The sequence below is a fragment of the Solanum stenotomum genome, chromosome 11 (genome assembly GCF_019186545.1).
Source record: "Solanum stenotomum isolate F172 chromosome 11, ASM1918654v1, whole genome shotgun sequence".
In the NCBI taxonomy this organism is placed as follows: Eukaryota; Viridiplantae; Streptophyta; class Magnoliopsida; order Solanales; family Solanaceae; genus Solanum; species Solanum stenotomum.
In genome coordinates, this window is record NC_064292.1 from 34,424,182 (window position 1) to 34,496,270 (window position 72,089).

The 72,089-nt window shown below is 34.9% G+C and overlaps 1 protein-coding gene, 1 long non-coding RNA gene and 1 pseudogene across 4 annotated transcripts; 2 read left to right on the forward strand and 1 right to left on the reverse strand.

Moving 5' to 3' along the window:
• Positions 1–18,415: 18,415 nt before the first annotated feature.
• LOC125843581 (12-oxophytodienoate reductase 2-like) lies at positions 18,416–29,470 on the forward strand. Of its 2 annotated transcripts, none has more exons than XM_049522720.1 (6): positions 18,416–18,454; positions 20,202–20,301; positions 26,728–26,868; positions 26,956–27,086; positions 27,188–27,331; positions 28,075–29,470. In XM_049522720.1, the coding sequence occupies exons 2-6, from the start codon at positions 20,246–20,248 to the stop codon at positions 28,665–28,667; spliced, it is 1,065 nt and encodes a 354-aa protein (XP_049378677.1). In that variant the 5' UTR covers positions 18,416–18,454; positions 20,202–20,245; the 3' UTR covers positions 28,668–29,470. The 2 variants fall into 2 exon arrangements, with proteins under 2 accessions (XP_049378677.1, XP_049378676.1); XM_049522719.1 differs by lacking the exon at positions 18,416–18,454 and adding an exon at positions 18,675–18,720 and having other exon boundaries at positions 20,200–20,301.
• Positions 29,471–30,064: 594 nt separating this feature from the next.
• LOC125843588 (uncharacterized) lies at positions 30,065–33,252 on the forward strand. 2 transcript variants are annotated; one of them, XR_007444049.1, is made up of 4 exons: positions 30,065–31,046; positions 31,231–31,454; positions 32,739–32,813; positions 33,204–33,252. It is a non-coding gene; the product is annotated as an uncharacterized LOC125843588 (long non-coding RNA). The 2 variants fall into 2 exon arrangements; XR_007444048.1 differs by having other exon boundaries at positions 30,065–31,454.
• Positions 33,253–36,295: 3,043 nt separating this feature from the next.
• Positions 36,296–52,702, reverse strand: LOC125843585 (histone H3-like centromeric protein CENH3; annotated as a pseudogene).
• Between the last annotated feature and the right edge of the window lie 19,387 nt (positions 52,703–72,089).

The window sequence follows — 72,089 nt, forward strand, 5'->3', positions numbered from 1 at the left end:
AAATATGAGAATTGCATGTGTTCTTAGGGATACCTAATAAAAACCATAGGAAATCATCAATCCATGCTTAATATAACATAATTCAATCATTAGAATTAAGTTTGGAAGGAAACCATGACTTTTGATTCAAACCCTAACAATTTGGGATTTCTATCTTTTTGAAATTGGATTTTGAAGGAACTCTATGGATGGAAGATGTCCATGGATGAAAGCTGTCATACCTTAACAACAAAGCCCTTTCTAATATTCAGTGGAGGAATTGAGACTTGACCTTGATCCTAGCTTGAACTTCCTTCTTCTTGTTCTTCTTCTTCTAGTTTCTAAAGAGAGAAATATTTTAGAGGAGAGCTTTTGGGGATTTATTTTGGGTTTTGGGAATAATGACTTGAATGGGTTATAAAGTTAAAATCACATATATAGGTGTACTAAGCTTAGGCAAAACGACCTCACTTTATTTTAATTAAAACTGGAATTACCCAAATAACCCTCAACTTACAGTGCACTGCCCAAGGACCACGTGAGGTCCCACAAGTTGTGGTCTTCACCATGAGCCCTGGTCCCCTTCTTGGAATATGGAACAGTAGCTAGGCATCCCCTCCCTTAACCCCCTAGATGCTAAGGCATCTTCACGACCCTTCCCATGGTTGTGGTTCCTATCACGAGTCGTGGTGCCCTCCGTGGTCCATGGACCAGTGGCTAGCGTTGCCATGCCTTGACCCCCACATGGCCAAGTCAAGACCACGACCCCTCCCACGATCGTGGTGGCCTTCACGACCTGTAAAGTGGCTTGTGGGGAGGGTGAACTTTTGGGGCCGTGTTGGCATGGCTACTGCCTCCCCACCACGATACCTCCCACTACTCGTGGTAAGGTTGGGTGCTTGGGAAAAACTAGGCTGTCGAAACCTCCTTCTTGGCTCTAGCCCTCACGTACTTATCCCTAGTTTAGTCTACTAGTTTCCGGGTCTTTACACTAGTTAATGTATTCAACTACATAATCACACCCCAAGGAAAGGGGTTTTGCAAAACATAGTGAAAAATAAGAAATCGTTACCAACGAAATTTTCCATCTTATTTGACAACAATATGCAATTCCCAAATGCTGAAATTGAAGCTAAAAATCTCACAATCTCTAAATCTCTACTCCAAAATGTAAAAACTCAAAAACCCAGAAGACAACAATATGGGAATTCCTTCTCTTCTTTTCAAAATTACATTTATACATTCCCAAAATTACAACAAAGAGTCAACTCGGCAAGGTAAGTCGGGTTACCCACCAATTCGGCAATCCACCGAGTTGCTCCTTTCATTTTTTTAGCTTGCCTTTTTCATCAAAGAATTTTGTAACTTTCGGTGAGCTAAATCGTCATCGCCGATCTCTTCGGCATGTCGTCGAATCGCTTTTCTTCTCGCCAAGTTGGTTTCATCCATGGGCTGGCAAGCTGGAACTTTAGGCGAGCTGAAGGTCCACTCGGCGAGTCGCTGAGTGACTTTAGTAAGTACCAACTTTTCTTTCCTTCAACTTTATCAGCTCTTTTGCTCCTTTTTGGCTCGTAATGTCCTTGCCTTGCTCTTTATCCTTTATTGTTTCATATCAACATTTAACACAAGTTATGAGCATCAAATAGGCATTGAGGACACTGAATCCTTGAATAATAAGCCCAAAATGAGTCGAAACTCCTGACTCGTCAACACCTCCAACTTAAACTTTTGCTTGTCCTCAAGTAAAACACAGGATCAATTAGGCCAACAGAGATGTCTACAAATAGTGCTACTTGACACTCAACATGAATTTACACGAGGTTCAATCTAGACATGCAATGCTCAATTGTGCACTAACAGTTTCAAACTATGACTAACCATCATCAAATTGAGTTCAAGCTCACAATGCTCACTCCAAATGTAAATCCATGCTCAACAAGAGTATTTGAATACCCTCACATCAAGGATAATTCCATGCTCTAACAAAGGCCATCAAAGATTCATAACTTAAGGAATCAAAATTGACTCTCACACTCTTAATGATAAACACATGCATGATTTTACCCATAGGCTTACCCGTTTTTTCCGCGTAACACTTCATTCCACTTATGCAAGATCACCAAGGTCTTTCAAGGATTGTAACTGGACTGAGGGTAAAGGTATGATCATTTTGGTTTAGTGACTTCTACCTTCATGAAGCATGTCTTGAATTTCCCTTCTTCTCATTTTCTTCCACTCTCTTAATCTTCACAACCCACCCTTGGTATATTCAAGCACAAAAATTCTTGGATGGCTTATCGAATACCCCTTTTCTTTCCACCAATGCTTCAAATTTCTTTTTACATCTTTTTTTTCTTGTTTTTCTTTCTTTCTCTCTTTTTTTATATATGGAGGGGTTCTATCTTTTTCAAAACAAGTCTTCAAGGGTGGATTTCACAAACTTATTTCTCAATTGCTTTCCTCATTTTTACCATACCCCTAACTTAGGATTTTGGCCTAAGTTGGCTATTCAAATGGACCAAGGTTTCATGAAGGTTTTAGGTGGGTAGGAAAGGGCAAAATGTGGTCGTGTTTCATCCAAAGAAAAGGTTAGACTCAAATGGTGCCAAGCTAGGTTCACACTCTCACAAAGTGGTCACGATGAGGAATAATAGCAATTTGGTTCACTCTCAAAAATTTTGTTCCTAAGATCATCTCTTTCATTCACCAATGCTAGTCAATTGGACCAACAGGGTAAGTTCTAATTATCATCAAACACATATTTCAAGAAAACCTCACCACACAAGACATTTAACACAATTATCGATCATGACTCTACACGTTACACTCACGTGAAATGATCATTACAAGACTCACTTCGACAATTAAATAGTCACAATGAGATGCTAAGAGTTCACAGATGACTTGTGCAACTCAAATTTGCCTCATTGGACTTGCACAAACATATCGTTCAATCAATAGCACTATTTAAGTCATCAGTATTTATCACAACCAATACTCAAATATGTAAGAGAACATCCACAACATTCACACATCGAGAAATCAGGAGATGGATCAATGGGACTAAAAATCAACATTCACAAATTTAGCCATAATAAACGAGAAATTTTGAACACAACCAAAAGTAGTAAAACAATAAATCATCCAAAACAAAAAAAAAACAAACCAAATACAACCCAAGGGGATAGGTATGAGGATACCCTCACCCCACCAAAAAAAATTAAACAGTGTCCTCAATGTAAGATAAAATAAATGTCTCAAAAGTAGATAAAAACAGGAAGAGAGTCAAGATCCCTATGTTTGGCTAAACTTGAGGTGATTGTTGTGCATCTGGCTCTCTCAATCAAGGCATCAGTGCCTAGCTCCCCACCAATAGTGGGTTGCGATACACTGGGACCAATCATCAATGAATCCCGCAATGAGGCCTCTGTAGCAAGCTAGACCAAATCACCCTCAAGATCCTCTAAGTCCTTGTACACCGGATCCTCTCGAGTCGCTACCCCTTTTCATCAGTCTCCGGCACATCTGACTCATCACCATCAGCAGCTAAAGCAGCATCTCCGGTCACAATAGCCGTAGGGATCTCAAAAATAGCTAGAACATCTGAAGTGGCCCCCTTGGGAATGTCAACTCCACCCCCAAAGCATAAAGATGTATATGGACTTCAGCTCGTCCAAGTCACGGCAAAGTCCAACAATATCAACCCTCAAGGCTACAAAATCAGTGGCCTGGTGATCACTTTGCTCACATGCCTCCACCCTCGCAATCAGTGCATCTAAAGCTCGGCCATGGGATGCAATCAACTCGCGTTGTCCCCGTAGCTCTTCCCGAATGGGGGCAAGTGTGGTTTCAATAGATCGCTCAATCATGGAGAGGACAACTGCCTCAACTCTCGAAGCACGTACATCGGTCAATGGGCGAGGTGGCATATCTTATAAATCATGGCCTGAGTCAATGGGTGGGAGGTAGCAACAACAAAAGTAGCAGGAGTGGAGGAGTTAAGCTTACCTGTTGGCTTACTGGCTATAGTAGGAGGAGTGGTAGCATCTCCAAGGTCTCTACATCGGCAACTGGGGATGTATCCACCGGTGCTTTCCTCCTCTTCTTGGACTCATCCTTCATATACTCCACCCCGATCTACCAGATGTCATTAGAAGAGGTAGGAGTAACCTCAACATGTGTCTTGTCCACGAACAGCACTCCAGCCTAGCGACATAGATCACTAATGAGGAATAGAAAGGGTAAGAAGGTTTGACTCTATTTTTCCCTCATGGCTATCTCCAGCGAAATAATCGATCCCAAGTTTAGCCTCTCTTGATCAATAATGCACCCCAGAAGTGCAGCCTTCGAGTGATAGAGGATGGACTCATTCTGCAACGGCATCAAGGTACTGCGAATGAACCCGAACCAATATCAAGCAGTAACATGAATATCCCTTTTCTCAATAGGGACCCCTGCATCCATCCATGGAGGTGACACATCTGACAGTACTGGGGCCAACCACCCCTTCAAGTCGTCCAACGACTTGGTCTTGAGTGTAGTAGTCAAGGTGTGGATTACCCGAACTATGCAAGTAAGTAACTCATTTATATCATTCTCGCTGCATTTTGACCTTCTTCCCACGCACCTCAACAAATTCTAACAGTGCCCCTGCTCCAGCCTTCTTCTTTCTTTTCGAGGGTGGAGGAGGTGCCTAGGCTGGGGGCACTTGTGGTACTTGATCTGCTGCCTGTGTTGGAGGTGGTGGAGGTGTCGGGAGTCTCATTGGATCATGCAGCTCTTTGGAGAGCAACTCAGCACATTTGCCCTTCAGGGTTTGATCATCAGCTGGTTCGGACTCATAGACTACAGTCTTGGACCTAACATATTCCTAACTTTCAGACTCAGATGTAGTGAGGTAGGTGGTGTAGACACTCATGCTGTCGGAGCTGGAGTTGCTTGAACTAGGCCCCATAGTGTGGTTCGAGGTCTCGTAGGTCTTGGAGGTGCAACCTCCATAGAAATTTCTACTCATTTTTCCCTTTTGCATTGTTAGGGACCCTTAACTGGAAATTTTGGTCTGGCCATGTCTGTAAAAAAAAGAATTCGGTGAAAAGGGTTAGTAAAATATCATGATTTAAAAGTGCAAAAAAAACTTGCCAATCAACTCAGTGAGTCACCGAAGTCAATCGGTAGACTTCACAAAGCTCGCCGAAAATTACATAATAAAATATCATAATTTCAGCATAAAATAGCGAGGTAAAAGGTCATTCGATGAGTCACTGAACCTAATTGGCAAGGCAAAAGTAGCTCGCCAAATTTTACAGAGTAATTCCTGAAAATTGTGATTCAAAAAGGCAAGGTCAAAGACATTCAGTGAGTGGCCAAGTCAACTCGGCGAGCACATGCGTGGGACCGAAAATAATACAAAATTAAACATCAATGTTTCAGGGCAAAAAGGCCATGAAGGGAGTTAGTCGATGAACTGTCGAGTCATTCCGTGAGCTAGACTAAGCTCACCAAACGGCCCATCATGCCAAAATTTTACCCCTACTCACAATTCTCAACGCTCAACCTACGATAACCAAATCAAAGCCTCATTCTACACAATTCAAGACTAGCCCATACCATAACTTACCCCGGGGTACTCAGATTTCCCCCAAATTATCTAGATTCGACCAAACAACGTTTTTGCCCTTAAGATTGACGTCACCTGATCTATCATTCAAAAAATTAAAGTTGTTTAATGCAATTCGGGTTACTCAGAATTTGACCACGCCAAACCCAACATGCACAACCTCCATTCAAACAATTTAAACTCGAAACATCAATTCAATTAGGCCATACATAAAACCTAACATGATCGATTACCCTACAATATTCAATCATTGTTTAAACACACAAAGATACACATTAGATCAATCAAATACACAAGCATGCTTAGATTACAACATGAAATTAAGGCTAATTTAGGACACCAACCTCAGAAGTACAAAAGGAAATAGTGATGGCAAAAGCAAAAGCGAGCAAGGCAAAGAACTCCAATCACACGATGAGACTCACGCAAAAATTTAGTAGAAAATAAGATCTAATATGAAGTTGAGAGAATACAAGAGCCAAAAAGTTCAAAATATGGAGAGATTTTGAATTTAAAACGGTTGAAAGATTTTGACCCTTCAGTTCGCGCCTAAGTCGGCGAGGTTCATTAATGTTGTCAATCCACTCAGCGACTTGCCGAATTGATTTTTGTCCGTCGAACTTTCAAGAACTCCAACTATTTTGTTGGTCAAAAAGGGCGATCAACATCGGACTCGCCGAACCACTCAGCGATTCACCAAGTGGGTTCTGAGCTCGCCCTTCAGCCTATTTCTCCCAAACATTGAATTTTCAACCTGCACATCCAAAAAATGTTATCCACATGCTGAAAAGTAAAAAGTTGTATTGACTCCCAAAAAGTGCCTTTTTTAACGTCGTGCCATGACGAAGTCATGGGATCATGTCTCATTTTTCAGGTTCACCAAAGTATCACTTGAGAGCCCCTCTTTTTGCCTTGGATTTAAATGAGCCGAGATCTGACCCATCTGTGTTTCCAACTACTTAATGGATACCAAGTGTGATGTGACCATTTGGTTAAGGGAAGAGACGTCGTCTTTCATTTCCTTTAGCACCTTGTTCGATCCTTCCATTTTGCTCAGTATACGAGTAAGCATATCTTCGGTTAGAAAATTTTCCAGATAAACCCTTAGTTCTTTCGGCTTTTTACGCTCATGTAGAGGTACAAAGCGATCTTTGTCGCCATCCTAATCCCTCGAATTTGCACCACGGTCATTCCATTCATGATCTGGATCTCTCCTACCATCATCCCGATCTCTATGTACATCTTCATTGTACATGGCCTCAAAGTGTGCTTCATCAGGATTTATACCACTATTAATTCCGACTGCATTCACATCCTTACTTCCATTTCCCATGACATTGTTTTGTCAATAGGTCCATTTGGGTCATCATTTTGGTCATGTTTTCATCTCGCTCCTAGTTCTTTTCTAGTTGCTCCTTTGTCAGCCCAAAGTTGAAAGGAGACATCTAATCTTCTCTAGTGCACCATGCACGATTAATTTTCGTCATCTCATCAAAAAGGGATGATGATATGCCAAATGGTTGTCGTGTGATTCCATCTCGAATGAGCTGGTCTACCACACCTTTGTTGACCATGTCGAGGCTCCGGTAAAATATTTCAATAACTCGTTGTTCGGTAGCCCGTAAGTTGGACATTGGAGTAGCAACTTTTGGAACTTTAACCATGTCTCATGGATAGGTTCACCATCAACTTGCTTGAAGTTCTAAATATTATCCCTCAACTTAACCATCTTTGAATGAGGGAAAAACCTTTCACAAAACGCATCGGTGAGTTCCTCCCAAGAGGTGATTGAATCCCTTAGTAGTTCAGTCAACCACTTTGTTGTTTCTCCCATTAGAGAAAAGGGAAAAAAACAAAGTCGGACTGACTCTTGAGTGATGTTCGGAGGCAAACAGATAGCACCCGCACTTCCCAACTGATCCTCAAATACATCATGCAAATTCCAATGTCATCGTTGTTCCCAAGTTGGCTGGTGTTTCTCCCATTTACACTCATCTCTTCACATGTTTTAGAGCATCCAACAGGGAGTGATACAGTAGATAATTCGATCAAGAAGTAAGATGGTGTCCTAATTATTTGTAGAGGTAACACACTCGCAACAATAAAACAAATCACAAAGTTCCAATGATTAATATCAAATGGGGGGATTTAGGTAACCAATTTACAACAACTAAAATGGGAAGTAAACAACTAGAGATTTGTCAAAACTCAAGCCTACACCCAGGACATAACACGAAGTATAAGACTCTGAAGAGCCTCATACAAGCCTCAGAGCATTCATAACATAAGACATATGAAATAATGCGGATTTTAAAACATTTCTTTAAATCCATACAATCGAAAACATCATTTAAAACAATGGAAGTCTACTAGTCTCACATGGCCATCTAAAAACATCTTGAGTCATAACTAGGGTCACGGCCCTTACAATAGAGAGTCTAATAAGTGACTAGTACAATGAAGAAATCAAATGACAATGAAGCACTTGTTCTTAGGTCCATGAAGACATACCACAAGCTTTGGAAGAACTCAATCCAAGCCCTTTGAACTAGAAGAAATCAACTCAAATACCGGAACCTACACTTTGTAGTAAAAATAGAAGAAATATGGGTTAGCACACAAAAATGTACTAAATATGATAGCCATGCAAAAACCACGCTAAAAAGGGACATTTTGGTTGAAACCCATGTTATATGCCAATTGGTGAGAAAACATCATTAACTTTAGCAAAATGCATAAGATACAAGTATAATCATCATAATTCATTACATCGCATTAGAACATTCATCTTAAGTAGCCCTAAGCTATACTTGTGCAATGTAAGAATAGCATCCCATACTACTATTCCTACTAAGTACCACTTTGAGGCCACCTTAGATGAACTTACCATTCTTTATTACTCATCTTTAGTCAATACTCATACATAAGGAACACATACATTTCTTAAGTCATGACAGGGTAATTAACTAATAATACAATCCAAGTAAAACATGCCTCATTACATTAAACATTTAAGTCAACATTCTCATTAGCTTCATTAAGAGCACATTCATTCATTAATCATTAAGACATTGGAGAATCACACCATAGCTTTCTCAAAGCCTACTCTTGAAATGTATGAATGGCATCCCATAATACCACTCATACTTCATAGAACCTCTCAAGTAACCATAGCACGTATCTCACATGATGAGAATAAGCATTAACCGACATAGACCATGATACCAAACCATGGAATTCGGTGTCGTGTAACCTCACACCGAAAGAAGGTGTCCTACTTGCCTTAGGTAGAACTAAATGTATTAGCTTTTAGGTGGATCTACTAGCTAATATCCTATGTAGGCACATAGTTATGGGATAAGAAAGATGCTCATTGAAACCCGTCCTAACATACGAAGAGCGTCCATCTTACCATATCCACTCGGTACTTAGCCTCCATTCCCATAGAGTAGTTCATTCACATTAACATTATTGTACTTGAGAGGGCTACCAACATTAGGTCTACCAACCCAAAGTACATTACACATGAAAGGGCCACCACTATTAGGTCTACCGATTCAAGGTTCATAATTTCACACATGAAAGGTCTACCACCATTAGGCCTACCGATTCAAGGTTTACCATTACATTCATTCATAGACTCCTCATTAAAGGGCTACCAACATTAGGTCTACCGATTTAAGACATAACATTACATTGAACAAACTTTTCACAAATATCATCACCATTCATAAGTGTATAATTGATAATAACCTTTCAATAATAACACAATTACATTCTAGACATGATCACATTAATTTCATAAACATAGAAACCTTGATTTTCAATAAGGCACATGGATAATCTTCATAGTCATGTATAGGCTCTTCATTCATTGCCCTTCAAGAACCCTAGATCACAATTCAACATTCACATCATGCATCACTATTATATATATGGATATTCACATATTTCAATTAGATTAACTACTACATGCATAATTTGATCACAATCCACCCACATCAATCATCATCCACACTTTCAGATCTAATTTGACAAAATAAGGGAATTCATGGATTCATAGGTAATTCATCATAAAACATTAGTAATTCATCAAATTGATCATAATATAAGACAACAAACACATTAAAATCGTTTTTGAGTTGAATTTATGCCATAGATTGAAAACCCTAGGTTTTGGAGAATTTCAACTTTGAGAAATAGAGTTTTGAAGGGACTCCTTGGATGGAACTTAACCAAGGATGAAAACTACCATACCTTGATAGAGTTTTCCTCTAAATTTGAGAAGAAATACCTTGGTTCTTCAAGCCCTAGCCTCCACTTCTCCTTCTTCTTCTTTGGGAACTTCTACAGAGAGAAATTTTGGAGAAGATGAACTATTTTGGGTCTTTGGGAATAATGAAGTAAATGGGGTGTTTAATGACTTAAAATCATTTATATATTTGAAATAAAACAATTAAAATCAACCCCATAAAATAACTAATTAATTAGAAAATTACCATTTGACCCTTGACTAGGCAGCCCACTCCCAGCACCACGAGAGGGCCTCACGAGTCGTGGTCCTGCCCCTGGTCCTTGGGCAGTAACTATGGCTTGGGGTCTTGGCCAAAAATAATTGAAGTCATAACCACGAGACCTCCCACGATCTGTGTTCAAGACCACGAGTCGTGGTGAAGGTCGTGATCTTGAGGCAGTAGCTAGGCTTCAAAGCCTTGCCTCCCACACGCCTAAGGGATCTTCACGAGCCCCTTACGATCCGTCAAGGTTACCACGGCTCGTGGTGGTGCCCGTGGTCCCTTGACCAGTAGCTCCTTCAACTTGAAACTTCTCCCATGAGGCTAAGGCAATCCCACGAGCCTTACCATCGTCCATGGTCATGACCACGAGCCGTGAAGTGGCTCGTGAAGGGGAGCCTTGGCTGGGGCACTTTTGGGTGCACACTGCCTCACCAACCATGGGTGGCACCACGGGTCGCGAAGACCCTCGTGGTCATGGTAGGCAGTCGCAAGGTTAGTTTTAGGCAGCCATGGCCTTCACCCAAAACCTTTGTCCCTTGCCCTTAACCCTTGACGTTAACTCCCACGTTTAGGCTCTAGTTAACCTTACTAATTTCCAAGGTGTTACATTATCTCCCCCTTGGAACATTCATCCTCGAATGGCACATTTAGACATCTTACGGAAATAAAGACTCAATACTAGCAGCCCATCATGCATGACACATCAATATAATGCACAAATCATAAGAGGAAACATCAACTTCATATCAATAAACCCAATGCAACACAAGGAAGTAGGAACTACATCTACAAACTCATTATGCATGAAACTTCAACATTTCTCATTTCATTGGAGGAATTACCTTCTGCAACTTAAAGCATGCTCATCATAACATCATTAAGCACATTATGCAATTACTATCAAAGGCACATTTAGGCATTTTCAACAATTCAACTTATATAGACAACTCATACTAAATGCACTACAACATGAGGAACATAAATCATAAAAGCTCATTTTCTCATTAAACATGAATTCATCAAGAACATGCATAGCATAAGGAGACCATGGAAACACAATATCACACATGACTCCAAAACATGAAACAAGACAAAAAGAACTCTTTGTCTCAAGTTTGAATAGGAATAGAAGAAAGGGAATGAGGATATCGGGATTTCTCATTGGCCCTTGGCCTCCCAAGTAGCACCCTCACTAAAACCCTTACTAAAATACTACTCCTCAACATTTTCATGGAAACAACTTCCTTACTCTTCTATTTCTTAACTTGTCAGTCTAAGATCTCAACCGGAACATCTAAACTACGGAGGTTCTCATTAAGCAACTCTCACTCAAAAACAACCTTACCAACACCACTCAAGGTGAGAATTCAATTCAACCTAAATCATGAACATCAAGGACACTCAACGACCTTCATATCTAAGCACATTATCTCTCCCTTGGGAGCAAGCCTATACAAACTCTTTTAAGCATCACTTCTTTCAATTTTTAAGGTCGGAGCAAGACATCACTAAACCTTCACACTCATCACACAAGATGATTCTAAACCAAGGTGAATTACACTTTTACCCCTCTTAAAGGTGTCTACTCACTTCACACATCTAGGTATTTCCAAAACACCTTTTTCATCAAATTTTTCCACATCCCTCAAAACTCATCATGACTTTCTACCAACAACACACATAACCATAAGGCAACCCATCTATACCAAAAGATTGCATCTAAAGTTATCATATCAACTCCTATCTAGTCACATTGCCACGATTGGCATCACCACTAACATTTTCTCCCTCTATCCTTGTAGCATTAGTCCTTCGAGTAGCCGCATCTTGAAGACCATCGGAGAAGGAATAGGAGACAGATCTTATAGAGTTAAACTCTATGGAACAACTTTGAGTAATGAAATAAGTGAAGTTTTCCTAACGTCTTATAGCCTCTCATTCATGAATGTGGCGCGCTTCACACTATGAACAAGACTCTACTCGATGTGGCTTGTGAGACATCAATCCTAAAAACCATACCAACATCTTGTTCTCAGATACCATGTTTGTCACGACCCGAGGCTACAACCCGGATGTAACACGGCATACAAGACTATGAAGAGCCTCATACAAGCCTCATAGCATTCATAACATAAGACATATGAAATAGTACGAAATTTAAAACTTTTCTTTAAATCCATACAACCAAAAACATCATTTAAAATAGTGGAATTCTACTAGTCTCACATTGCCATCTAAAAACATCTTGAGTCAAAACTAGGGTCACTACCCTTACAATAGAGAGTCTAATAAGTTTCTAGCACAATGAATAAATAAAATGACAATAAAGCACTTGTCCACGGGTCCATGAGGACATACCACAAGCTTTGGAAGAACTCAATCCAAGCCATTTGAACTAGAAGGAATCAACTCAAATGCCGGAACCTACACTTTGTAGTAACAATAGAAGAAATATAGGTTAGCACACAAAAATGTACTAAGTAAGATAGTCATGCAAAAACCATGCTTAAAAAGGACATTTTGGTTGAACATCATGCTATATGCCAATTGGTGAGAAAACATCATGAACTTTAGCAAAAGGCATAAGATACAAGTATAATCATCATATAACTCATTACATCACATTAGAACATTCACCTTAGTAACCCTAAGCTATACTTGTGCAATATAAGAATAGCATCCCATACTACTATTCCTACTAAGTACCACTTTGAGGCCACCTTAGATAAACTTACCATTCTTTATTACTCATCTTTAGTCAATACTCATGCATAAGGAACACATACATTTCATAAGTCATGACAGGGAAAGTAACTCATAATACAATCCAAGTAAAGCATGCATCATTACATTAAGCATTTAAGTCAACATTCTCATTAGCTTCATTAAGAGCACATTCATTCATTAAACATTAAGACATTGGAGAATCACACCATAGCCCTCTTAAAGCCTACTCGTGTAATGCATGAATCGCATCCCATAATATCACTCACACTTCATAGAACCTCTCAAGTAACCATAGCACGTATCTCACATGATGGGAATAAGCATTAATCGACATAGAGCATGAGAGCAAACCATGGAATTCGGTATCGTGTAACCCCACACCGAAAGAAGGTGTCCTACTTGCCTAAGGTAAAACTAAATGTATAAACTTTTAGGTGGATACACTAGCTAAAATCCTATGTGGGCACATAGTTATGGGATAAGAAAGATGTTCATTGAAACCCCTANACCATAGCCCTCTTAAAGCCTACTCGTGTAATGCATGAATCGCATCCCATAATATCACTCACACTTCATAGAACCTCTCAAGTAACCATAGCACGTATCTCACATGATGGGAATAAGCATTAATCGACATAGACCATGAGAGCAAACCATGGAATCCGGTCTCATGTAACCCCACACCGAAAGAGGGTGTCCTACTTGCCTAAGGTATAACTAAATGTATAAAATTTTAGGTGGATACACTAGCTAAAATCCAATGTGGGCACATAGTTATGGGATAAGAAAGATGTTCATTGAAACCTGGCCTAACGTAGAGAAAGCTTCCATCTTACCATATCCACTCGGTACTTAGCCTCTATTCCCATAGAGTAGTTCATTCACATTAACATTATTGTACTTGAGAGTACTACCAACATTAGGTCTACCGACCCAAAGTACATTACACATGAAAGGACCACCACCGTTAGGTCTACCGATTCAAGGTACATTATGAGGATAGCTCATTGAATTCTCAAGAAAGGGCCACCACCATTAGGTCTACCGATTAAAGGTTTATCATTTCACACATAAAAGGTCTACCACCATTAGGCCTATCGATTCAAGGTTTACTATAACATTCATTCATAGACTCCTCATGAAAGGGCTACCAACATTAGGTCTACCAATTCAAGACATAACATTACATTGAAGAAACCTTTCACAAATATCATTATCATTCATAAGTGTATAATTGAGAATAACCTTTCAATAATGTAATTACATTCTATAAATGATCACATTACTTTCATAAACATAGAAACCTTGTTTTTCAATAAGGCACATGCATAATCCTCATAGTCATGTATAGGTTCTTCATTCATAGCCCTTCAAGAACCCTAAATCACAATTCATGATTCACATCTTGCATCACTATTCTATACATGGATATTCACATATTTCAATTAGATTAACTACTACATGCATAATTTGATCACAATCCACTCACATCAATCATCACCCACACTTTAAGATCCAATTTGACAAAATAAGGGAATTCATGGATTCATAGGTAATTCATCATAAAACAGTATTAATTCATAAAATTGATCATAATATAAGAAAATAAACATATTAAAATCATTTTGAAAGTGAATCCATGCCATAGATTGAAACCCTAGGTTTCGGAGAATTTCAACTTTGAGAAATAGAGTTTTGAAGGGACTCCTTGGATGGAACTTAACCAAGGATGAAGACTACCATACCTTGATGGATTTTTCCTCTAAATTTGAGAAGATAGACCTTGGTTCTTCAAGCTCTAGCCTCCACTTCTCCTTCTTCATCTTTGGGAACTTCTACAGAGAGAAATTTTGGAGAAGATGAACTATTTTGGGTCTTTGGGAATAATGAAGCAAATGGGGTGTTTAATGACTTAAAATCATTTGTATATGTGAAATAAAACAATTAAAATTGACCCAATAAAATAACTAATTAATTAGGAAATTACCATTTAACCATCGACTAAGCAGCCCACTCCCAGGCACCACGAGAGGGCATCACGAGTCGTGGTCCTGCCCGTAGTCCTTGGGCAGTGGCTATGGCTTGGGGTCTTGGCCAAAAATAATTGAAGTCATGACCACAAGACCTCCCACGATTCGTGGTCAAAACCACGAGTCGTGGTGAAGGTCGTGGTCTTAAGGCAGTAGCTAGGCTTTTAATCCTTGCCTCCCACATGCTTAAGGGGTCTTCGTGATCCCCTATATGATCCGTCAAGGGCACCACGACTCGTGGTGGTGCCCGTGGTCCCTTGACCAGTAGCTCCTTCAACTTGACACTTCTCCCATGAGGCTAAGGCAACCCCACGAGCCTTTCCATGGTCCGTGGTCATGACCACGAGCCGTGAAGTGGCTCGTGAAGGGGAGCCTTGGCTTGGGCACTTTTGGGGACACACTGCCTCACCAACCACGGGTGGCACCGCGACTCGTAGTGGCCACCACGGGTCGTGGTCATGGTAGGTAGTGGCTAGGCTAGTTTTAGGCAGCCTTGGCCCCCTAGCCATGGCCTTCACCCAAAACCTTTGTCCCTTACCCTTAACCCTTGACGTTAACTCCCGCGTTTAGGCTCTATTTAACCCTACTAATTTTTGAGGTGTTGCAAGAGTGGTCCTTGAGAGAGTGATACGTTGAATGTTAAATTCGTGTAATGGGTGATTACTAGTTACTCAAAGATATTGAATCTCAGTGGGTTGACTAAGTTTTGAGTGAAATAGTCATTTCTCAACCAACTATTGTGTTTCAAGCGAGTTCTTTCGAACCTTAACAAGCAAAACACAATCGAACAATCAAATTCCTTAATTAATCCCCTCTTTCAAGCTAGATTGGTAAGAATGTAATCAAACCCACTTTCTCAAGCTAGATTCATATTGATACAATCAATACAACTATCAACCAATAATTCGACTCTAATACCTCTTTCTCAAGCAAGTATAGAGTACTAAGCTAGAATTGCATTTGCAACTACAATTCCTCAATTAAAACATGAACAATTAATTGAACCCACTTCAAAACAACAATAAAATAAGTAACTAACAACACCCATTTGCTAGTTAACACATTCAACTACATCGTCACACCCCCAAGGAAAGGGGTTTTAGCCAAACATAGTGAAAAACAAGAAATAGATACCGATGAAGTTTTTCATCTGATTTGACAACGATTTGCAATTCCCAAATGCTAAAATTTAAGCTAAAAATCTCACAATCTCTAAATCTCTACTCCAAAATGTAAAAACAATGTTCTAGAATGTAAAAACTCAAAAACCCATAAGTGAACAATGTGGGAAATCCTTCTCTTCTTTTAAAAATTGCATTTATACGTTCCCAAAATTTTGAAAAAGAGTCAACTCGGCAAAGTAAGTGGGGTTCACTGACCAGTTCAGCGAACTGCCGAGTTGCTCCTTTTGTCTTTTTGGCTTGGCTTTTTCATCAAGGAAATCCTTCGCATATTAACATTTCAACATTAGTTTTTAGCATCAAATAGGCATTGAGGACACTAAATCCTCGAATAATAAGCCCAAAATGAGTTAAAATCCCCAACTCATCAGTCATCAATAATTATAGTTCATGATTTCAAAACTATTTCCATTAGTATTAGGGGCATCTCTTTCATAAAGTGAATGACTATGGGCCTTAAAAGCTATTATGAATAGATCAATGACGGTGAAAGTTTTTCTCACGCATGGTCTAAGGAGGTATCCTATTATAAGACAAGTGGCGACTACTCATGTTTTTTAAAGATAAGACAAGTTAAAACTAATAACTACTCCATGGGATTTATACTTAGCACCAAGAGGATATTGAGATGGAAGCTCTCCCGAGTTGAGGCTAGGTTTCTAGTAGAAATCTCCTTATCCCTTACCTATGTGCCCCCAAAGGATGATTGTCTAGATAGACATTAGCTAGTGGATCCACTTTAGCTCAGATTCATGGTTCTACCTTGGAAAGTAGGACAACCCTTTTCAATGTGGGAGACACCAAGGGTCCATGCTATAACTCGTAAGGTCTCTATGTCGGTTAAGGCTACTTCCCACAATAATGAACTAAGGTTACTTCAAGAAGTATCTCACATGTGTTCAAAAGATGATTTAACTTGCATTGATCATGATTAAGTTTTATGATTCTAACCCTCATATCTTATGTTTTAACTTGGTCTTCCCATATCATGAAAATGTCCTTTTTGGCATGATTTCATACTTTTATGCATGGCTATCATACTTGGTACTTGTTTGTACTAATGCATACTCTTGCCCATTGTTTCACTAATGTAGGGTTTGACGCTCCTATCCTGCATCTTCGTGACTAAGGATCTATTAGTAGAAGATTGAAGATTGGTGAGTCCTCATGTTCTGAGGACCAAGCCTTTACTTCATTATGTCTTTACTTTGATTTTTGGAACTTGATGTACAGGCTACGCCCAGATCATTTCTTATGTACTAGATGACTTTGAGACGATGTTTAGACTTTCATTTTTCTCTATAAAACTTTTATATGTTGAAATTGTCTTTTAAAATCTCTTGATTTTCTATTATCTTGTATGATGTATGCTAAGTTGCTTGTATAGGGCCTCTCGGGGTCTTGTACGTCATGTCACGTCTAGAGTGTACTTTGGATCGTGACACACCCTCTATGAGTGTTAGATCTCGGATGACCATCACTGTTTGGATTGTGCTGAGTTCTTGGCATCCGGAGACTTGTTGTTGTTTCTTCTTTTGGACCTTTCTATATATTGTATTTTTTCTTAGACATACTTGTATATATAGTCTTTCTGTACTTAGTAGCTCTTGTACCTATGACACCAGGTCCACAGATTTGGTATTGTGTTAGTTTGTCATTCTTGGTCACTTTTGGGCCTCTTTAGTTTATTGTTTATCATATTTACAGTTATATACTATGGCCATATTATGTATCTTTATTCGTGTTTTCAGTTGTTCATCATACTATTATTATATAGTAATCTTTTGTAAGTTAGTTTTGGATTTTTGTCTTGCCTACTCAGGGGTTGTGGTAGGCGCTATCACAATATGATTTGAGGTCGTGACAATTTTGTTGCTTTTGCTTCATTAAGCATGTTTGTCTTTTATTTTCAATGTGTTTTAATGATCTTTGCCACAATTTTTGTCCAGTATAAAGTTAATGACCTCATGCTCTATGACTTTAGAGTTTACAAGTTCAACATATCAGAACTTGCAAAGAAAAAAATTGCAACTAAATTCTTAGATAAATAGCATAACTATTTGATAATGTTTTGTTGAATATAATTAGGGATGAATTTTAATATTTACCAACAAAAGATGTTAGTGTTAGTTTATGTATCCTTTTGATAGTGACTTTAGAGCATACTGGTTCAAAATTGCTATTATTATTTTTGTTTCAATGTGTATGTTTTGCTTATCCTTTTAGAAAAGGTGAAGGGTAAGTTGGTCATTAAAAATAATGTTTTATAATACGTGTCTTTTTGCCCTAAAAAGAGATTGTCGGCACATCAGTTTTATATGAACATATACACATATTTTCCTTTTCTCTTCATCGATTCTATCGCCTTCTTCGATCATCCCAGAGTTTTACTATATTCAATAAGTATTGTAACATTTTTTTTATGTTTTATTTGTTGTTTTGGTTTTTTGCTGCTCATTGTTGGTAGTACTTGGTATTAATTGCAATGATTTCTCTCTATATTTATCATTAATGGCTTAAGATTGATGCCCTTAAATCCTACCTATTACTTGGTGTTCTTTGCTCATGAGGTTGAATCTAGAATAATAGATATTTTACTGACTTTCTTTATTCATTGAAATTTTATTTTTCCTTAGGCATAGGGTTTTGTTGCTTCTGCATCATTAAGCAGGAGGGTCTTTTGTTTTCAATGTCCTTTTATAATATTTGCCATAATTATTGTCCATTATATGGATTATGAGAGTTTACAGGTTCAACAGCTCAGAGCTTGCAAAGAAAAAATTTCTACTAAATTCTTAGATAAATATCTTGATTATTTGATAACATTTTGTTGAATATAATTAAGGATGAATTTTTACATTTACAAACAAAAGATATTTGTGTTGATTCATGTATCGTTTTGATAGTGACTTTAGATTTTACTGGTTCAAAATTGCTATTATTTTGTCTTGTGTTGAAAAGGGACAAATGTTTCCAACAATTGCCAGTGAAATAAGTAAAAAGAATGGCATCCTCAAGTATAATGGAAGAAGAAATAGAAGAAGCAATTATAAAACAAAACATATAAAAACCAATCACTACAAGAAAATGAAATGAAGTACTAAACAAATGCTTAGAGCTTGTGGGATATTACTTCTTCTTCATTAAACTTCATAAATATATATATACCTGGAGTAGGATTTAATGTTAATGTTTTAACTACTATATGAGAGACATTTATATTTAGGTACTTGAGTCTTGTGTTTCTAAATTAATTTTCTCGAGAAGATTTTGTAAGGAATGAATTGTTAGATTGTGCTGATGTTTTTGAAATGATGGGTACATCACTACAACAATTTTTAGCTATTGTGATATTATGTTAGCTCTTCTATTCATTATGTTTTACAATCTCATTTAGCTTCTATGATATTATGTTAGCTCTTCTATTGATTACAATTTAGAACTGCTTCTAGCTATTGCGATATTTGGTTAGCTCTTCTATTCATTAGTTTACTATAACTATATATTGAACGCAATACTTTTAGCCTCTAAGATGTGACCTGCAAAGTTACTACCCATTTTTTGTTCTTTTTCCCCTCAGCTTCAAAATCTATTGTTCAACTCCAAATTGAAAGACACTTATACAGCCTAGGAGAATGGAGAGCAAACTTATTAGTTTGATGAGCCTAAGGGACCAAAATACCCTTATTTTTCAATTTAATGACAAAGAGCACACATACTAAATCTGTTAAATGTGTTATGTGGCTTTATCTTCAACCTTCTTCATCTCTGTAATGGATCTATGTGTTTTTTTCCCATACATCTGCTACTAGATATGCTCAAATTTTTTTAATCTTATATTTTTCTAATGCTAACTTCCTACCTTGTTTACCTCATGTAATAGGGACAAATGTTCTTGTTGAATATAAAAACAAGGAGACTACACCCTAACTAACCTTCAACATAACACGTTGCATATTCTTAATATCTAAATAGAATGTACATAACTATCTCGTAAATCTCTGAATCCAAATTTAAACACATTGTTTACTTTTCAATTACTGTAGTATTGTGTTTTTTCAAATAAACACATGTAGTATTATTCATATGAGCATCATTCTCTACTTTCTCCTTGTAGTTTTGTATACTAACAACACCTTTTGCATTTTAGTGCAAGAATTGCAGTGAAGGTCAAAATAGAGGAGAAAGCTCGAGATGGAAAATCCTTTGCTCACACCCTATAAAATGGGTAACTTTCAACTTTCTCACAGGTACTTTTGACTTTCTTGTTTGAAAATAGTTTCATATAGAATATATTTTTGGTGCTTTCTGGAGCATAGATTGTTTGATAATGCACTTCTTATGGTTGAAATGGATGATTTTGATCAGAGGAATCCTGAATTTATATCTTTATAACAAATTAAGAATAACAAACTGAATGAAAACTTGTCTTCTTGTATTTTTGGCCATTTATAAGAATTGCCTCATGTGACTTTCATAAATCACATGAGATTGTATTGGAATCGAATGGCATACTTGAAAGCATGTGCTCTTCAAGGTATTCCGACAATTAATGGCTCAATCTTTGGGTCAATATAAACACAAGGAAGTTGATAACCTACTCAATCTTTAAAGTATTAATATTAGGGAAAATAATACAAATCTCACTAATTAAGGTCTTGATTACGTGCCTTCTCATAAATTTTGAAATGATTATTCGTGCAAGATTTCGATCTTCAGATACATGTATGTGATGCATTTAGATAGATGTATCTTGGATACATGAATAAAAATTAGGTGTAATTTACTTCAGATACTTGTATCCAAGTGGATTTACATGTATCATGGATACAATGACTCTCTCACTCACATCTCTCCTATTTTGATTGACTATCTCTCTCTCAATTGCCTCTCTTCCTATACATTTGTATGTCAGAATGTATCTTCAATGTATATGGTATCTCAAATACATATATGTAGTGTGATTTGTAACTCTCTTGCTCGCCTCTCTCCGATCTCACTCACTCCTCTTTGTGTATATGTATTTTAGAATATATGTGGAATGTATATGGTACCTCAAATACATGTATCTAGTGTCATTCGCATGTATTTGGGATACATTGATTCTCTCCCTCGCCTCTCTCCTATCTTGTTTGCCTCTCCTCTCTCGCTCCCCTCTCTCCCTTTGTATCTATATTTCAGATAGTATATGGTAGAAAAATACATGTATCTAGGAATATCTAACTTGAAATCTTGTATGGAATTATTAACTACTGAGACAATATGTAATTAGTTTAAACAAAAGGAAGAATTAGTAAATAGTGTAGTATTTTGCATAATTAGGCAGTTTTATTAAAAGTATTTTTGTGTGAACAATTTTATTACCACTTTGTCCACAACTATCGGCCACCACTGTTAACCACCTCTGCCATCATAACTACCACTACCACTGTCAACTACCACCACCATCACCAACCCACCTTTGTCATCATAATCATCATCGTTGCCAACTATTACCGTCAATCGCGGTCTATCACACCTACCAGTTCAATCATTATAGTTATATTAAGAATAACTACCATCATTATCACCTCTACAACTTCCATCATTACAGTTATATTCAGAATAACAACCATTATTATCACCGCCACCACTACAAAAAATTAGCATCACTACAACCAATTCCTACTTTTGACATCACAACTACCATCACGATCAATTTTCCACCAACATAATCATTATATACCACACATTTCTCAGTCAGCACCACCAACCACTAACATCTAAAGAGATTGAGAATCAAAGCAAACATGAATGATCTTGTTCAATTGTAACGTCAACTTAAATACAACTAAGACGTAACTAACTTGACTAATTTTGAGGAAGTACACTAACAACTTAATATATAACTAACTTGACTAACTCTAAGGAATTGCTTTAACAACTTAATATAATCTTGTGAAAAAGATAAGATCAAATGATTTGAACTAAATCTACTCTATAAACCTGAAAACTATAAGTATCTCAACACACCTCCTAAAGTTAGGTGTGGTGCAACAACACCTAACTTTGATAAACACCGAAGAAAGGCAGGTTTGGGCAGCAGCTTTGTGAGAGTGTGTGCAATTTGATCCACGGTAGGAAGATATTTGACAATCACTCTGCCTGATTGCACACTATTGCGGAGGTAATAAAAGTCTAGTGCAATGTGCTTCATGTTAGTGTGGAAGACTGGGTTTTTGTTGAGATATGAAACATCAATGTTATCACAAAAAAGTTTGGCATTTGTAAGACTTGGTATCGTAACTCATTCAACAAGTTTTGGACCCAAGTAATCTCAGAGAGTGCATTGGCTACCGATTTGTATTCTGCTTCAGTGGAAGAGCAAGCCACTGATTGTTGCTTCCCAGAGGACCAACATATAGGATTTGGTCCTAAGAAGAGTATATAATTAGATGTGGAGATTATGTCACAGCAATCGCCCACCCAATCAGCATCAACATACATATGTAGATTTCTATCAGAGTGGTGAGATATTTGCAAGCAAAATGTTGTTGATGACTTGAGATATCGAAGAACCCTTTTTACTGTTTCTGCTTTCAAGTGCTCCAGACTCGGGGATTGCATAAACTAAGATAATTTGTTAACTGCAAAAGCAATACCAGGACATGTGAATGATAAGTATTGCAACTTACCATGGTGCGGCGATAAAAGGTTGCATCAGTAGGAGGTGAACTTGAGAACATGGGTGTCGCAACCCCTTTATAGTCTGTTGTATCCACATCTAAGAGAATCTCAAGTATGTACCTGGAGTGTTATAAGACAATTCCATTCAGAACATGTTTAACTTCGATCCCAAAAAAGATAGTTGAGTTAACCAAGGTTTTTTGGGAGAACCTACCAGTCAGAGAGTTGATTACATGTGTGACAAGGGTTGGGTAATTCTAAGTAATGAGGATATCGTCAACATAAACCAAAATATACATAGTGACAACCTCAGATGTGAAAATAAATAGAGAGGCATCTGATTGAAACTTAACAAACCCGATACCAGTCAAATGAGACTTGAGAGCCTTATACTAGGGATATGGAGCTTGTTTTTTTGCCATAAATAGACCTTTTGAGATGGCATACATGATTGGGAAAATTAGAGTTAGCGTAGCCTTTCGGTTGAGCCAGGAATACTTGCTCTTGTAAGTTACCTTGCAAAAATGCGACGTTCACATCAAGTTAGTGAACCTTCCACTTGTTTTGAATTGTGATGGATAGAACGATCTTGATAGTGGTTGGTTTGACAACCGGACTAAAAGTTTCATAAAGTCCAATCCTGGATATTGTGTGAAACATTTTGCTACTAATCGCCCCTTGTACTTGTCAATGGAACCATTAACTTTCATTTAGTTCAAAACAACCAGTTACAATCAACATTGTTCATTGGGTCCTAGGTACTAGTTCCCAAGTTTGGTTTCTCATTAGGGCTTCGTATTCCAGATCCATGGTATTCTTCCATTCAATGTACTTAACTGCTTGCTTAAAGATATTTGATATGGGAGAATGGTAAGCCAAGAAGCAGAATTGTTTTTTCGATTTGAAGATATTATTTTTGGACCGTGTGACCACACTGGAGAGTGGAGGGGCATCAATAGTCGGCATAGTGTCTGGAGGATTTGGTGGGACCACATTGGAGGGTGGAGGGGCATCGATAGTCGGCATAGTGTCTTGAGGATTTGGTGGCTGCTGGATCAATATTGGTTAGGGAGGACTAGAATCGGGTGATGGGGGAGAGGTGGTGTAGGAGGGATTATTAAATAGTGAAGGAGATTGAGAAGCGATAGGAATTATACCTAATGAAGTGGAGGTTGCTAGTAGTTTCCCTTCAATTATGAACTCTTGAGTGTTGCGAGATAAATGCAAATTTGTTGAATTGGAAGGAGAGGGAACTGTTGGGGGGATAGTAATAGGCGGCGGAAGAGTTGGAACGAGATTGGAGTCCAAATTGTGTTGGACTTCTGGATGGGCAATCTTACAAACTGGGGACTCTATGATTTCCCATTTTAACGTGGAAATTTTATTTTTCAAGTGTGAGAACATTAGAGTAAAAGGAAAAATATTTTCACAAAATTGAACATCGCAACTAACGAATATTTTTGAGTTCATTGGATCAAAATAGAGGTGTGCATGATTAACAATAGAAACTCCTAAATAAACACATGGTGTAGATCTAGGCTGAAACTTATTGTGTGTAAATGGTTTAAGCCATGGATAACAAAGTCAACCAAAAATTTTTATCAAAGAGTATTTTGGTGGTTCGCCATATAATTGTTTATAAGGAAAATCATTATTCAGGCCAGGTGTAGGAAGTCTATTTAACATATAGACAGCATGGTGACAGGAAAATGACCATAATTCAGATGGTAGTGAGGCTTCATTGAGAAGAGTTCTAGCTGTTTCGACAATGTAACGATGTCTTCGTTCAGCTATGCCAACTCGTTGGGGTGCGTAGGGTGGGGAAATTAAATGTTCAATGTCATTGCGTTGTAGGTAGTGTTTAAGACATGTGTATTCACCCCCCTCCATCAGTATAAAAGGCAATTTTGTGTTTAAATTTTTTTTCACCAAAGGATGAAATTGTGCGAAAATAGAAGCGACTTCACTTTTGTTTTTGATTGTATACAACCAAATATATTAGGTGTAATGATCAACAAAAATGTTGTAATACAACTTTTTATCAATGGATAAAATGGGTGATGGACCCCATAAATCACTAAACAAAGTTTGAAGTGGTGCATTGCTATTTTAAAGTGAGTTGTTGATATAAGAAACGATGAGCTTTATTTGATGAGCAAGAATTATAAAAATCAAACTTTTCTTTGGTTGAAAAGGGAAGTGAAAATTTATTCAGTACTAAGTCTAGGATTTTCAGATGAGGATTACCCAGGCAAGAGTACCATAGTTGATGGGAGACTTTGGTGGAGTTGAAGTTGGCGGAAGGTGATATATGATCCCTACGGGGCCACTAATAGAGCCCATTTTTATTCCAGCTTTGTACCAGCATTCTCCAAGTTTTGAGATCCTTCACAAGAAAAGATTATTGAAAGTTCGATTGAGGTTAGATTGTCAGAGCAAAACTTAGCACCAGAAATAAGGTTCTTTTTGATAGTTGGACAACAAAGAGTGTTAGAGAGCATAAAATTAGAATTAGAAGCCTTAATTCGAGTTAAACTAGTGTGAATAATGGGAATAGTTTTACTGTCACCCATGGACATTTCCTCATTGCAAATATACTCTTCAAATTTATCTGAATCTATTATGACATGATGGATTTCTCCAGAATCAAGGATCCAAGGATTTGCATCTGGTGATGATTCGACAGAAAGTTGACCTTAGCTTCAAAGTGATTGCACAATTTTGAGTGACACACATCAGTGGTGTGCCCGATCTTCTTCCAAAGTTGGCATTTAACAGCTTGCCTGGGTTGTCTCCCATTTTGTTGATTGTGCCAGGGTACGCCTATTGTTGAGCCTGTGGTTTCGAAGATTGATTGGGGAAGTGGTAATTATTCTTGTGATGTTGGGGCTGAAAGTTGGTCCTTTGTACAAATGCAGTTGTGATGATTGAGGATATTTTTGCAATATCTTGATGTTTGAGAAAGAGTTCATGGTCCGTAAGTTTCTGGAATAGCTCCTCAAACCTTAAGGTTGTGTCACGCGCTCTTATAGCGGTAGTGATTTCACGGTACTTATGATCCAGGACACTCAAGATCTTGACTGCTAGTTCATCATCAGCCACTGGAGAGCCTGCTAATTTGAGAGTATCAACAATTAGTTTGACCTCATGTAGGGAAGTAGCAACTATCTTAGAGGTCTTTTTCAAGTTTGCAACTGATCTCACAAGTTGAAGATACGAGTGTGGCTGTTGTTGGTATAAGCTATATGAAGGAGATACCATGCCATTTTTGTCGAGGAAGCAGTTGCAACAATGGGAGCAATGGTAGGGTCAATTGATGCCATCATTGCCTATTGAATTAGTTGATCTTGGCAAAACTATGTATGATATTAAGGATTTGAGATAGTACTATCAGTTTGGGTGATAGTGGTTGGCGGAGTAGATTTGGCACCAGTGAGATGCCCAAGGAGCATGTGTCTGTTGAGTAGCATCACCAGTTGCAAAGTTGAGGTTACCTTGCAGTTTGATGGGTAATTGGGCTGCTGGAATAAATTGTACCACATGAGTGGTAGTTGGGACTGCAGCAGCACTGTCACTGGTGGTAGCAGGGACAACCATGTTTTTGAAGAGGAGAGAGAAAAAAAATTGGATCCGACTCCTAAGAGTTTTAGAGAGGCTCTGAAACCATAAAGAGATTGAGAATCAAAGCAAACTTGAATGATCTAATTCAATCATAACATCATACAAGTAAGATGAACTAACTTCACTAATTCTAATATGTAACTAACTTGACTAACTCTAAGGAACTATTTTAACAACTTAATCTAATCTTGCGGAAAAGATTGGATCAAACAATTTGAACTAAATCTACTCTAACAACCTGATAACTACGAGTATCTCAACAACATCAACCAACTTATCATCCCAATCATTACTACCACCACAATTACCAATTGCTACCATCGTTCTTTTTGGATTGATGGATAAAATATGAATTACTTCTTATTAGTAACACTTAATAAGTTTTGCAGAGTTGTGTTGGCGCCATTAACAAGGACAAGATCATATGGCAATGTTCCTCAACCACATGTTGTCCTTTATTACTCACAAAGAACCACAAAAAGCAGTTTTCTTATATCAGAAGCTACAGGAGTTTCTGACACCTCCCATGGGTAACCTCAGTTCTTGCAATTTACCAAGTTTGTAGCTCTAATTAATTTCCTCCCAAATACTCTTTTGAAATACTTTATTAATTGAAGATACAAAGATACACCTGGTATATGGAGGAAGGATCAAGTCGAGGCCTGGAAACCAATTGTAAGTGCTGTCCATGACAAAGGAGGAATCTTTTTTTGCCAACTTTGGCATACAGGGAGAATTTCTACCAAAGGTAACTAACTTTGCCTCAGTGGTTTTAACCAATTTATATACTCATATTTGATACTTCGGGAGAACCATCTCATTAAATGTAACTCCGGATCCTCTTAACAGATTTCCAGCCCAATCGACAAGCTCCTATCTCGAGCACAGACAAGCCAGTAAAAACTCAAACTCCGCCACGACAGCTGAGCACAAATGAAATTCCTCAAATTGTTAACGATTTCAGGATTGCTGCTAGAAATGCCATTGAAGCTGGTAAAACTTTTCAGTCTACTTTGATAGAAGTTGTTTGAGTCTTAAATTCTGGAGTACAAAATCTTTATTTCATATTTACTATTTTTATGATGTATAATACCCTAAAAGGAAAGAAGACAAAAAACACAAAATCAGTATTTGATAAAATGGATGGTGAGAACCTTAGTATGAAAATAACATGCATAAGATGAGTTGAATATATCAGTATTTGAATAATTCTAATGACTTATTCGTCAAACTTGATAAAATAGGATGACCTTTTAGTATGTTATATATAGGAAGAGCTTAAATTTTTTCCCAGTATGTAGATTCATTTTATATTGCGTATATTTAGAATGTAACTGTCATATGTGAACATTGGATTAGAACTTGTACTGTAAACAATAAAGCAGAGAAACAAGAAAAGAATTTTGTACTAATTGCAACAGAATTTGTGTGAACAATATGACTTTTGCAGTCAAAATGACATTATCGGTGCTCTTCAGAGAAATTTAAACCAGAATGGGTTACTTTTCAGTTATCTCCACCATGGTCTAGGGGAAATAAAGAAAAGAAATTTAGGTGTAGAAGTTTTTGCAAACAATTTTACATCTTGTAGACCATTTTCTGATATGAGTGCTTTGTTAGATTAATTACTAGGTGACTTGATTAATTGTGATGTGCTGTCACATCAGTATTGCCTTCAAATACACTTTGTAGGATTCTGAAATCAATATTTTATTATGTAAGCTATTCAATTGTAGGATTTGATGGGGTTGAGATCCATGGAGCACATGGCTATCTAATTGACCAGTTTATGAAAGACCAAGTCAATAATCGAACTGACCAATATGGAGGGTCTTTAGAGAACCGTTGTAGATTTGCACTCGAAATAGTTGAAGCAGTTGTAAATGAGATAGGAGCTGACAAAGTCGGAATAAGGCTTTCCCCATTTGCTAACTACATGGATTCTGGAGACTCAAATCCAAGTGCTTTGGGACTTTACATGGCTGAATCCTTGAATAAGTATGGTATATCTTATTGTCACATGGTTGAGCCAAGAATGAAAACAATTGGGGAAAAAGTTGAATGTCCTGAAAGCCTTGTACCCATAAGGAAGGCATTTAGAGGTACTTTTATTGTAGCTAGTGGTTACGATAGAGAAGATGGAAACAAAGTTGTGGATGAAGGCCGAGCTGATCTTGTTGCGTATGGACGTCTGTTTATAGCTAATCCGGATTTACCCAAGAGAATTGAGCTTGATGCACCTCTCAATAAGTATAACAGGGAAACATTCTATACTTCTGATCCTGTTGTTGGCTATACTGACTATCCATTTCTAGAAAATGTGGTATGATGATGCCAAGGAAGCTTTAAAGATCACTAGGACTTCCTCAACAAGGAAAGGATTCCTTTGTATCTTGAAGTGTCCTCGCAAATCAAATTATCACCTTTGATTTAGTTTCCACCCCAGAACCTGTATTCCAGGACTTTCTTTCTTGACTTGATTGGATATCCATTTTACATCCTCATTCCAACTTAAGATACGTCTTTACAGAGAAAGAACATATGATTGAAAGACAACTTGTCATGTAGAACATTATATGGAAGTTGTGAACCCATTGGAACCAAAATTCATCTCTTTTATCGTGCCAAAATCCAGAGTAGTTTACATATGACTACTCTATTAAAAATGTTGGAAGTCAATCAAATCCAAGCCTCTGGCTCCTCTTGGTTTGCTCAAAGTTCCCATGCTACCAATGACTTCCTTGAAGTTTCTGTAGCCCCTGACCATAACAACGTTGTGCAGATGCTAGAGATCATTTGAATCACTTTTTTTGGCAGCTAGAAAATGTGTGCCCGATATGTTTGCAGTGTATACTTTTGATAAGTTGCACTCTCCCACTATGCCTTGCTTTTCTACTTGGTCAGTTACGACGTGTTGTCGACGTCCTTCAAATGATAACTTTGTCTATATAACATAATCATATAGGAGGAGTATATGCAGCTAACAAAGAAGAACAACTATGCCGAAAACATACCAATAACTCACGAGCGACAACCTCGGTGATAAATAAATGGTGTATCACCACACCCTTCCTTTCTTCCACTTCCCAAATGATAACATGACCTTTATATGAGGTCAAGCTTACTAACCAACCTTAGTTCACGGTAAAAAAAAAACCTTAATAGCTTAAACAATTACACATAACTCAAACTCACGGTTTTCGATCACCATCCGATGAGTTCTTACCATAAACCTATTAGTGATATCTCTTGATTGATTATTAGGATATATCTTGATTGATATTCCATAATTTAGTATCTCATTAGTGATTTAGTTTCTATTATGATTAGGAGAAGATCGCAATCCTGTATTAGCTGATTCTTTCCTTATTTTTTTTTGAGAAGGTTTCTTTCCTTATTTGTTGTTTGCTCTCTTGTATAAATACACATACATATTAATAAAAATCACATCACTCCAACAGTAAAGCTCATATGGTATCAAGAGCATAAAAGTTTAACAAAAAAGTTTTCCCTTACCACTTGTCTTTCCCGCTGCGACTAACAATGGTTTCAACTGATGCCTCCACTGAGAACACCTCAACCACACCTTCTACCGAATTCTCCGAAAACTCTCACCATCAATAGTAATGAGAAGTTGATCAATATCAACGTTGGTTCTCAAGCACCTCTAAAGCTCAACAATAGAAACTACCAGTCATGGAAAAACCAGTGGGAAACCATCCTCAGTGCATATGATTTTCTCCATTTTAATGAACAACCACCAAGTTCAACGACCAAACCTTTTCATCAACGACAAGACCATCTCATTCGGAGTGTCATTGTTGCCTCTTTATATTCTGATATTGTTCCATTTGTCATTGATGTCAAATCTTTCTTTTATCTTTGGAAAAATCAAAATGGAAACCTATGCGAAGCCATCACGTGCTCGTATCATGAGTCTTAAAGAGTCTCTAAGAAACTTGAAAAAGGGTAACCTCTCTATTACTTCATATCTACAAAAGATCAAACAAAATCTGCAGCACTTTAGTCTTTGCTGGCATCCAAGTTTCAGTGGATGAGCTCTTCCTTCATGCTCATCGTGGAGTTCCATCTGAATATGGCACTATCACTTCAGCTCTAACAGGATCAGTGAGCATAGGTACGAGGAACTCAAATCCTATCTTATTCCATATGGATTTTGCCACTCTCAGCCAGATTACCTCTTGTTTATATATGCTAAATCTAGAGTTATGCTCTACCTCATTGTATATGTTGATGAGCTAATTATCACGGGTAATCATCAATGTTCGGTGGAAGATTTTATTAGGTATCTTGCTAATCATTTTTCTATTAAAGTTATTCAAGTTAATAGCTTCAACCATGTTGGCTCAGTTCAAGTTATTCGCTCACCATATGGAATCTTCTGAAGTCAGCAGAAGTATATCTATGAGATCTTAGACTGAGCCAACATGGTTGAAACTAATCCCATGCACACACCAATGGCACACAGAGCTTGTTCTATGAGTAGTGATGGCTCTTTACTTGAAGATCCTAAAGAATATCGTTGTATAGTTAGAAGTTTACAATATCTTCATCTTACCAGACCGGATGTTGCCTTTGTTGTTTGCAAATTGTCTCAGTTTACAAGTGCTCCAACAACTACACACCAGACTATGGTTAAACGAGCACTACAAAAAAATGCATACTTTGTGGAGGCTTAATTGGGGAGGTCAGACTAACCTTCAGAAATTATGTCAAATTCTGGGGGTTTATTCAACCTGTGCAATTTAATTCAATATTGCGGCGGTTATGCTCCGTTAGTTTATTAGTATTTACTAAAAAAAGCCATTATAATGAAAATGTGTGCCAGGGTTTGGAACTTTCTCTCTTTATTTTTCCTCCCAAAATTTTAGGTTCGCCGGGAAAATGCTCTCAGAATTTTCTCGCTCTCGGTCACTCCACAACATCCATTAGATGAAGAGAAGAAGAGAAGTCTAGTGATTTATGTTCGCAGAAGAGAAGAGGAGCTCTCGTTAGGTGTTGATTTTCCATTAAAGAAGAGGAGAAGATTGATTGGATTCTCTCTAAGCTCGCAAATTTGCTCTTCCATCGACGAATATTCTCAAAATCGTCACAGGTGAGAATATCTTCTCCCTCATGTGCAGTATTAGGAGTTATGAATAGTCTGTTTGATTCAGATAGAGCTAAAGTTAGTTGTTTGTTTGATTTATTTTTGAATTTTGATTCTGGAATTAGTGTGTTTTCGTTGAGTATATTGATGCGGTAAGTTGTACTTTATGAGGAATTAGCTGGATTTGTTAGCACTGAATCTAACTCCTAAGCTCTTGGATGTTTCAGCATATGATGCAATGTGTGAAAAAATATTATTTTGTGCAAATTGCAACTCAATGAGTCAGTTTCTATTATCATTTCTAGACTGAATTTTCCAGTCCTAGTATCCAATAAAGTTCTGAATGTTGACTGAATTTTTTTTTGAGAAAGGTAACATTACTTCTATATATCCACAGGTATACTACATCAAAGTGTAGTCCCCCTCCAAAAATTTTTACTTACATCATTCCTAGGATCTTCTAGTTACAACCAGTCACTAATATTAAACACATTTTCAGAATGTTGACTGAATTTGAAGGATCTGGATATTGTTATGTGCAATTGTAGTACCATCGTGTTATCTACTCTAGATTATATAGATATACATTTGTTCTACTAGAGTGGTTTTTGATAGATCCTTTGCTCGAATGTTAAAGACTCTCGGCACTAGGTGGAATCGGACCCATATGCTCTTGTATGTTATTTGATTACCTATGTCAGTCCGGTTAAGATTTAAATTCTGGACAAGTAATTTAAGTGTTTTAATCACGATCGTAGGAAGCAGCTCGTTTCTTGATATATGTAGTTCTGATTATATATCTACTTTAAGTATCCTTTCAAAAAACACATTAGATGCATTATTTTGGACCTCATTCGTGACAAGTTGCTGTCCAGTTTGTTGCACAACTTCTCCTCAAGAAATTGAGATCACAAACTCATTAGATGCACTATTAGTACTCAACCAATACATCATATTTTGAAGTTGTAGCTCACACCTTAGCAGCTGAAAAGTGTCCAGAATTTTCAAGAACTAGGGCTTGTATTAGTACATAAGTACCATCAAAACTAACGTGCTCCGCACCTACAGTTTCACTCTGTTTCCAGCAATTAATTGCTGCTCAAAATCAAAAAGTCTCTTTCAACTCTATATAAGAAGCCACATTTCTTTCTTGGATATATTGTATCACATGTCTTCCTCATTTCCTAGCTTTGTTGCTAAGGTTTGTGACACAAACTGTTTAAGTTACAGGTCATTCTAAAGATATTTACCATTGTAATTAATGTTACTATAACACATGGTATTAAACAGGGAACTGAAGAAGCAAAGAGAAATGGCAGCTGTAGCTAAGGAGGAAGAGAAGAAGGCGTATAACTCTACTACCGAGTATGACACACATTTATGTTTCTCTTCATGAGCTCTGAATGTTCAGCTGCCATGTTGCATATTTTCCTAAATTGTTTGTTTCTCGTATTTGCTCAATGTGCTTTTTTTTTAAAAAAATTGTTATACAGTACTGTACACTCACCCCTTATTGTGTTCATTTGCAAACCTACTCAGCCATTCAACATGATTTGTCTATACACTGAAACTGGGTTATTTAGATAGAGCAACTTTAGGTGTAAGTTTCATTTATGCTGCATTATTCCTTTTTTTTTTCTTTTGCCTGTGGCTTTTTGGTTTAACATTCTACCATTCATCTGTTTTAAATTGGATTGATTGCATCATGGATCAGTGGCCTTTTAATTGTTTACTGACCAAGACTTGTCTCCGCAGTGGTATTGCAGTATCAATGGTGATGAAGTATTCTGACAATATTGTGAAGGTAGGGTGGACTCTAGTTGTGCATCTGCTTTAGTTTCTGTTAAATGGGTTCATCAGTCTAGTGTCGATTATCGTACATCTGAGATCACCGTAGAATATCTATGTTGTGAGTACATATTTGCTATTAATTACTTAATTATGCCTTCAGCGCGCCAATACTAATGAGATAAAGCAATGTGAACATATTTGCATATTGAAAAGGATGGTTATCAGTGGAGGAATATGAATGCTGAAATGGTGACCTGGACAGAATTGGAGCCAGAGTACTTGACCAATTCTTCTGATGNGCCTTAAGCGCGCCAATACTAATGAGATAAAGCAATGTGAACATATTTGCATATTGAAAAGGATGGTTATCAGTGGAGGAATATGAATGCTAAAATGGTGACCTGGACAGAATTGGAGCCAGAGTTCTTGACCAATTCTTCTGATGAATGAACTTCTCATAGTGATGAAGTATCTTACTGGATGCCCAATTCTTAATGTTTTTGGAAATTTGTTAGAAATATGTATAACACAAATGGATTGGAAAAATATTAGAATATTACTTTTAATACTGTAACTTGTTGGATATTACTTTTTATACTGTTAACTTTTTTTATTACTGCATCAGTATCATTACTTGTAAATTTATGGCTGTTTGAACTATTATTGGCTTAATTAGCTTTAGAGCACTGTTCTAAGAATCAATTTGTAGGTTCAAACTGCTGCAAAACAACCCCTGTTGCTTGTTACAGGGGTTAGCGAAAAACCCCCTACAACTTAATTATGGCAGACCTAACTCTGGAGTTGTTGAAACCTCAGTTACAACAAACTATGGGTTTAGTATGTTAAATAAATCCCCGCTATTTAGGCTTCTTTTTGTAATGGAGCTCTGTGCTATCTTGTTGGCACATTTGCTAATGGTCTGTTTTTTCGCAAAGGTAAGTCACTAAATCTGCACGCCTTCTCTGACTCAGACTGGGCAGGTAACCATGAAGATCTCTCCTCTACTACAACATATATTATGTTTTTTGGCTCCATTCCAATCTCATGGAATTCTAAGAAGCAAAGAGTTGTTGCTTGCTCATCCATAGAAGCTGAAAATCGTGTTATTGCTTTAGCGTCAGCTGAAATTTATTGGATCTGTAATCTACTTCAGGGTTGTCTATTTTTATCAATGAACCACTAGTTATCTAGTGATAACACGATTATTTTGTTTGACATCTCGTCCAACAAGGCATGCCCCATTATTGACTTCAACAATTGTTGCATCCAATTGCCAATGGTTGGCAAGGTTGGCAAATTTGCAGTGGCGACAAATGTTGAGAAACACAACAATTAAAAACTTTTGGTGGCACCACTTTGACATATTGTGGATGGTGTTGAAATTTGCAAATGCAAATTTCTTCTATAAAAGGAGTTCATTAGCTCATTTGTAAAACACACCAAGTTAGAGAAAAAAAATTATTTTGAGAGCAAAGTGAGGTATTCCATTGACTTTATAAGAAAAATAGTCTCTGCAGAAAAATAGAGTGTGAGCGATATTTTAGTAAGATGGAAATCCAAAGAGTGTTATTCCTTTTGAGTGTGTAGTAGGCACTTTGAGTATTGTATTCGTGACTACACAATGTAAAATTCTTTACTATAGTGATATCAGTTGCTCCTCTTGGCCCGTGGTTTTACCCTTATTTAGAAGAATTTTCACGTAAAATTCTTGGTGTCATTATTTTTCCATTTTATTTTCATTATTTTGACCATATATATTTTTGTTTTAATCTGCATTTTCCCCAACACTTAGATGCAAAGAGTTGTTGCTCGCTCATCCATAGAAGCTGAAAATCGTGTTCTAGCTTCAGTGTCAGCTGAAATCTGTTGGATCTGTAATCTACTTCAGGGGTTGTCTATTTTTATCAAGGAACCACTAGTTATCTAGTGATAACACGATTATTTTGTTTGACATCTCGTCCAACAAGGCTTGCTGCGTGTTTCTCATGGTTCTTCCCGAGATCAGCTAGATGATCTTCTTCTCACCAAGCCGCTTCCAAAAGCTCCATTCGAAGCACTAAGGTCCAAGATCGGTATGTGAGACTGATCTACCATCTTGCGGGGGTATATTAGTGATATCTCTTGATTGATCTTCAATATCTTAGTATCTCAATAGTGATTTAGTTTCTATTATGATTATGAGAAGTTCACAATCATGTATTAGTTGATTCTTTCCTTATTTATTGTTTGCTCTCTTGTATAAATTCATATACATATTAATAAAATAGCATACTTCTCTCCAACAGTAAAGATTATAAAACCATCATCATCATTATATATCTTCATAGTTTGAAAATTCAATAGAGAGAATTAGAAGCATAGAAAGACAGTTAACACTGAATTGCCGATTGCAACATTACTGTGTAAATAGCTAAGAAAAAGAAAGTTCTCTTTCCAAATGAACTCTAGAGATATCCAATTGTTTGAAGATGTGCAAAAAAGAACTGCATACTCCAGCTACCAGACTTTCTATTTTTGATACTATACAATTTGTTGACCTCTTTGCTTAATTAAGTCTAATATGTAAGAAAAACAGAAGGGATGAGAAGGGAAAACGCTAAGAGTATTTGAAATTAAGATATAGTTAATTATTTATTTTGACTCAAGAAGAGATATTACTATAATGAAAAAAAAGTAGTACAAATTAAGATCAAAAAATAAAAATGAATAATTTAGTCAAATTACTCTATTTATTATATTTTCTTAAAGAACATGAAAAAAACTAACATATAAAATAAAATAGATTGGAGGAAGTATATATACCAAGAGAAAGCTTATTTTGCACTTAATTATCGTCGCAATATATTGTAATGCATAGTTGGATACAGTTGATATTTTTGCACCATTAACTAATATTCTGGATACATACTGGAGTAATAATATTGTCATCTAAAGCTAAGATAATATGGTTACATATATACTGCACACATAAACATACAAGTAAACAAACCAAAAAGGCATAAGATATAAATCTAAAAGTAGAAGTACATAGACAAGAAAATGATCAGTAGCTTGAATCCCCAAAACAAAATGGAAAAGAAAGCATAAGGAGGCAAAAAGAGAAACTGCTTTCCTCAAAAACCTACTAAAGGATATGTATGTGCAGCCTAAACCATAAAATACAGCCTACTTTCTGCATGACATATACGTAGCGTAGCTCGTCCAAAATCACATCGACCAATTAAGTCAAACTATGGCCGTAAGAATTGCTACTACAGTATTGAGAACTTGAAGATAATTAGCCCATTCAATTACAAAAAGAGGTAATGGTCAAATAAGAACAATCTACAAATCATTGATTATCTACTTGGCCCATTAGAGGCTGATTATTTGAACTTGAAGCTATACGATTATCTACTTGGGATAGGATGGTAATGCTTCACCAAGGTTGTCCTTCTCCTCCAAGTCGTCGAGCCAGGTCAAAATCTTTTTTCACTGTGCATCAAGATTAATGAAATAATATAAATTTTACGCATCATAAAACAAAGCATGCCAAGCAAACAAGTAGGCTGTTCTAAAGACCTAGAGATGCCCAGCAGGTGCTCATTATCCATAAAAGTAGTTGAGACCCTAAGGCAACTGCTCTCCTCCGTTTCCCAGTATTATCTTAAAAGATCATTGGGCTAACTTTTCGCTCTGCACTAAACACCTAAAATCTCCCATATTGAAACAGGCTGTACCTAGCCCCTAGGTACTCCACTCCTCCTTGATGTGATTGAAGAATTCATATGAAAGAGGTTAACTTGGAAGAGGCAATAGAAAAGATTGCCTCATTTCACTTTTGCATCTTTAGCAAATGTATAGATGGAGTAAATAAAATTAGGACCCTGAAAATATGTGCATCTATGGCATCATTTGTGTGCCGTAACTTTGAGACTCAAAACATTTGTAGAGTATTTTCCTCCTTTTTCTCTGGGGGAGGACGAGCATAACACAATTGAGAAAGCTAATAGGTACATGAAATCTACAACAGAATAACACAATTTGTGAAAGACGAGAAATTTGATTTAGGACCCCGAAAATATGTGAGTCTATGGCATCATTTGTATGCTGTAACTTTGCGACTAAAAGCATTTGTAGAGCATTTTCCTCCTCTTCCCTAAGGGGGGACGAGCATAACACAATTGAGAAAGCTAATAGGTATATGAAATGTACAATAGAATAACGTAATTTGTGAAAGACAAGTAATTTGATGAACAAGGTTGCCAGCCCATTCCCCAGAGCAACAAGGGAATGAGTAGAGGGATGTCGAGAAAGGTCAAGTGAGGAGAAGGAACAATATCATATAAGAAAACCAAAAAAAGGAAGAATTGAAGAGGAAACTTACTAAGTGTAACACGCTTTGCATGAATAGCACATAGCATTGCATCTTCAAACAAACAAACTAAAAAATCTTCAGCTGCCTGCAAAATAACTATATCACTCTTGCTGATATTGATTAAGAATAGAGTTCAATATGACATATTTTACAAAATTAGGCTGAAAATAATAATGTTGACTGAACTAGACTATGCACTCAAACTTTCTTATTTTACAAAATTAGGCAGAAAATAATAATGTTGACTGAACTAGACTATGCACTCAAACTTTCTTACTTTATACATACATCTACATTTTGCTATTTTAAAGATAATTAATGATGAAAACATCCTAAGAAAAGCATGATGTACAAGGATCATAGGACTATTAATATACTATATATGCAGGTAAAGACAAATTGCCTGACAGAATAAGCAGAGTTTGACATGATTGCAACACTGTCTTGACTCTTGAGGAATCTGTATGAAGAATGGAATAAAGTTCTTTCACTCCAAACTACACCAGATGGCGCAGAAAGAAGATGAATAATAGTTCATATATCAACACTAAATATAAATTTTTTGACACTAAGTAGACATTTCAAGTTTCTACTGCTGACTGTTCCCCTATGACTATATGTCTGTTATTCGAGCACAGCTACTAACAGAACAAAGGATTTCAGAAACATTTCCTAGGTTCCTGTAGAGGACACAAGGTATATTATTTCACAAGATCATTGATGCTCTTCCAGATACAAACAAAATCTCATAGGGAAGCAGAAATGCATGCTTGCAGAGAGACATGCTAAAGCTGATGCTTAGCTCTGTCTTCTTTTCTCACTAGTTATCCACAGAGCCCTGCCAACTTAACGGGATTCTATCTGTTTCTGATCAATGATCACAATTCACAACAAGCCAATTCCTTTTACGCCACATGTTTACTGGACATCAACTTGTCACTGACAAACTAGAAAAAACTACATCTTTTCATGCACATAGCAAATACAATTATATATACATGTACTCAAAAAGGTTTAGAACACACAGAGCTTTTGGTTTATATATAGCACAAAGAATAATGGGCATATTAGAGGAGGCCACAGGGTATACCCACTAAGAAATCCCTTTTCTTTTCAATGCCTTGTTCTTTGCAGGGGAAGTTAAAAAATAAGGTATGCCATGCTAGAGACTATGTATCAGAATTGGCTTAGCTTCAGAGGAAAAGGTGAATAACTTGTTGCTACAAGATCAGGCGTATGCTGATGCAAGTATAAGCATCGTATTTGTGACAACAAAACAAAAACCAATAGGAATTAGTGATACTTAGTAATAATATATGTCCTCTCGATTGGAACAATATCCAAAAGGAGTCGACGCCCTGATTTAGGGGTAAGCCGAGTAGCAACTTTATTTGTGGACACTGGACTGTCCATTCAGCTTCAGGACATAAGCTTATCTAAGCAAAGATCAAAGATAAGTAGTTTTTACTTTGAACTTGCCTGATTAATAAAACCTAAATAGTATTTTTGCAATTTGAAGATATCAAAGCAATTCAGTTGAGCAGGACTCATAGAAGGAAAATGCATAACCATAATCAAAGTAGAAAACCTTCATGGAGCAAGAGTTTGTGATAGACATCTCTAAATGTGATAAACCTTCCAGAAACTCAAACTCCCTTAGCTACCACCCATCTTGGATTGCCTGTTAGGAGATAATATCAATTGTCTTTCTTCTATGTTGGTCGGACTCTTCAAAAATGTCGACGTGTGCGTGTCGGATTCTCCAAAACTAGTGCATTTTTGAAGAATTTGACATGGATGTGGCATCAGTTTTGAAGAGTCCGAGCAAATAGCCTTTCTTAACTAATGTATGCTAGAAGTGGTACTGAAAAGAGGAATATCACTTTAATAATATGTTGGCTCTTTTCATACACAGTAACTACCCTGACCACAGAATTGGAACGTGCTTTATATTATTATGGAGTTCATGCTGTAAATTTCTATAACTTGGAGAAACCTTTTATAGGAGATTATTAAGCACGTTTTGAAATTGATAGTAGAATTACTCTAAGATACATTAAAATGATTTTAATATGTCTATGGAGCAGAGACTATTTCCAGCTAAATAGGTTATTGATATATAAAACTACTATATGATATATGAGAGCAAATATATTCATATGAATCGCTTTCCCCGTCCTCTCTAGGAACACATGATTCCTATAAATAACTTAAATTAATGCACATGATCCAAATAGCAGCTAACAGATCCACTTTTTATGGTGAGAAATTGACGTACCTCTTGAATAGCAATTAACGCCTCAGCTTGCCAACGAGTTACCTCAGGTGCAAAAAAAAGTGACTGACTTCTCTAACCTGCCCCAGTCAGAAAAGAGGCATAAAACAATTAGGTTTGGTGAAACTTAATAAAGGCAAGGATAAATCCATAATCTATTTGGTCTAAACTAAACCATATTATCATCAAGGGTATCTATATAGCAGTTCTACAACACATTTACATTTAAAAGAATAGTCAGAATGCAGATTTTGAAGTACACTCTTAGTCCACACTTTCTGCCAGAACCACAAACTGAGTCCCAGGGACTTCCTGAAATATACAGCAGGAGGATAGAAACTATTTTTGACTAGCAGATCTGCGTAGAACACCTTCTTAAAATATGAAATTACCAAACCTCCTACAGAAGAAGATCCTCTCTAATTGAAAAGAGTTAACTAGTTTCCACTTTTGTAAGTTCGGCAGATCATAAATGGTCTTCCCACTCCAATCCCATAGTGAAATCAAAACGAAACGGAAACCTTTCTTTGAACAATAGTGCATAATCCCAAAAACTGGTCAAACTAACCTGCAAATTGAACTCAGCCAAGCCCAAACAAAGAAAATACTAGAGTATAAAGATAAACTCAAGAAGAGAATGAATTTTTCTTCTTCTATTTGTTAACATCAGTGTGCTCTCCATTGAGAAAGTAAATCAGTTAGAAAATAGGTGAATGTTCATCTTGACGTAGTCCAAAGGAAAATGAGAAACTGAGTTATGGAGTAATACATCAATTGATGCTTGCCAAAGATGCCTCTTTTAAAGGGCTTTTATTCAAGAAAAGGGGGCTATTCTCTGCATTCCATAGTATTTTGATACAATGAGTAGATGATTAGGAATATTATAAAGTAGTTACTACTGTTCATTAGTGACAAAAATAGTTATCACTGTTCATTGTTTGTTAGAGTTGTTAGAAGCAGTTATTTCAGTAGATTGTAGCTTTAGCTTTCAATTCAACTCTATAAATACAAATGTAATACAACTGTTAAGGCATGAAATGATATATAATAATTCTTCTCCTCTCTCTTTTACTCTATTCTTCTTAGCTTTTATCTCAGAATTGCCCTGATATAGCTATCTTTTTCTTCGAGGTTCAGCCTCCTAGTTGATATTATCCTTTCGATTACTGTTAATTGGATCAATTGGTATCAGAGCAGTTGGTCCTCGGCTAAGAAATCATGGTTGCTTGGGAAAAAAATCAAGATAAATCTTCAGAGGAAATGGAGGGCAAATTGTCTCAGATACAGGAACAATTGCAGAAGTTGATGGAAGGTATAGTGAATATCAATGATAGAAATGTACAGACAGATAAGGAATTAATGGAGATCAAGCAAGCCCTAGGAAATGCGAAACAGAAGGACAAGGAAATGGATCAGAATAGAGTTGAATCATCAGTGGGTGGAGACAGAGAACAGGGGTTTTGCAATGCAGCTGGGAATTTCCAAAATTCTAATGGTAAATTTCTTACCCGATGTTCTAAACTTGATTTTCCTAGATTTTTGGGGTCGGATTTGAGGGCATGGTTATATAAGGTGGATCAGTTTTTTGCCATGGATGAAGTTCCATATGATCAGAAGGTGAGAGTAGCTTCTATCCATTTGGATGGTGAAGCTATTGTTTGGCATAGATCATACTTGAAGTCTAGGAACTCAGTTATAAACCCTTCTTGGTCTGAGTATGTGTTGGTTGTTAATGAAAGATTCGGGGAAGAATTTGAAGATTCCATGGAAGCACTTAAAAATCTACAACAAACTGAGAATGTTAGAACATATCAGGCTGAGTTTGATAGGTTATTGAATGGGGTTAATTTGTCAAATGGAAATGCTATCAGTTGTTTTCTGGGAGGATTAAAAACTGAGCTCAACAAGGCTGTTAGAATGCAAGCACCCAAAACCTTAATGCAAGCCTACAAGTTAGCTAAGTTGCAGGAAGAGGTTTTTGATGCTCAGGCTAAGTCTTGGGGAATTAGAAATACAGGAATCAGAATGGTCTTCTCCCTACTCCATCTAGGTTTCAGGGTGTACAAAAACCTACTTTCTCTATCAGAGTTGTCAAGAAACCTTATGAACCTAATGCTAACAGGTTCAATAATGGTAATACTGGTAGAAGATTATTGACTGCTACTGAGATGGATGAGAAAAGGGCTAAAAGACTGTGCTTCATGTGTAACGAGAAGTATATGCCTGGGCATGTTTGTAAATCCAAGAAACAGTTATATTTGGTTGAAGTTCTGGAGGATGGGGAGGTAATCATGGAGGAAGAAGTGTTAGAAGTGGATGAGTGCATGTCAATTTCCTTACAAGCATTTACTGGAAGTACAGGGTATCAACAATTAGAGTAACTGGATACCATGAAAACCAACCCTTACATGTGCTTATTGATACAGGTAGTACTCATAATTTCATTGATGAGTCAATGGCAAGGAAGTTAGGTTGTAAAGCTTTTCCTATACATGAGCAATCAGTTAGTGTGGCTAATGGTAGGAAGGTTCAAACTACTGCAGTGTGTAAAAATCTGAAGTGGTTACTGCAGGGTACAACTTTTTCTTCTGATTTCCTACTACTGCCATTAGGGAATGTTGACATAGTGTTGGCTGTGCAGTGGTTAAACACTTTGGGTAGGATTTTGTTTGATTTTAGAAATAGAACTATTGAGTTTGTGCATCTGGGGAGGAAACATGTTTTAAGGGGAGCCAGTAGCCAGATCAAGACCACCAAGGCCCAATCCTTGAATAAAAAAAGTGCTGATTTAGTTCAGGTCTTTATGCTAACCTTGGTGTCAGATGCAACCTCTGATATGCAATGCAACAGTATACAAGTAACTCAAGGTACTGATATTCATCCTACATTAACTGTTTTAATGGAACAATACAAGTGCCTCTTTGATATGCCCAGTTCATTGACCCCTCATAGAGGCATCTTTGATCACAAAATACGACTCATTGACTCAGCTACTCCTATTAACAAAAGGCCTTATAGATATCCTGGAATGAAGAAAGATATTATTGAGAAGCTAGTACATGAAATGTTAGATAAAGGTGTGATACAACCTAGTTCTAGTCCCTATGCCTCACCTGTAGTCCTTGTTGGGAAGAAAGATGGGAGTTGGAGGCTTTGTGTAGACTATAGAGATCTCAACAAACTGACAGTAAAGGATAAGTTTCATATTTCTATCATTGAGGATTTGTTAGATGAACTAGGAGGAGCTGAAGTGTTCTCCAAGATTGATCTTAGAGCTGGTTACCACCAATTAAGGATGAAGGAAACAGATATCTATAAAACAGCTTTTAAAACTCATAAAGGACATTATGAATTTCTGGTTATGCCATTTGGTCTTACAAATGCACCTTCTTCATTTCAGAGTCTTATGAATGTTGTACTTAAACCACTCCTCAGGAGATCAGTACTGGTATTTTTTGATGATATATTGGTGTACAACAAGGATATGTCAGCCCATGTGAACCATTTACAAGGTGTGTTTGAATTGATGAAGCAACATCAGTTGTTTGCCAAAGGTTCTAAGTGTGCTTTTGGGGTACCTGAGGTAGAGTACCTAGGTCATTTCATCAGTGCTAAAGGGGTTGCCACTGATCCTAAGAAGATTTCTGCAGTACAGGCTTGGTTTGTCCCTACAAATATAAAAAAACTGAGAGGGTTTCTTGGTTTAACAGGATATTATAAGAGGTTCATTCTGAATTTTGGATCCATTGCTAAACCTCTCACTGAATTATTAAAGAAGGATAAGTTTGTGTGGAATGAGGATGCTACTACAGCTTTTCATGTTCTCAAAAATGCACTAGTGACTGCACCTATCTTAACATTACCAGACCATGATAAACCATTCATAATTGAGACTGATGCAAGTGGTTCAGGAATTGGTGTTGTCTTGATGCAGCAAGGGCATCCAATTGCCTATATCAGTAAGTCATTGGCACCTAGACATCAGGCTATGTGTGTGTATGATAGAGAGCTATTAGCCATCATATTTGCAGTTACTAAGTGGTCTCATTACCTATTAGGAAGACATTTCATTGTGACAATGTGTAGATGATTAGGAATATTAAAAAGTAGTTACTACTGTTCATTAGTGACAAAAACAGTTATCACTGTTCATTGTTTGTTAGAGTTGTTAGAAGCAGTTATTTCAGTAGATTGTAGCTTTAGCTTTCAATTCAACTCTATAAATACAGATGTAATACAATTTTAAGGCATGAAATGATATATGATAATTCTTCTCCTCTCTCTTTTACTCTGTTCTTCTTAGCTTCTATCTCGGAATTGCCCTGATATAGCTATCTTCTTCTTCGAGGTTCAGCCTTCTAGTTGATATTAACCTTTCGATTACTGTTAATTGGATCATATTTTTATTTTTTACTATCCTTTCAGCATTTTTTTTTCTTTTCAATTTAGTCTCACTAATACTCATCAACTAGTGGAAAGCCCTAACATTAGCTTAATCCGCTAGTGCAGCAGTGATTCATGTATTCTCCACTCAACTAAGGCATAACACTATAGCCCTCTCACTTTTTTCGTAATCTACATTAAATTAGACACCTGCAACTATTCAGATTCGACTTCAAGTTGATTATTCCATTTCAGCCAGATACATGGTAATGAAGCACTCAATCAAGCTATAATTGGTTTAGACTTTCTCCTATTTCATCTAGTCATATGGCTGCTAAGCTCAAATTATATCTAGCAGTCTAACTTTATCCCTGTAAGCAAGCACAACATCAACAGAATCATGATGAATGTAACCAAAAAAGAAATGCATTAGAAAAACGAGTTTGATATTCTATAAGTCCATATGATGAAAATTACATGTCTGATGAAAGGAGCAACTGGAATAACAAGATTCCATGTCTTCTGAAAGTGCCTGATTTCTCAAAGCGCCATTGTCCCTAACGCTTCTCCTATTTTGACTTCTGCACTGAAGCTGAAACACAAATATTTTCCCATCATTAGAAATATAGGATTGGGCTGGAAACAAACGAATGTATTTAGAAGGATTCATATAGTTAACCCAACTAGCTTCAAATTGACACCAAAAAATTGATTGAAACAAAAGTCGAGCAACATAACTACATGTCCAAAGCATGAAAATACAGAAATGCACATTAAATTACTTCTATATACACTTACTTGCCGGTGCAGTCCTTGTAGTTTTTCTTGTAGGCGTCTGATTTATCCCAAACAAAAAGCAAAATATTAACCTCACGAACTTCGAATTATCACGAGAACACAAAAATCACAGTTATTGTCATACCGATGGAGTCGCTGAAGGTCCAGCTTCAACTGCAAGTCAGGTACAACATCACCAAATTAGGATTCAAAAAACAAACTTGTAAAGGAATTAAGTAAAAGTGTTAATGTGCCTTAATTCAAGTAGTTAAGTCATGTTGTTAGTCGTTATGATTATTGATACGCTCAAATTACACCTCTCTAAAGAAGCATAAGCGATCGTTATCAAGTAAAGAACCCAATTTGTAGGTTGGGGTCGATCCCACGAGAAAAATGGTTTAGACCTTACTTTAACCAATAATTATATTCAATTAGTCAAATTACTTCCAGAAACAAGTAATTAANGGGGGGGGGGGGGGAATTTGTGAAACAAATTGTAAAAATTCAATAAGTGATCAATACACAATAGTCAATCTTTGTTGTTATCAAGATGAGAGAATTAACTAGGGTATACGTGTTCCCCACAAGCTCATAATGCAGTAATCCTAGTAATAACAATCCTTTCCTAGTATATCATATGCAAAGTGGTAAGTTATGTATCTCTAAATCCTTGGTCCGACATCTAGAGAATTTCACCCCGCACATTGGTCCAGCTACGTGTGTATAATTTATTAACCCTTACATATACCTCATATTAGCCATCATAATCGATGTTTGGCTTAATTATTACTCCGCACCAATCGACACTAGACTATTAGATAGTATCACACTAAATCTATGTTGATAATTCTTTTCTTGTTAATTACCTCCTTGGTCCGGCAAGTAGTAACAAGGCGAGTTCTAACGTTGGCCATCGTTAAAAAGACTTCTAAACGAAAGAATTATCAATGCATGCAAAATACTAGTCAACAATTGCTTATTTACTATTCATACTTTGTTAATCGCTCATGGTTCCCACAACCCTAGTTGTGGATTTAGTTACCCATATTAGCAAGAACACAATTCATAGTTTTAGACGAAGAAATCATGAACTTATGTAAGGAGAATAATAAACCCAGAAATTCAACTTAAATTGCAAAACCAAAATCTGCAAAACGAACTTAGGAAATCAATAATTGCTAGGTTTGCAAATTAATCTCCCCAGTCACAAAGTAAAACTATAATAATAATGTCTAACCCCCAAAAACGAGGTTTACATACCCTATTTATAGAAAACAAGTCCTAAGTTAAAAAGGAAACAAATTAAGGAAAGTTTGTTCAGGCACGCGTCTTCATTCCACGAGACTGACTCACAGACCGTCAATGGATCTACGGTCCATGAGTCTCTTCCGCCAGCCAGGACTTAGAAAATATTTCAGCTTCTCTGAAGCAAACGACGGAACTGTAGTACGGATCGTATATCGATCTACGATCCGTCAATCCCCCTCCGTAGCTCCACACTTAAAATCTTCAAAAATTAGGTACTGGAACCCTCGCAGTATCAATCTACGGATCAACAGTACGGTCTGTAGATCAATCTACAGACCGTCAATGGCCACCGTGGTTCCACCCTTGGTCAGATTTCCCTGATTTGCCTTGCCTGCTGATCTACGGCCATCACCTACGGACCGTCAATGGACCTACGGTCCATAGATCACTTTCGTGAATGCACTTTTTCTGCATTTCTTTCAGTTGTCTCTTTACCTCTGCGCCTGAACATTTTTCATGCAAAAATATGATAAAAACCAATACAAAAAGGCCCTAGACACACACAACTTGTAAGTGAAATTTATTAGAAGTATCGTAAACTCACGGTATATCAATTATGCATTACAATGTTGGTAATGCAAGTAGACTAGTTAGTTACAGATTAGTCAGAATTAGTTAGAGTCAATTAGTGTTAGTTACACAGCTGTATATATACATGTATCACTCATTGAGAATATATGAAAGCATCAATTCTCTCTAGAAAGTTCTCTCTGTTCTTAACTCAATTACAATGTTTACAGTTTAGATTCATAAATTCAACATGGTATCAAAGTAGGGCCCATCTCACTTGATATTGGGGCCCCCAAAATCAAAGTTGTCCACGCACCAGATGCTAAGCATTGGGCGTCAGGTGGGTGTTAAAGAATGACAAAAGTCTCACATCGGTGGTTAATGAGATGGGTGAACTCCTTATAAGGCTTCGACAATCCTCCTCCCTTTGAGCTAGCTTTTGGGATGTGAGTTAGGCCTAATACCTAATTTAACATGGTATCAGAGCAATTTACGCTTAAATCGAGAGATCTTCTTCGTCAATTCTACAGTTTCTAAGTTTTTAGCTCAGTTTTGAGCAAATTTTTCTATTTTTTCTTGTATTTTCAGCATAATTTTCTATGACAATTATTGGGAACGAGGCAGGGACTCAATTGGGATCTTTTGCAGTGATTCCAACTATAGATCATCATCATCCTTTGTTTTTGTATCCGTCAGATGCACCGGGATCGCTTAATGTTGGAATTATGCTCACCGGAACTGAAAATTATACTTTGTGGAGTAAGGCCATGCAATTGTCCATGCTTGGTAAGAACAAAGTTGGTTTTATTGATGGCACAGTAAAACGCGAGCAATTTCCTGGTGATTTGAGTCGACTGCGGGATCGATGTAATGCCATTGTAGTATCGTGGATATTATGCAATGTAAGTAAGGATCTACACAGTAGTGTTCTTTTCTATTCAAATGCTCACTTGATTTGGGAAGATTTGAAAGAGTGATTCAACAAGGTTAATAGTTCTTGAATTTTCCAGTTACATAAGGAGGTATTCACGCTTGTTCAGGGTGTTTCCTCTGTCTCTGTGTATTATTCCAGACTTAAGGACCTCTGGGATGAATATGACTGTATAATGCCTCCATCTTCTTGTACCTGTTCTAAATCCAAGGAGTTTTTTGAGCACTTGCAGTTTTAGAGAATGTTACAATTCCTCATAGGGCTAAATGATTCCTATTGTCAAGCTAGAAGTCAAATACTGTTAATGCCTCAAATTCCCACTGTTAATCAAGCTTATGCTATGATCAACCAAGATGAGAGTCAAAAAATGGTTGCTAATTCAAGCAGGATGATGATGCATGAGAGTATGAATCTTTTGAATCCTACTGGTATGTTCACTACCAGTTCTACTCAGAAGCCAAATAAAGCCTATAATCCTAATGCTTCATGTGATTTTTTCCATATGAAATGTCACCTAAAGATTGATTGTCTTAAGCTGTTGAAGTGTGATTTTTGCCATAAGACTGAGCATCTTAAAGCAAACTGCTATAAATTGATTGGTTATCCTCCCCGTTATAAAGGTAAAAAAGACACTATGATGGCTTGAAATTCAACTTATGATGCACGAAATTCAACATATGATGCAAGTAGTTCTACTCTTACTCAACAACACTATCCCTCTTAGTCTTACATGCCTCCCCAACTATTTCATCATCATCAATATCAACATCCCATGCCTCAACCTATGTTGCAACCCATGCTCACACCAGGACGACATCAACAGATGCTCAAGATGCTGGATCAAACATCCATCATTGAATCTCATGGTACTGCAAACATGGCAGGTAATTTTTCATTGTCTCAAGGTAGTTCCATGAAATGGATTGTGGATACTGAAGCTTCATATCATATGATTGGTGATTCTCATGTTTTACACAATAAAGGTCCATTAGACAATGTAGGACATGTCCAACTTCCTACTGGTGACTCTGCTAAGGTGTCTCATGTTGGGGACTGCCACATTGGATGAGGTGATATACTTAGAAAAGTTTTGTGTGTGCCAAGTTTTCAGTTCAATCTTATGTCAGTTTCCCAAGTGATAAAAGATTTGAACTGTTATGTTCCCTTTTTCCCACAATATTGTGTTTTTCAGAATTTCTTGTCTGGGAAGGTCAAGGTGATTGGTAAGGAGGAGAATGGTCTATACACCATATGTTCACATATGGGGACTGAAGGCAGAGCACCTTAAAGTTGTATGGCAGTTACACAAGTTAATGTTGATGTCTGGCACAAAAGGTTATGCCATGTTCCTATGAGTGTGCTTAGGCAAATTCCTTTCTTTCATAGTCTTGGAAATAAGTTCACTTTGTTAGGTTGTGAAGTATATCCTCTTGCTAGACAGACCAGACTGCCATTACCACACAGCACTAGTAAAGCTACATGTATTTTTCAATTACTACACATGGATGTTTGGGGTCCTTATAAAACTGAAACTTTTGATGGGATGAGGTATTTTTTCACAATTATGGATGATTTTTCAAGATGGACATGGAATTTTTTAATAAGGTTGAAATCTGATGTGATTACCATACTTAAACAGTTTTTTGTTGACAGTTTGACACAAAAATTAAAAGAGTGAGATCTAACAATGGCACTGAGTTTTTTAACCATCAATGCGATGAATTTTTTAACCTTCATGGTGTCATCCATGCATGAAAGTTCTTCTCCATACACACCACAACAGAATGGTGTTGTGGAAAGAAGACATAGACACATCATTGAGACTGCTAGAGCAATCAAGTTCCAAGCCAGTTTTCCTGACAAATTTTGGGGGTTATGTGTTGAGGTTGTTGTTTATGTTATCAATAGAATACCTTCCTCTGTACTAGCTGGTATGTCTCCATTTGAAAAACTTCATGGACGACCTCCCTCTTTTACTCACATGAAAGTCATTGGGTGTTTGTGTTTTGCCACCATTCTACCCAAACATGATAAGTTCAGTCCTAGAGCTATAAAAGTTGTTTTTGTGGGGTATGGCACTACTCAGAAGGGTTATAGATTGTATGATTTAGCCAACAAGCAGTTCTTTATCAGCAAGGATGTAGTGTTTATGGAGGTTGTTTTTCCTTTTCAAGGAACCATTTCTGAGAATCAGTTGTCCACTACAAATATATTTGCATATGATGATCTAGTTTCAGTTTCTACTAAGGTTTCTACAGCTCTTGTGCCTCCGGTTATCAGTGTTGCTTCTCATAGTACTATATATGTTCAGGATTCTTCAGAAGACACTTCAGTGGATTCTTCCCAAGTCCCTCCCACTGTTGTTTCCACAAGGAAATCTACTAGAGGTCTTAAACCTCCTATATGGCACAAGAATTATGTAACTGTTGCTGGATCTACACACTGTCTTTATTCTATTGCCTCTCATATAGATTACACAAATCTCTCTCCTACATACCAAAGTTTTGTTTCCAAGTTCTCTATTGAGACAGAACCAACTAGTTACACAGAAGCTGCTCAGGATGCCAGATGGATAGAAACTATGAAGTGTGAAATACAGGCTTTGGAAGACAACAAAACCTGGGAGTTGGTAGATTTACCACATGGGAAGAAAGCTATAGGATGCAGGTGGGTCTACAAGCTTAAATATAATGTTGATGGCACAATAGAAAGGTTTAAGGCTAGGTTGGTAGCCAAGGGCTACAATCAGAAAGAAGGTTTTGATTACCAGGAGACATTTTCCCCTGTAGTGAAGATGGCTACTGTTAGATCTGTCATTTCTATTGCAGTTGCTAACAATTGGCCTATACATCAGATGGATGTGTATAATGCATTCTTACAGAGGGGACCTATTTGAAAAAGCATATATGACCTTGCCTGATGGTTTTAACACTCAATCTAGAGGAACCAAAGCATGCAGGCTACTTAAGTCACTTTATGGACTTAAGCAAGCTTCAAGGCAATGGAATATTAAACTCACTACTACCTTGACTGATTCAGGGTTTCATCAAAGCACTAGAGATTATTCCTTATTCACTAAGAGGAAATATGACAAATTAGTGATAGTGCTTGTCTATGTTGATGATTTACTACTCACAGGGAATGATACTTCTATGATATAGGAGACTAAGGAGGCCCTACAACATGCCTTTNGTCGAATTTCCGAAATCATGCATGGATTTTGAGATATATGGAAATTACAATTATAGGTGTTTTCGAAGCACATTTTCGGCATTTTGGGGTCGTTTCAATTGAGGTATTTTTTGGGTTTGGAGTTTTCCAGAAGTGCAGTTGGTATCCTCATCCACCAAAGGAAATATTCCCTGGAACTTATTGCAGACATGGGTTTGGCAGGGGCAAAACCTGTATCAACTCCAATGGAGTTAAACATGCAGCTCACTACCACTACATATGATGAACATGTTCCATATGTCCATCATGATCTACTGCTTCCTGATTCCACTAAGTACCAGAGATTAGTAAGGAGATTATTGTATCTTACCAGACCAGACATCTCTTTCACTGTCCAATGTCTTAGCCAATTTATTCACTCTCCAAAAGTGTCTCATATGAATGTTGCCCTAAGGCTGGTGAAATACCTGAAGTCTGAGCCAGGCTTAGGAATATTAATGTCATCTGTTGGTAATGATATTTTAATAGTATTTTGTGATGTAGACTGGGACTCTTGTGTCAATGATAGAAAGTCAATTACTGGTTTTATGATTCAACATGGATNATCTCTTTCACTGTCCAATGTCTTAGCCAATTTATTCACTCTCCAAAAGTGTCTCATATGAATGTTGCCCTAAGGCTGGTGAAATACCTGAAGTCTGAGCCAGGCTTAGGAATATTAATGTCATCTGTTGGTAATGATATTTTAACAGTATTTTGTGATGTAGACTGGGACTTTTGTGTCAATGATAGGAAGTCAATTACTGGTTTTATGATTCAACATGGACAGTCTCCCATCTCATAGAAATCAAAGAAACAGCTCACAGTATCTCGAAGTTCAGCAGAGGCTGAGTATAGAGTTATGGCTTCGACAGTAGCAGAGATTGTATGGCTTGTGGGATTATTCCAAGAATTGGGTACTAGCATATCTCTTCCAGTCTCATTGTATTCAGATAGTACTTCAGCTATTCAAATAGAAGCCAATCCTATTTTTCATGAAAGAACGAAACATATTGATATTGATTGTCATTTTATTCGAGAGAAGGTTCAAGATGGTCTTTTGGTTACTACATATATTCCCTCGGAATGAAGAACATCTTCATAGCACCTAGCTTGAGGGGGGGGAGGTGTAAAGGAATTAAGTAAAAGTGTTAATGTGCCTTAATTCAAGTAGTTAAGTCATGTTGTTAGTCGTTACGATTATGCATTACAATGTTAGTAATGCAAGTAGACTAGTTAGTTACAGATTAGTCAGAATTAGTTAGAGTCAATTAGAGTTAGTTACACATTTGTATATATACATGTATCACTCATTGAGAATATTTGAAAGCATCAATTCTCTCTAGAAAGTTTTCTCTGTTCTTAGCTCAATTATGTTTGCAGTTTAGATTCATAAATTCAACAAAACTCAACAAAAATAAAATCAAATCCAGAAAACTAAAATGAAGTGTATACGCTAGTGTAAACATTCACACACACACAGAAGCCATCGTTGAATGTACATAAAAGGTATTAAGCACCGCTTCTTTTCTTCAACTTGAACCATATACAATTGATGTTATTGCCTATATTTCCAAATTCACTAACCTATTCAAAACTCTAAATTTACGATATGTGTACAGTTACGTTAAAGTATACTAAAAAGAAGAGTTAGAGAAGTAACCAGAAGGTTTGGTGCGACTTCGTTTCACGGGGTGTTTGGTTCTCGCCATGGCTACTGGTGCTGTTGCACAGAAGAACAAATTTGAGGAACTTGTTAATGGAGGATTTCAATAATTTGAGAGAGAAATTGAGTTCTCGTTTTGTTTCATCTTTTTGATTTTTTGAAGAAGAATGAAGAGGTAGCCGGTAGGTAACTGCCACTGCCACTGCAACTGTAACTGACGCTCGCTGACACTGACATAATATACCTTTGCTTTTTTCCATAATTTGAAATTTAAAACTTAAGTACAATAGTTTGCTTTTGTTTTCAGTTTAGTCCATTTATTTTCTCAAGCTAAGCTAGAATTACTACTCAGACGTATTTAAAGAATTAACGTTTTAAATTTTGTGTTAATTTGGCCATATACTTTATAGTATACAAAATTAAATATTTAGGGGTTTCATTTTGAATTGAAATGCTCTATTTTTATGAGATATATTATTTTAGGTTGTTTTCCCATTAAACAAATTTAGATAGAAGTTATTTGTTTACATAATTGCACGGTGAGATTTTGTGTTCTGTGGAGGGGTGAGGTGGGGGTTTGTGTAAATACATAAATTTTAAAACTTAACACTAATTAAAAAATATCTCTCCTAATTATGTTATAAGACTGGGATTTTTGAAACTTAAATAATAATCCCAAAACTACCTCATAATTCAATGCATATATTAAATACTTTGACAAAATATACTCTTGATAGGCTAAAAGTGACAAGTAAAATTGTAAGAAAGGAAGGAGTGGAGTTCAACGGTAACTTGGACATACCTTGATGATTGTAGTAGATAGACTCAAATATTGAGAAATAATCCCTTCTAAGATCCGGACTGATAAATAAACAGGAAGCAAAATAGCATAGGCCAAAGTCCAACCTAGAAGAAATATCCAAGTATAGTAATCTTATGAATAAGCTATCCAGGTTAATGATATTCAAGTTTGATAGTATGCTCTCACAGATCTACCTAAAACGTAATTTTATTTGTAAACTCACACACACACACACACATATATATATGCGCTTATTCATAAATATATAACAATTGTATTGAATGGAATGTGATAGTATTTATTAGGCATAATACATATATTGGACCCTAAACTTGGCTTCAAATTTTGACTTTGACCTCCAACTTTCGCAGTGCACAAATAGGCACTTTAACTATCCTACCTTTAAATAAATAAACACGTGAGTCCTACCTGGCAAAACGTGTGATGTGCACATATTCTGCACGAGTTAGGAGTAATTTTCTAGGCCCACAATGATAAAAAAATGTTGAAATGACAACTCTACCCTTAATGAATCCTTTTTATATATATCTTTATATTTCCAAATCAAAATCTCATTTCTCTTTCCTCCTCTTTCAAACCAAGATTTTTTTCCTCTCTTTAAAATGATTTGTGCTCATATTTGGTGCAAATGGCTTCTAATTTTTTTGTCATTGTTGAAAAAGAGCTATAATGAAGATTTCTTGGTCTGCAAACAATCCAGGTCGTTGGTTTCTTGGATGTGAAGATGGTCGGGTATGGTTCCATTTAAAACATCATTTTTTGTTTAAATTTTAGTTCTCAAGATTCAATTTTGATAGTGAATTTGTTCTTCTTAAACAGGTTGGATGCAAGTTTTTTAGGTGGTGTGAACTTGATTATACTGAACACGCTAGAATTGCTATTTCGGGATTACAAAAGAGGATAAAAAAACATGATGAAGAAAAGGAAAAGATTAGGAGGAAATATCGAGTTGTGTTGATCATTATGATACTATCTTGGATTTATAGAGAGTTCTTTATGTAGTAAATGTTAGGTAGATTGGTTGAAAAAGTTATGCCAGAATCGTTTTGTTCGTAATGTAGTTTTCTTTATGGGTTAGTGGTTGCCAATATCTATTTTAAGCAATCAAAGTAATGGATTGAAATGCACTATTTTAGAGTTTGCAACAGTTTGTCTCTCAACATTGGCTTCAATATTCATCACTTTTACAACTTACAAGGACATTACTTCAATATACTAGCATGATTCACACACTTTCATACATAGTAAACACCTAACATCAAGGCAGCCTAACATCAATCATAACAAACACCAAAAGACTTCACAAAACATAACTTAACATCCATTAAACTAGGACAACTAAATAACCTCCAAAGATTTGTCTATGCAACATACATCAAAATAACCCAAAATACATCAAAAGGATCTGTAATTGGAGTATGCCTTTACAAACAGTTATCAAAATAAACAAAAAAAAAGACCTCCTAGATCAACATTTATCCACATCACTAACACTTTAAACTCTTATGGAACCCACTTTTCCTTGGATTTCCTTTCACCTTTTTCTTTGACAATTGTTGAAGTTGATTTTCAGTCATTGCATCTTTTACTTTCCATTTCAAATCAGGTGGCTTGAATCCAAGATCAACATTTGTTTATGATGCATCTTTAAATGCTACCCCAGACTCACTTGAGATAACCCTTTCATTTGATCTTCCTGGCTGCATAATCCATAGGGCATTATTTAGTATACCTAAATAAAGATGTAAGAAAATCAATTAAAGAAGGCAATATACATACGTTAATCACTTGTCTTCCAGTTTGTATATCTGTGTAAACATCAAATTCCATATCTCTTGTTATTTTTCTTCCAACTGAAGAAGCTAGTGGCATTTCAACTGAAGAAGGTGGTGGCATTCCAACTGAAGAAGATGATGTCCATGCAGTTGAAGAAGATGTTGCCCTTGCAGTTGGCTGCTTCTTTTTCCTTTCTTTAACCTTTGAAGTATCTGCACATAAAGAAGAGGCATTTCCAGTGCTAGGCTGCCTCACTGGTGGTTGTTGAAAGGGCCTTGAAGGTTGTTGTATGGGCAGTTGAGAGGGCAGTAAAGACACAAAATTAGAAGTATAAAACTGAGTAAAACTTAAAAGAAAGACAAAAATGCTTACCATTGATTTACAAGTTCTTTGTTATGCCCAACTTGATGGCATTTGGAACATGACTTCTTCACTCCATTCTTTGATGCTTTCTCCCACTTCTTTTTTCTTGATTCATCTTTATCTTTTCTTCTACATCTACCTGGTCTTCCAGGCATTGGCTTCACTTCAGGAGGCTCAACTAGTGGGTTATTGGTATCAGGCCACATTACAATATTGGAGATGGGTTGTAAAAAGTACTTATAAGCACTTAGGAATGTATCTTTTCTGTACCAATATTCCACATAATCTTCTGGTTCTTGCCCAATGTGATATAAGGCACAAACTGCTTGTTGGCAAGGTATGCCCCTCAAATGCCACAGCCTACAGCTATATGTCTTTCTAGTCATGTCAATTATGTGTCTATACTCTCTTTCTTGGATTTCAAATCCAATGTCATGATTCCAATTCACCCTTAGTGTCCTGCCAATCTCTTTGTTTTCTTCTAAAATCAATCTTGCCATAGGTGAAATATCACTGATCCAAGTATCTGTAAACTTAATCATATCTCCATGCCTATCCATCATTTTATACCTAATATCTTCAAGATACTAATCACAGATTTATGTCTAGGACCAACAATCTATGAATTAAATGTTTCACACATATTATTTTTCACCATATCACACTTTGATATTTCACAAAATAAAGCTCTACACCAGTGTTTTTTGTTATATCCAAGCAATGGCTCACATATTCTATCACCCAATTTTCCCATATATTCAAATTCATCTCTGAATTTAACCTCAAAACTAGCTTTGGCACACCTCCAAAATATTTTTCTCCTTTCCTCACCTCTCCATCTTTTTTGCCAGTTTGCCCAAATATGTCTTGCACATATTCTTCTTTCAGCATTAGGAAGTAAGACTTCAACTGCTACCTCAAGACCCTAAGAAATATTAAATCAATAACTTTAAGACACACTAACAACATCACTTACTTCACACATTAACAACATCCACAAACAGTGGCAATAACTAACAAAAATAAACAATTTTAAGGCATTTATTAGCACCCTTCACTTACTTCACACACTAAATGAAACTTGACAATTACTTCACACACTACATGAAACTTGATACTTACTTCACACACTAACAACAGGCAGTGACAGTAACTAACAGAAATAAACAAAGAAATCTTTAACACAAGTATAAATGATTTAATATTTCTTAGGGTCTTGTTGTTACTTCACACACTAACAATATCCACATATTTCAACAACAGTAAATACCCAAAAGACAGTAACACAAGGCAGTAACTAACATAAATAAGCAAAGGCATAATAAATACCTTTTGCATGTCAGACATGAATGTTATGCCACTTCCATCACCAAGTTGCAAGTCTTCAATGAGATAGCTTAAGAACCAAGTCCAAGAGTGTTTAGTTTCTTGATCAACCACTGCCCAGGCTATTGGATACATTTGATTGTTTTTCATTTTTTCCAACAGCCACTAATAATTCTCCTCTACAAGCACCCTTCAAAAAGCATCCATCCAATCCTATAATCTACCCTACAACCTTCCAGCCATCCATTTTTCAATGCAGCAAAACAAACATAGAAATATTTGAACAAGTGTAAGCCAGGGATTGTTTCATTATCAGTTCTAACCCAACAAGAACTCCCAGGATTTGTACTCTTAATCATATCAGCATAGTCTAACAACCTTGAAAACTCAAGCTTCCAATCACCCAAGAACTTGGCAATAACATTCATTTTTCCCCTGTAACATATTGATCTTCCCACTTTTAAGCCCCATTCTTTTCATAGTATCTCTTGAAGCTTATGAACTCTTATGTCAGGCTGAGATATTATTCTATCCCTCATCTTCATTTTCACATATTTGGTTGTGCACTACCTGTTCCTATTCTTTGAAATACATCTATGAGCAGAATAGTATTTCTTTACAAAAAAATTTCCAGAATCTTTATCCAAGCTTGCAAAGATTTCTCATTTACACTTTCTTTCACATTTTACCCTAACTCTATGAGGTTCATTGTTTAAGCCTTAACTGAACCTTATGGTGAACAACATAATCAGCAACAACCTTTCTAATTGAGTTGCACTCTCAAATATCATACCTAACTCAAAGAAATAAATGGAAGAAGAAGAATCATACCTCAGTTTGTTGCTTTTTCTTCTTGAAGGTAAATCAACACCTGGTTGTGCTAAAACATCTAGCTCATCATCACTATCTTCACTTGGTTCATCTGATGAATCAATAAACATTTCATCACCTCCCAATTTCCCATTATATTTAGCTACCTTATTGGTGAAGATATTCTCAAATCCCTTATCCATGCCAACTTCTCCAAGCTCAACACCTTGATCCTTTAAGGGTTTTTTAGTTCTCTTTTTTTGCTTTGCAGCTTCATTTTTTTTTCTTCCAAGTTTTTCTCTAGAAGCTCTTAGTTCTTCATCAACTTCACTATCATCCTGATCTGGAACATCATCTAAGTCATCCTCTTCAAAGTCAAGAGAATCACAATTTTCTTCCTCTAATGGTTGTTCAACTTCACCTACCTCATTTATACCATGATCAGTGTGTGAAACCCTAGAGCAATTTCCCAATTCTTGATTATTTTTTTCAACAGAAAATGATCCCAAAGTAGTTGTAGCAGTGGACCCCCTTCTTTAACAGTCACATGCTTCAAAAACAACTTAAAAGATTACCCACTCCACAAATCTTTAAAAAAGTTATATAGTTAGCTATCACTTTCTAACTTGACAAAATTATGGGTAATAGGGTCTTCAGTAAAAAAAACATCAACTTCATCATACCCAATGTCTTTTACATATGATTTTAGTTCGGTCAAAGAGAAGTGGTCCTTATCTATGCTAAATACAATGTTTTCCAATTTCGACACATATTGACCTTTATAAATGCGACCTTCATGGTGAAAAATAGCTATAATATGACCCATAAGTATAAATCTGTAAGAAAATAACGATTTTACACTCATAGTGACAAAAAGATTCTACTTTGTATCAAAGATAAACTTTCAAAAGGGCAAAATCGAGGCATACCTGAACTAAATCGAGGAAGATGAACATATGAACATCAGCTTCAGCAGAAATCTTGAACGATTTTCCCCTTGGATTCCCCGATTTTGATTCCCCTGATAACCTAGGGTTTTGACCTTTGAGATGATTTTGATTCACAATCGGGTGAAATGAACTGATGAAATGTTTTAACCCTTGTATATTAATTGAAATTAATTTTAATTTTTTTTAGTTCTAAAATGGACGTGTAAAAATTTAATTAGTTGGCAGCCATTGAGTGGCTCATTAATACACGTGGGAGCATTTGCATTTCACGCTCTTTGGCTCCAAAATCGCGTGTTTATTTATTTAAAGGTAGGATAGTTAAAGTGCCTATTTGTGCACTATGAAAGTTGGAGGTCAAAGTTAAAATCTGAAGCCAAGTTTAGGGTCCAATATATGTATTATGCCGATTTGTTATAAGGGAAAATTATGCGTAAACATATACTAGTTAATTAGTTAACATAGCTATAGTTTACCTTAATTACAATTCGCGACCTACTTTTAGCTATAATTGCGCGGCTCAGCTTTTTAGTTTTATATAATTCGCACGTTTGTATAATTCAGAATTTGTATAATTTAAGTTGTATAACTTTTGTATAATATAATTTTGTATAATATAATTTGTATAACTGTTTACACTTCAGATGTTTGTAATTGTATAAATTTGTTACTTTGGGTTTATATAAAAACAACTGAATTATACAAATGTAACCGCAAATTGTACAAATTCACCCGCGAATTATACAAATCTGTGAATTATACAAACCCGCCAATTATACAAATGAGGCAGCTTAAATTGTAGCTACAACTCGTAAATATACAAACTATAGTTATGGAGCATGATTAAGTTTATCATAGTGGTTATTTGTAAAAGTTCCCCTTATTATATTTAATATGTATTTACATTTTTTCCATAGATATTATAACTAGTTAATTCATCTGTGCTTCGGACGGTCATGAAAAAACACAAATATATTATTAATTATTATCTAAATAGAAGACGTATCATATATAATAATGTCTTTACTTTATATATATTTAATATATGTGAATTTTAGTTGAAAATTTTAAATATTTTTTGAGAGTTTCTTCTTACATAAAAAGAATATAAAATAAAAATATTATATTATACCTTTCTATAAATGTGTAGATATATAATTTGGTTCCATAAGAAAAAAACATTATTTATTTTTTACATGTAATCATCTTCTTTAGAAATGAAAGAATATTCTTGTAATTTATTACAATTTTAAAATAAATAACATAAAGACACTCTTTTTCAAAGTAAAAAAAAAAAGTAACAGAAGAAGAAATAGATAAATAAATATAATTTTAAAGAATAGATTAGATATATTAGGTTTTTTTTTTAACTTAAAGATAAACTCCTTCACTCAATTGGACATCTATTACCACTACACCAAAGACATAGCGTTTTTAAATATATTAGGTTTGTTTATTATAATTAATATACTTTTAATGTAAATAAGTAATGGTTATGATTAAATAGCAAGTGATGTGTTAATCGTGAAAACTTCTATGTACCTATTTATCCATATAATATATATTTGACTACATATACATACTGCATCTTCTTATTTTAAATTTTAGTGATAAATCTAGCACTAATTTATAATCCCCTTAGTACAAAACAAACTAATACTAGTTAATACTTTATATCATTCATTTTCTTTATTAAATTTGACTTTATTCATTTCGATATTTTTCGCTCTCCTTTAACCAAATATTAATTGTAATTGTGTTCAATGAATTAAATTTTGTAGAAAATAATAAACAATTATTATGGAGTCATATAAAATTAATACGACTTGACCTTGTGATGAAAAAGTAAGTTATACATTTTCTTTATAATATCAATAACAATGATTGTATGTCAATTCTTTTGATAATATAAATATTTCTTTTTTTGTGTATATAATTTTTTTTTAAAATTCACATAGGCATATTTCTCGATAGTTTTAAGAACTTGCATAACAAACACCAAATAAAGAATATATTTTAATCAATAATAAATATTAAAATTTGATTAGTAATTAACAGATTTTTCAACATAATTAAGTTACTACTTTGAACGAGGAGAAAGTAATTTTTAAATTTGATTTGTACTTATAACAGAATTTCAACCATAATTAAAATAAATTCGAAGTGGTATCTCTTTAGGATCTCCTCTAGCAATTTAAAATATAAATTTGAGCTAAAAGAAATTATAAACTTACAACAATCATAAGTTCGTACAAAAATTAAACTTAAGAAGCATCATAAAGATACACAAGAAAGAATGAATGAATGAAAGAATTAATACAATACACATTTCATTAAAACTTTAATCGTTAAAAATAGAAGGAAAAATAAAATTGATACATAATCGTCTAAGATCTTGTCGATATCTACTTCACAAGCCTATCAATATTCAAGAGCTTTCTTCTTCTTCTTTTTAAATGAAACAAAAGTAGAGAAGCATCACTCTTGTTGATATCCACTTCCCAAGTCTATCGCTATTTAAAATCTTTCTTCATATAAAAATTAAACTTAACAAGCATCATAGAGATACATAAGAAAAAAGAAAGAAAAAATAGAAATAGTACAATACACATATTAATTAATTGAATATAAAGACATTATGAGATAATAAAAATAAAATAAATAATTTAATGAAGAAAGATGGACAAAAAAAAGAAAAAAATATATAAATGGAGAGCATAGAGAGGTGCTATATCATCTTATCTATGTTCCTTTCTCTCTCTCTATATATATATATATTAGGAGTTATGGTCATCAAAAGTCATGAAAGTATGAAAATAAAAATAGTCAAAATTTTCTTTTAAAGAATATGAATATATGAAATTGTAGTAGTTGACACATTCATTTTTGAATAATAATAAGAAATAAATATATTTTTAAAAATGAGAAAAAGATAAATAAGATTTTGGCTAAAGAGATGAGTCACTCACTTTTCTTTTATCCAACTTCATATTAGATATATAAATTGTTAAGTACTCTAAATAGAAGATCTCGAGCAAGTCTCAAACCCTTGGAATAATTTTCAAAAAGTTACATTGAGAATCGTCAATTAAGATTACCGATTGCAACTTTCGATTCTTTCTCCAGCTATCTATTGAAGAAGGAAAGTTTAAGTACAAATTAAATGTCTAATAATATGTATACATATTTACCCGTTAGTCTATGATTTTACAAATAAAAGAGAAAAAAGAAGGTAATATATAGAATAAAAACGAAAAAAATTACAGAAGAAAAAGGGAAGAGATAGAGTACATATTAAAATTCTCAATCACTCACTCACAACCACCGCTTCACTAAAAAATAAGGTCATTGTTAATTAATGATACTCAAGGTTGCAAAAATAACGGAGGTGCGTAGATATCATTTTTTAGAAATTTGACACTACAATATCAATTTAGTAATGGACTACAATTCCTATACTAAAATACTACTATGTATTTTGTACAAGAAAAAAGGACTATACGCATGAATTAATATATATTCACATTTTTTTTTACATATAATCGTATAATCACAGGCAAAAACTTATAAGCAAATTACGAAAAGATACGATGGGTGTGGTGTGATAGACGGAGATGCAACTCTCTTAATTAGAGGTCTCAATTTGAGTCTTGAGTATGAAAAAAATCTTTGATAGAAAATGTTTTCTGCCAAGTAGAGTCTTACGCCACGTGAATCCAGAGGCGAATTCAGGATTTTAAAAAGACGGGTGCACCATTGTCAGGAAGATTCTGCCCTTTAAGAAAAAGGCAATCATTTTAGGCTCACAAATTTGAGGGCCTCATTTAATTTAGCAATAATAGATTATAGGTTTTTCATAAGAAAACTATTAAATACGATTTTCGGGAAAAATAATATTAAAGGAAAAAATTATTAAAAGTTTGATAAATCTCGAGTATTATGTCACAAGAAAAATAAAATGCATTTTTTATATGAATTATTGATTGAAAAGGAATTATTAAAAGAAACCATTTATGAAAAAAAAATATATGCAATTTCGCATCTCAAGAAATTTAAAAAGTACACTTTATAAAAAGAAAATGAAATTTTTTCAAAGAAATAACAAACAATGGTGCTTTTTAATTGATTTTAAAAAGAGGTCCTCTCTTGGAATCGAACCCTCAACCTCACAATCAAAAACCAACCCTTGAACCAGTGAGCCATTGAATCATTTGTGATCATGGGTTCATTTATTTAATATTTACTATATTTTAAAAACTATAAAAATAATATATCGAATTTTGTCGAATGACCACGGGTTCAAGTGACCCATTTTTTTACCCTTAAATTTGCCTCTGCGTGAATCCATATATAACCGGGTTCCTTGCCAGTGGAAAACCAAATAAAATTACAAGAAAACTATGTAACATAGCAGGAAAACCAAAATTTAAACTTCGCTTTCAACTCACCTTCACAATATTCGATAATATTCCATAAAAAGCGACACACTTCCCACAGAAAGATCTAGCCAAAATATTTGGAACTTCCTGCCATATTTCTAGAAAAGACAATATGAAGGTTAGATATATTTTCTATTCACAGTTAGAATAGTAATAGCGAATCAATTTTGTTTCAATTCATATAATTTATGTTCAAATTACAATAATAAAGAAGGAAAACAAAAATGAGGGTAAATTTGAGGTGTACCTGGAGACGTGCAACTCGTTTTTGCTCCGAAAGAGGATGAGGCAGCCTCTGGTCGAATGTAATATTTCATAGGCTGCTGAAAGGCATTAATTGTGGATTTAGAATTCTAAACGATATCTGCAATTATTATAGCCTTAATTTGAGGAAATGGTTAAGGGCTGCCATTATAATTTTAAATGGTGTCTTTCTATTTTTTAAAACTTTAATTAATTAATTAAATTTCATTAACGTAAAAAAATAGGAAAAAACCTCCAAAAATCTGAGAAAATTGATAAATATATTTCCTAATCATTAAGGCATGCCACATCAGCGGGTTGAAGATACCCCTTATATATTTATATAGATTTATAACTTTATAAGGACATTTTTGTAAATCAACTTTTAACTTGGGGGCTTTCCACTTTTAATAATACTAATTTCTGAAAACGTGCATTGCATGAAAAATAAAAACTAAATTGATACATTTGTTGAATATTGTCTTGATCAATTCAAATGCAGTCAGAAGTCATGTGAATCTTGCTTTGATTCAAACATGATTATGCAAAAAAATAAATAAATAAAAAGAATTGATTGCATAATAATTATAAGTATAAAAAGAAAAATATAACATCAAACTCATAAGCACAAATATATATATATATATATATATAAAATTGGATAGTAAAAGGCTGATGTGACACCTCTCTTTGATTAGAATTGACATTTATCTTTTTTGTTAACTAGTGTACTTGTCTGTGCTTCACGCGGGTATAAGAAAATGTAAAAAATATATTTTAAATAGTTAATGTCATTATTATATAAATATTCTAATAAATGATATGATAAAAGAGAGAAATATAAATTAAATTACGATTCTAATATTATCTATTTAGAAAATTTTCTAAAAAATCTCATGCTGCATTTTCAATTTAAAATCGTCGATATAAAAGACGAAAACATAAAAGTTGATATGAAAAATTTCAGCCAAGTAACAATCTAATTATCATAGTTCACACCAAAATTCAATGATTCTTATTGCAATATTATTGGTTCAACCAATAATATTAAATCTACATTATCTATTTAGAAAAATTGCTAAAAAATTCTCATGCTGCATTTTCAATTTAAAATTGTTGATAAAAAAGATGAAAGCGTAAAAATTGATATGAAAAGCTTCAGTTAAGTAACAATCTACATTATCATAGTTTCATACTAAATTCAGTGATTCTTATTGCAATATTATTGGTTCAACCAACATACTAAATCAACTTGATCATAAATTACGTGACTTTTTTTGTATGAATGACTGTATAATAAAATAAGCAAATCAAAATATATTTGTGTCAAATCATAGTGAGAAAAAATACTTGAATTATATTCGAACATATTTATGCACGAAATTCAACAGTTAGAGAGATTTTCTTTTCGATATTCGATGTTCATACTGACATTCATTTAATACATATTTGTGTCGCATAAGATCCATTAATATTTAAACTTTCATTCTTATTGTATGCATTGCAAAAAGAGAGAATTAAATTGTTATAGTGAAATACTACTGTTGAGGTTTTACTTTTACAATAAAAATAAAATAAAATAAAACACATAATTTAATCGTATAGAGATTATCAGAGAGTGACGAAGAAATATTTTTTAAAAAAATTAATGTGTATGCAGCGTTGAAGATGTAAAAAAAGTACCAAGAGTTGAATAATTTTTTTACAATACTAATACAATTATTTTATTATTACAATATTATTGTGGTAATTATTATAAATAAATTTGAGCAATAGCTCTCCAAAATATAACTCCATTTTTTATGTGGAAAAAATATTTTTTTTAAAAATTTCAATAATAATAAATTTAATATACATTAATTATATATTCACATTTATTATAATAAAAAGAAAAAAATATATGACTCTTTGTTAGACTCTTTGTTATCCTTTTTCACACCTGATTTGCATAATTTTTGGAGTTGATAATGTTTATTTGTTTTTATATAAATTTATATCTCTTCTCCTATTTTTGGCTTCTTACCATTATTCTGTTTTGACTTTTCCCTGTTTTATTTATTAACTAGTAAACTTGTCCGCGCTTCGCGCAATGTGAATTGCATTTTATATTTGTTATTAATTGAAAAGTCAATTTATAATTATAGTTTTTTTTATAAAAAAAACACTTTAAATGTTATAAACTATATTTAAAAAAATGCTCCTATTTGATTTGATTTTCATTCAACAATCAAAATTATGTTCAATAAATTTTTAATATGTTAGCTTCCATATAAAATGTGACGTACAATAATATTCGAATTTGACTTAGTGGAATGTACAAAAAATTATAGGTATTTTAGATAAGTCGAAAATATTAAAAATTTATAAATGATAACAATTTCTCAAACTTTTATCACTTGTTAATAAATCTTCTCAAATGATAAATGATGTGTCAGCCGAGTTCATTATCTTAGTATACTAAAAGTATATAAATAATAATATGGTTATATATGTTATATGAAGTAAAAAAAAAATATTTAGACTTTTTGTTTGTTCTTTTTTTCACCTTGTTTTGTTTTCCTTTCTATTTTCACAGTTAACATATTAATTGTTAGTATAAGTTCTTATTAGTGTCAATATAATATAAATTGCATACACATTCTTATTGTTAAAATTAAATGATATGTAAATAACTTTTTTAATAACAACGATAATTTAATGTGAGTTATGACTATTACTAATTAAGAGTGAAAATAATGAAGATGGAGAAGTGTGAATTATGAGAAATATGACATTTAAAAAATAAAAAAATAAAAAAAGAGGATAAAATTCTTGATGAAAGAGAAGTGTTACTTATTATTTTCCTTGTTATTTCTCAACTTTCTAAATATCTCTAATATTTTAAAAGCCAAAAACAACAAACATTAATAAGTAATACCATCATCTTCCTTGTTCAATAAGTACATTTTTATTTATTTGTTGGGTCTCAAGTAACCCTAGTTACACTATTCTAAAATTTTAATTTATCCAAATCCTTTTTTTTTTCAGTTTCAAAAGGATCTATAATTTAATTTATCTTAATTAAATTATGCATATATAACTCCGATTTTAAATTAAATTTTGAGTATTTGAGAGGTATTATTTATTATTTCCCAATTTTATAAATATATTTCATATTTTAAAAGCTAAAAACATCAAATATTAATACCATCCTCTTTTATAAGTATAATTTTGATTTATTTGTTGTGGCTCAAGTAACCCTAGTTACAGTATTCTAAAATTTTAATTCATCCAAATATTTTTTCAGTTTCAAAAGGATTTATAATTTAATTTATCTTAATTAAATTATGCATTTATAACTCCGATTTTAAAATAAATTTGGATATTTGTAAAAAATAATACTATAAAACCTAATAACATTTTTCTCCCCTTTTGATTTTTCTCCTTATTTCCTTATTATATTATTGTTAGAATGACTATCCTAGGTAAAATAAAATATGTCTTACTAATTATATCTTTTTTTGGGTAATTAATTCAATTCTCCTTTTCTTTTTGATTATTTTATTCAGAATCTCCAAAAGCATGTTTCGAAAATCAATGTCTCCTATCATTATGATAACTCCATTAGGTCTCTATAAATTCAACAAAAAAAAGATTAAAAAAATCAACTGATTTATACTACACAAAGAGTTCTTATATTATAGAAATCTCTCTTGTCAAAGAGAAGAAAACTTTGTCAAAACTAAAAAAATAATAGGAAGTGTGAGGAGCTTTAAGAATATTCTTTAAGATTTTATTTTTATTCATATATCATTTGTTTTGGGATGAAAGAAATAATTTTTTTTTAATATATTACTTATTTTGGGAACATTTAGAAATCGTATAAGGAGAGGTTTTGTTTGTGAATAATAATAATAATAATAACTTGATGTAAAATTAATATTTTATTTCTTAAATTTATAACACGACATTTATCCTAGAAAAATAAGATTTGTTACATTTGAATTCACATTATAATTATATACAAGCTTGCAACAGAAAAATACATGTAGATAAAGTTTGATATATCTCTAATGATTGATATTCTTCAAGCTAGATTCTGACGAGTTCCTTTCACAAATAAGGTCGTATATATGTTGCTCTCTCCCATATTCTAACAAATAAAAATCAGGCATCAAAATTACATACAAAGATAATAATTGTGGAGACAACACTAATAATGCAAAAATAAAAAAAACAATTAAAAAAAGGGAAAAAGAAGAAAGAAACTTCTTGGAAAAAGAGTTTCAAATGAAAAGAAGCAAAACAAAAAAGAAAGAAAAATTGAATTCAAACTATAACTATATACAAGCTTGCAACAGAAAAATATATGTAGATAAAGTTTGATATAATCACTAATGATTGATATTCTTCAAGCTTGATTCTGGCGAGTTCCTTTTACAAATAAGGACGTACATATGTTGCTCTCTCCCATATTCTAACAAATAAAAATCAGGCATGAAAATTACATACAACGATAATAATTGTGGAGACAACACTAATAATGCTAAAATAAAAAAAAAACAATTAAAAAAAAGGGAAAAAGAAGAAAGAAACTTCTTGGAAAAAGAGTTTCAAATGAAAGAAGCAAACTAAAAAGAAGAAAAATAGAAAGGATATTATGAATGAAAAAGACAGAATATTGTGCAGTGTATGACATTTGTTTTAGTATTTATAGTTAGCAAATTAGTAACATACGTATATGAAAAGATAGATAACGTACATTAGAGTAATTATAATTGAATGACTTTAATTGTGACTATCTTCAATATTTAAGTGTTTTTTTTTTGTATTTTAAAATTGAAAAATGGTACAAAAAAACCATAAAAAAGATAAATATTTTTCTAGGCCTTAGAGGCATGCCACATCAGCAATTCTAGATTCAGATATATATATATATATATATATATATATATATATAGAGAGAGAGAGAGAGAGAGAGAGAGAGAGATAGATAGATTTATGTTCTCTACATTAGTTCCACATTATTTTGACTTTATTATTAGAAATGATGCATATAATATTAGGTGACTCTTTTTTTTTTCTTCCTTCTTCCATATTATTCATTGAGGTATCAGTTTTTTTTTTTTTTTTGTAATTGTTTATATGATACAACTTTGGAAGCTGATCACTTTTCATTACTACATAATAATAATAGAAATGGTTATATATAATTCACACGAAGAAGATTAATTAATATATATGACTTCTTTAACACTTTAAATACAAATTTGTTATTAAGAAAATTAAATGACAAAATTTAAAGTTTTTCTTAATAAATAAGAGAGTTAAAGAAATTATCTTTTAGTTCTTTTATATATATACACATAGATTTGATTAGTTTTATAATACCTCTATTTATATGATAACAATATGAAATATCAAATGATATCATGAACATGATTATTAATATTATTTAGGATTTATGATCCTAAAATAATCATGCAAATAAGAAAAATAAAGACAATTAAATGATATCATGAACATGACTATTAATATAATTTAAAAGTTATGATCATCAAAAGAGTAGGAAAAATAAAGACAATTAAAATTTTCTATTAAAGAATATTAAAAAAATGAAGGAGTAGTAATTGACATATTCATTTTTGTTCAATAATAAGAAATATATAAACAGAAAAAATTGTCAAAAAAATGAGAAAAGAGATAAATATGATTATTGGCAAAAAAAAGGTGTTATATCACTTTTCTAAATCGTTTTATCCTAACCAAACTTTTACATTTTGAGTTCGGACCCAATAGATCATAGCAGTGATCTTTGAATATCTTACAAACTTGAGAACTTTTAACAATAATAATAAAAAAAATGTGAAGACTAAAAATTTATATATTAATAATCATTTTTTCTATGAATTAAACTATATTTTTAAAATTATAAATTAACTTTATATTATCATTCTATCACTACAATTAATAAAAATTGATCAACATAACTAAAAAAATATATCTACATACTTTCTTGAGTAGCACTTTCTTTTCTATTTTTAACCTTATAACAACAACAACAAAAATTATAAAATAAAGTTAACTAATCAAGTAAAAACTTTACAAAATATTTAGTTATGAGTTGAAGAAGAAGAAGGGCATTGCTCTCAACATAACATAATTCAACTCTCCAAAACCTACTTTAACGACATGTTCCCGTTGTTATAGAAAAACCATCGGGGGGAAATTTTGGGTCAGAAAACTTTTTGGTAGTAATTTGAAATTTCCTAGCCTAGCTCAGATTTGGACGAAATCGGAGTCAGGCGAGTCTAGGGAAATATAGTAATGAATGAGAAGTGTAATAATGAAATTGATTGCATGAGTAGATAGCTAAGACATTAAGGAACCCATCTGACTTTACAAAATCGAATTCGGGCGAGTAGAACTCCCGAAACTGGTCTTAACATGAACGAGTAACTTTTGAACATCATGGGTTGAATGTGTGTGTGAAATTGGGATTTGAAACTCTAATTCTGACTCTCTGTCTCCGTGTAAGCCGCCAGGGCGAGATTTATTCCACCATGGCGGGGCTGTTATGGTGGGTTGGGTCCCGCTGTTGTGTGACAGTCGCGACTTAAGTCGAAAATAAACCCTAAAAACGTCATTGTTCTGCAAACTTCGTTCTTAAGAGTTAGGAGACAATCCCAGGCGATTCTTGGCAGTTTTCCATGAAATTTGGTGCTAAAGGTAAGGTTTTTACTCCCCTAATCCATTTTTCGATCAGTAGAACTTAGATTCTTAGGTAATTATTATTGGAGGAAGGTTTTGACCTGTAATTAATGGTGGAAAAAGCCCTAGCTGCACCTTAGAATCATGGGTTTGGTCTAGGGTTATTGGGTTTGTTATAATTCGATTAATTAGACCTTTGATTTTTTATCCTTGCTTATATTAACTGTTTGTAGACTTAGAACAAGCGGGAAGAATCCGAAAAGGGAAGATTCAAGTGCCTTAGGGAATTCAAGCTTGGATTCGAGGTAGGTGATGATTTGATTTCTTTTTTGCGTAATGTATGTTGGTAATTGATTTATTGTAATGCATGTATGTATGTGAATGAAACATTGTTGATCAAACCTAATGAGATGAGTGTGAATGAATAAATGTATGCCATGATTTAACACTTGATTGTATGATTATGAGAATGTACATATGAGTATGATTATGATTGTGGTTGTGTTGAATGGATCGGGTTTCACGTTTTGACACACTAACTTGGATCGGGTGCCACGTTCCGGCGCATTTATAAGATCGGGTGTCATGTCTGGCACACTAATCGGGTACCACGTTCTGATACACTAACAGTTTGGATATGGGTTCTATGATAGGACCATTGAATTGTCATATTTACTTGTTATTGAGAATGTCGATTTGTACATTGCTCTTGAAATGATAACTGTGTTTATATTCCGTACATGTCATGTTTACTATGTTGTGACTGCTTATATATGTTTCGCTTAATGGTTAAGCCGTGATACGCTCAAATTGCACCTCCCTAAAGAAGCATAAGCAATCGTTATCAAGTAAAGAATCCAACTTGTATGTTGGGGTCAATCCCACGAGGAAAATGGCTTAGACTTTACTTTAACCAACAAATATATTCAATTAGTCAAATTACTTCCAGAAACAGGTAATTAAAAGGGGGGNGGGGGGGGGGGGGGGGTTTGTGAAACAAATAGTAAGAATTTAATAAGTAATCAGTAATCAATACTTACTTTTGGTTGTTAACAAGATGAGAGAAATAACTAGGGTATACGTGTTTCCCACAAGCTCATAACGCAGTNTAATAGCAATCCTTTCCTAGTGTACTACATGCAAAGTGATAAGTTAGGTATCTCTAAATCTTTGGTTCGGCATCTAGGGAATTTCACCCCGCACCTTGGTTCGGCTACGTGTGTATAACTTTCTAACCCTTACCTTTACCTCATAATAGACATCATAATCGATGTTTGGCTTAGTTATTACTTCGCACCAATCGACACTAGCCTATTAGATAGTATCACACTAAATCTATGTTGATAATTCTTTTCTTGTTGATTACCTCCTTGGTCCGGCAAGTAGCAACAAGGCGAGTTCTAACGCGTGCACTCGTTAAAAAGACTTCTAAACGAAATAATTATCAATGCATGCAAGACACTATTCCAGTATTGCTTAGTTACTATTCATACTTTGTTAATCGCTCATGGTTCCCACAATCCTAGTTGTGGGGTTTAGTTACCCATAATCATATGAACACAATTCATTGTTTTAGATGAAAGAATTATGAACTTACGTAAGAAGAATAATAAACCCAGAAATTCAACTTGAATTGCAACACCAAAATCTTCAAAACGCACTTCGGAACTTAAGAATTGTAAAAGTTGCAAGTTAATCTCACAAGTCAAAAACTAAAATAAAATAATAATGTCTAACCCCCAAAAACGAGGTTTACGTGCCCTATTTATAGAAAAAAAAATCCTAAATAAAAAGGGAAACAAAATAAGGAAAGTTTGTTATAGGCACGCGTCTTCATTCCACGAGATTGACTCACGGACCGTCAATGGATCTACGGTCCGTGAGTCCCTTCCGTCAGCCAGGACTTGGAAAATATTTCAATTTCCAAAAATCAACGGAACTGCAGGACGGACCGTAGATAGATCTATGGTCCGTCAATCCCCTTCTGTAGCTCCACACTTTGAATCTTCAAAAATC

Excerpts from the sequence above, each read along its gene's own strand:
- LOC125843581 (XM_049522720.1), top strand. The coding sequence starts at position 20,246 with ATGGAAAATCCTTTGCTCACACCCTATAAAATGGGTAACTTTCAACTT. Across the intron at positions 20,302-26,727 it reads AACTTTCAACTTTCTCACAG|AGTTGTGTTGGCGCCATTAA; the intron begins GTACTTTTGACT and ends TAAGTTTTGCAG. Across the intron at positions 27,087-27,187 it reads AGGGAGAATTTCTACCAAAG|ATTTCCAGCCCAATCGACAA; the intron begins GTAACTAACTTT and ends TCCTCTTAACAG.